Source organism: Sesamum indicum, linkage group LG1 (genome assembly GCF_026168435.1).
Source record: "Sesamum indicum cultivar Baizhima isolate 11 linkage group LG1, ASM2616843v1, whole genome shotgun sequence".
NCBI classification, from domain to species: domain Eukaryota; kingdom Viridiplantae; phylum Streptophyta; class Magnoliopsida; order Lamiales; family Pedaliaceae; genus Sesamum; species Sesamum indicum.
This window is the reverse complement of record NC_142657.1, coordinates 1,996,193-2,051,446: the sequence shown is the minus strand read 5'-3', so window position 1 is coordinate 2,051,446 and position 55,254 is coordinate 1,996,193. Positions and strand designations below refer to the sequence as shown.

General features: G+C 35.7%; 10 protein-coding genes across 13 annotated transcripts; 6 read left to right on the top strand and 4 right to left on the bottom strand.

Annotated features, from left to right (window-relative positions):
• The first annotated feature begins 907 nt into the window (after positions 1–907).
• Positions 908–4,055, top strand: LOC105178418 (eukaryotic initiation factor 4A-14). The gene is made up of 5 exons (XM_011101898.3): positions 908–1,064; positions 2,072–2,141; positions 2,258–2,364; positions 2,716–3,146; positions 3,401–4,055. The coding sequence occupies exons 2-5, from the start codon at positions 2,074–2,076 to the stop codon at positions 4,034–4,036; spliced, it is 1,242 nt and encodes a 413-aa protein (XP_011100200.1). The 5' UTR covers positions 908–1,064; positions 2,072–2,073; the 3' UTR covers positions 4,037–4,055.
• Positions 4,056–5,673: 1,618 nt separating this feature from the next.
• On the top strand, positions 5,674–6,464 carry LOC105178320 (uncharacterized). Its single transcript, XM_011101817.3, has one exon. The coding sequence runs from the start codon at positions 5,815–5,817 to the stop codon at positions 6,181–6,183; it is 369 nt and encodes a 122-aa protein (XP_011100119.1). The 5' UTR covers positions 5,674–5,814; the 3' UTR covers positions 6,184–6,464.
• Positions 6,465–8,555: 2,091 nt separating this feature from the next.
• CLPS3 (CLP-similar protein 3) lies at positions 8,556–12,488 on the bottom strand. Its single transcript, XM_011101706.3, has 10 exons — positions 12,083–12,488; positions 11,548–11,616; positions 11,344–11,436; positions 10,513–10,754; positions 10,211–10,349; positions 10,050–10,106; positions 9,698–9,832; positions 9,355–9,590; positions 8,951–8,995; positions 8,556–8,861 (listed from the first exon to the last, which is right to left on the bottom strand). Exons 1-10 carry the CDS (start codon positions 12,296–12,298, stop codon positions 8,774–8,776), a joined length of 1,320 nt encoding a protein of 439 aa, XP_011100008.1. The 5' UTR covers positions 12,299–12,488; the 3' UTR covers positions 8,556–8,773.
• Positions 12,489–15,569: 3,081 nt separating this feature from the next.
• LOC105177763 (cytokinin riboside 5'-monophosphate phosphoribohydrolase LOG8) lies at positions 15,570–18,070 on the bottom strand. Its single transcript, XM_011101122.3, has 8 exons — positions 17,929–18,070; positions 17,545–17,673; positions 17,136–17,233; positions 16,999–17,029; positions 16,620–16,719; positions 16,475–16,545; positions 16,252–16,395; positions 15,570–16,129 (listed from the first exon to the last, which is right to left on the bottom strand). Exons 2-8 carry the CDS (start codon positions 17,659–17,661, stop codon positions 16,040–16,042), a joined length of 651 nt encoding a protein of 216 aa, XP_011099424.2. The 5' UTR covers positions 17,662–17,673; positions 17,929–18,070; the 3' UTR covers positions 15,570–16,039.
• A 3,586-nt stretch (positions 18,071–21,656) lies between these two features.
• Positions 21,657–24,042, top strand: LOC105177619 (uncharacterized). Its single transcript, XM_011100871.3, has 3 exons — positions 21,657–21,821; positions 21,916–22,531; positions 23,445–24,042. The coding sequence occupies exons 1-3, from the start codon at positions 21,806–21,808 to the stop codon at positions 23,536–23,538; spliced, it is 726 nt and encodes a 241-aa protein (XP_011099173.2). The 5' UTR covers positions 21,657–21,805; the 3' UTR covers positions 23,539–24,042.
• Positions 24,043–25,830: 1,788 nt separating this feature from the next.
• On the top strand, positions 25,831–29,450 carry LOC105177446 (mitochondrial carrier protein CoAc1). Its single transcript, XM_011100647.3, has 7 exons — positions 25,831–26,806; positions 27,143–27,225; positions 27,313–27,520; positions 27,958–28,090; positions 28,390–28,574; positions 28,766–28,894; positions 29,147–29,450. Exons 1-7 carry the CDS (start codon positions 26,615–26,617, stop codon positions 29,246–29,248), a joined length of 1,032 nt encoding a protein of 343 aa, XP_011098949.2. The 5' UTR covers positions 25,831–26,614; the 3' UTR covers positions 29,249–29,450.
• A 38-nt stretch (positions 29,451–29,488) lies between these two features.
• HSFA2 (heat shock transcription factor A2) lies at positions 29,489–31,910 on the bottom strand. 4 transcript variants are annotated; one of them, XR_016066730.1, is made up of 4 exons: positions 31,402–31,542; positions 31,011–31,081; positions 30,041–30,946; positions 29,489–29,901 (listed from the first exon to the last, which is right to left on the bottom strand). XR_016066730.1 is itself a non-coding variant. In XM_020693816.2 (3 exons), the coding sequence occupies exons 1-3, from the start codon at positions 31,711–31,713 to the stop codon at positions 29,888–29,890; spliced, it is 1,101 nt and encodes a 366-aa protein (XP_020549475.2). In that variant the 5' UTR covers positions 31,714–31,910; the 3' UTR covers positions 29,489–29,887. The 4 variants fall into 4 exon arrangements, 2 of the variants coding, with proteins under 2 accessions (XP_020549475.2, XP_088739541.1); XR_002287088.2 differs by lacking the exon at positions 31,011–31,081 and having other exon boundaries at positions 31,402–31,907; XM_020693816.2 differs by lacking the exon at positions 31,011–31,081 and having other exon boundaries at positions 30,172–30,946; positions 31,402–31,910.
• An 8,447-nt stretch (positions 31,911–40,357) lies between these two features.
• LOC110012387 (glutaredoxin-C6) lies at positions 40,358–41,091 on the top strand. Its single transcript, XM_020695621.2, has one exon. It carries the CDS (start codon positions 40,449–40,451, stop codon positions 40,878–40,880), a length of 432 nt encoding a protein of 143 aa, XP_020551280.2. The 5' UTR covers positions 40,358–40,448; the 3' UTR covers positions 40,881–41,091.
• A 1,450-nt stretch (positions 41,092–42,541) lies between these two features.
• Positions 42,542–46,346, bottom strand: PM-ANT (Mitochondrial substrate carrier family protein). Its single transcript, XM_011100529.3, has 2 exons — positions 45,572–46,346; positions 42,542–43,401 (listed from the first exon to the last, which is right to left on the bottom strand). Exons 1-2 carry the CDS (start codon positions 45,932–45,934, stop codon positions 42,772–42,774), a joined length of 993 nt encoding a protein of 330 aa, XP_011098831.2. The 5' UTR covers positions 45,935–46,346; the 3' UTR covers positions 42,542–42,771.
• Positions 46,347–49,065: 2,719 nt separating this feature from the next.
• On the top strand, positions 49,066–54,223 carry LOC105177200 (ATP-dependent zinc metalloprotease FTSH 4, mitochondrial). Its single transcript, XM_011100297.3, has 7 exons — positions 49,066–49,318; positions 49,788–49,863; positions 51,094–51,339; positions 51,428–51,673; positions 51,780–51,904; positions 52,274–52,750; positions 53,255–54,223. Exons 1-7 carry the CDS (start codon positions 49,292–49,294, stop codon positions 54,158–54,160), a joined length of 2,103 nt encoding a protein of 700 aa, XP_011098599.2. The 5' UTR covers positions 49,066–49,291; the 3' UTR covers positions 54,161–54,223.
• Positions 54,224–55,254: the final 1,031 nt, after the last annotated feature.

Sequence of the window (55,254 nt, the reverse complement as noted above, 5' to 3'; positions counted from 1 at the left end):
CTTCACTTCCATACCAGGTAGAAAGCCCATCCTGCTGGCGTACTCGCCCCCAAACTTGGTCAAGCTCAATTTTGATGGTGCTCTGCTTGACCAAGGGAATGAAACTGGAATACAAGTAGTCGCAAGGAGTGAACAGGCGCCTGTGTGGGTTAGGTATCACTGTGTTTGGTGAGGAGATCCCGTTGTGCGAATCAGTCCAATTTGCAGTTACTCGAGGCTGGCAGTTTGTAAATTTTCGAGGGGGACTGTGCACCTTTGATTGCTAAGCTCCGTTCTGGCTTGAGGGATTTTTCGGCGAATGGCTTCATCACCTGGGATATTCAAAACTTAGTACCTAATTTCCTTTCCTGTCATTTCAATTTTGTTGCCAAATTGGCTCTGGCTTCCGTTGTGGGGACTCTAACATCCCAGCTCCAATTGCCTACCGTGTAGCTCTGGACATTATTATTGCAAACAATATGAATCTCATCTTTGGTTTTTTTTTTTTAAAAAAAAAGTATATATGCATCGAACATTTTAGCTCAAATATATAAACTTGTAAAGCTCAAAAAAAAAAAAAAAAAACAAGAACAAAAACGAGTGTGTTTTTCGTATGGATATTGTACAAGCGGGATACGAATTTGAAGAGCCCAGTTGTTTCACTAAACAGGCCCAATCATTTGGCTGATTCAATGACCACAAATCCAATACATACATGGTGGGTTTGAAGAATCATGTGGCCCACTTGGATTTGAAGTGGGAGAGCCCGTTAATGTGCGGTTGGCCCAACCCAAGTTTGAAGAAGACGGTGTCATTACTCATTGGGCAAAAGAAAGAGGCGGGGGCAGAACCGTAAATGAACGAAAGAAGACAAAGGCATCGTAGGCTCAATCCAAACCCCTAAAAACACAGCGAATTTCTCATCGCTCTCTCCTTCTCTCTCTTTTACACTGTTCTTTCTCCTGAACTCCGCGGCGTAGATCCGAGGAGTTTCGGAACACTTCGCAGCATAAACCAAGCCTTGAATCGCTTTCTTACTCACTCCTTTTTTTTCTCAGATCTTTGTTAGAACCGAGTTGTATCAGGTAACTTAATCAAAACTCAGCTACGGCGCTGTGTGAGTTTCCTGTGTGTGCGTTCGTAGGATTAGGTGAATAAGTGGATAAGTTGATTTTTTTGATCGGATGGACTGGGTTTCTCTTTTCTGTTTGTATGTTTTTTGGTTATGGAGTTGATGATTATTTTTTATGTGGAAGATCTGTTTGGTTATGCTGGTTTTCAGTTTATTTTTTAGGAGTATGTGATCAGTTTGCTTTTATACGTTTTTTGTTTTGTGACATTATTTCTGTAGGGTTTGTTTCTTTGATATGTTTTTGTAGTTGTTTTTGGCTCTCGAACTTCAGATTTTGCTGTAACGGAGTTATTGTTGAACTGTACTTTTGAGGCAGAGTGAATGACCGAGCTGAAATATTGGTGCTTGATGTGTGTGTGCAAATGGACTGTGACATATTATGCTTTTGAAGCTCAAGTGTATTGGATGTAATTCGTTCGATTTGGCTTGTACGAGCTGTTTGGCGATTCTTTTGTCTGCTTTGCTGTTTGTCCTCATATTGTTAGCCACTAGGCTACAGCATGATTTATGTTCACTTGTCAGCAGAACTGTTGGAAGTTTTGCCAGTACAACTTTATTTTTCTTGAATTTCCTGTTATAATATTCTCTCCATGTGGTGTCTTCATTCCCTACCAGTAGTACATGTTTTTCTACTATCTTATTGTATTCAAACAAAGATCCACGCCTGCTTGGGGTTGGTATTCTCTCAACTCCTTCAAAATCTTTATTAAGGTTTCAGCTTTTGCATCTTTCTGCATGATCACTTTCCTTGCACGCAGTTATGTAGGACTAGGTTAAACTATATTCACTATTATTTATAGCAGAATTATGGAGAAAAACATAATTGATGAGTATTAGGTTGTGATATATGTGTTTTTAGTTAGCTTAACTCCGCCTTGGTCCGCGTGACAGATGTTGTCCTTCTCATTCTAATAGTGCATTGCGTATTTCCTTAATTATATTTCTTTTCTATTTCTGCAGTCATGGCTGGATTGGCACCTGAAGGTTCTCAATACGATGCTCGCCAATATGATGCGAAAATGGATGAGCTGTGAGTTCTCCGTGTTACTTGCAACTTTCGGCATATCTGAGTTTAGGCTTAGTGAACTGGGTCAAAGTTACTGTTCTTACTCTGACCTTTTTAATTGTCTAACCCTATTAATGCAGGCTTGGAACTGATGGTCAGGAATTCTTCACAAGTTATGATGAGGTCTATGACAGTTTTGATGCCATGGGCTTGCAGGAAAATCTTCTTAGGGGCATCTATGCCTATGGTATATAGCAATCAATTTAAAGAACATCATACATCCTCTCTCCTGGTTTCTGCATTTGCATATTGCATTACCATCAATCCTTGATGAATCATTTACTGGATTCATTTTTCTCTGCTATGCCTCTTTTTAATTCCCCTCCTGTCTCTGATGGTGTCTTGTGTTCTTTCTTTCAATTTGTGTTCCGCCAAATCCTCATGAAGCCTTATGAGCTATGCAGCTGTTTATATATATACCTAATAAAAATTGACTAATCTCATCTTCTGCTGTTTGGCCCTGCAAGATTATGTGTTAGTACCTCTGTTCTCTTGAGTATTCTTGTTGGAATTTGAAAGAATTTATTTGTGTTTGAAGGTTTTGAGAAGCCCTCTGCAATTCAGCAAAGAGGGATTGTTCCCTTCTGCAAGGGACTTGATGTGATTCAACAGGCTCAATCTGGGACTGGGAAAACTGCAACGTTCTGCTCTGGGATTCTGCAGCAGCTGGACTATAATATAGTTGAATGCCAGGCTTTGGTACTGGCACCCACCCGTGAGCTAGCACAGCAAATTGAGAAGGTTATGCGAGCATTAGGTGATTATCTTGGTGTTAAGGTGCATGCTTGTGTCGGAGGTACCAGCGTTCGTGAAGATCAGCGTATTCTTTCCAGTGGGGTTCATGTTGTGGTTGGTACCCCAGGACGTGTGTTTGACATGTTGAGAAGGCAATCACTGCGCCCTGATTACATTAAAATGTTTGTATTGGATGAAGCAGATGAAATGCTTTCCAGAGGGTTCAAGGATCAGGTATATATCTCTTGTTTTGCTTTATTTTTTCATACTTTACCTAACTGGTTAGAATGAGTTTATGGTGCTGGAAATTTGGATATAATATATCTTGCTATTCTTGCTGTCGGTAGATCATGCATGCCCTCATGGCAGTCGTGACAGCTTTCACTAAGAAGTGTGCTCCTTTGTTCTTCGGCAGTTGGTCTCAAAGTGATTTCATCTATGTTCTGAGTCCACTATTTTACATCTTATGCCTTATATTTCTCTTTCAGATCTATGACATCTTCCAATTGCTCCCTCCTAAGATTCAAGTTGGTGTATTCTCTGCTACTATGCCACCTGAGGCTCTTGAAATTACAAGGAAATTTATGAATAAGCCCGTCCGCATTCTTGTGAAACGTGATGAGCTGACCCTTGAGGGTATCAAGCAGTTTTATGTTAATGTTGAAAAAGAGGAATGGAAGCTTGAGACCCTCTGTGATCTCTACGAGACCTTGGCCATCACTCAGAGTGTCATCTTTGTTAACACCAGGAGAAAGGTTGACTGGCTTACTGATAAAATGCGCAGCCGTGATCATACTGTCTCTGCCACCCATGGTGATATGGACCAGAATACAAGAGATATCATTATGCGAGAATTCAGATCTGGTTCTTCCCGTGTTCTCATTACCACTGATCTCTTGGCCCGTGGTATTGATGTTCAGCAAGTGTCTCTTGTTATCAACTATGATCTGCCGACTCAGCCTGAGAACTATCTGCATCGTATTGGACGAAGTGGACGATTTGGGAGGAAGGGTGTTGCCATAAACTTTGTTACCAAAGATGATGATCGCATGCTTTTTGACATACAAAAGTTCTATAATGTTGTAATTGAGGAGCTTCCAGCCAATGTTGCTGATCTCCTCTAAAGTGGTTTTGATTCCCCAATGTTAACGCTCCTTGTTTTAAGTAACTTATTGTCTTGTTTCCTAGGTTAGTTTAACGTGCAATGGACTTTTAAATTGGGAGATTTAGATGCCGTTATTTGCAGAGGGGACTTCCATCTCCCGATTTGGTTGCTATTCCAATCTACTGTTGCAAAATTTTTGGTTTGCTCTTTGTATTGTAATTGTTGAAAATAACTGCAGATTTGGATGTTGTTGGACTCCTTTCACTCTTAAAGTTGGATTTTCACTTAATTCTGTATGCGTCAGGAATGTATCATGCACCCATAGGTTTCACTTTATCTAGGGAGAGGGTTCTGGTTCTTCATTCATCTTGGATTGCATTGTTAATCGATGCCCAGTTTAGATTTGCTTATCTGGTGGGAGACTTTGTTGGCTGAAACACTCACCAGCCATACAAACCGCCTGAGCTCACTCACAACGTCCTACTTTGAACTGGATTTCTGAGGATCGAAATTTTGGAAGAGTTCATATGTATCTATTCTATATATACCCAAGTTGCAGCCTTGAAAAATAATGCGGATATATACAGGCCTCATGTTTGAATTATCATCCTCATCTCTATTTGAAGGGGTCACCAGATTCTGGACTTCGACTGAGACCACATGACATGATAAATTCTTAGTTGTCCCAGCCTGTTTGGTTTTTTCCACTAATTCTTAACATCTCTTTCTTGAAATTCTCTCTCTGTGCCCCATGTCGTAAAATCTAACTACTACTAGTTTTACTGTAAGGCAGAGTTGTTGGGATATATATACATATATATATATGCTGTAAAAGAACTGAAACGGTTCCGTTCATTAGCTAAAGATAAACTTATATCTTATTACATGTCATCATATTTTTACATGGACATGCGACTTTATATTACATCCTCGCTCTAAGAGTACGATTTGAAAATAAGTTGTGCATAAACCATATTGAACAAAGCATCGTCTCAAATTATTCAAATTCCTTTCTCCTTTTCATGGTCCACTGTTTTCTCACTGAGTCTCCTTTTCATCTAATTAAATAATTGGCGACCCTTTTGCCTGAAAAACCACCTTAACCAATTGTTGTGTAAAAGAATCTCAAGTGTGTACTTAACTATAGTTTCTTTCTTAAATCCTAATCCAACTGTTAAATTATGCTTGTTACCCCTTAATCCAAGTCATTAATTGTATCTCAAGAAAAATCGCAAGTTTGAATTTCGGGGAACTTATTAAGAAATTTGGCAATTTTCAATTTTGGATTTAGATATTGTGAACCAAATCTGAACGGCTTAAATTAGGTGGATGTGAAACGGGCTATTTTATTACCTTTGCTCTTATCTTCTTTTAGAAATATATTCAGAAAAACATTCAAACATACGACGATGAAATGCATTTGTCAATATTTCACCAACATAGAATTATATTTTCTAAGAATCAAATTCAAACCGCATGTTTTGATGTCAAATTTTGAAACGCAAATGAATAATAAAATAAATCTTTTATTCTAATTCTACGTTTAATATTTATATTATTTTTCATCTTAATTATTAAATATTAAAATAATACCGAAAAGGTACTGCTGACTGGTCTGATCTCAGGTAAAAATTTCCCATATTAAACGGCATCAAGAATCTAATCCTACACTCGCAACATTTTCAAAATCCAAGACTAAGACCACCACTCGTTCTCTACTCTCTGCCAATTTTTCTCTCAGAAAACAACCACAAAATTCCATCAAGACAAAGTTTTTCCCACCCCTCAACAAAAACCATGGCAGATTACAGATCAAAGTTCTATAGTGATGGAAATATGCAAATAGAGCCTTATTATGGACCCCCCTCCAGTGCTAGGACTGATGATTTGAGGTCGTACAGTGCTTCTTATGCTTCTGCTTCTTCATCATCATCATACCACTATGCGCCGCCACCGGTGGCGCCGCCGCAGAAGCTCAAGAAAGGGAAGAGCACTGGCGGGTCAACTTCAAAATCTTGGAGTTTTACTGATCCTGAGTTTCAGAGGAAGAAGAGGGTTGCCAGCTACAAAGTCTACTCCGTTGAAGGCAAAGTCAAGGGTACTTTCAGAAAGAGTTTTAGGTGGCTTAAGGATAGATACACTCAGGTGGTTTATGGATGGTGGTGATTCTGAAATACTCATTATGATAGGGTAAAGATATGATTTTGCTTCTCATGATACACTGTTGCTTGTTCTTGCTTTTGATGCAGAGTTCTGTGTTGTCTGAGGCATCACAATGTTCTGTCATGGGCTGTCAGAATGAAAGATTTGCTAGTTTGTTGTTGTGAGGGAATTATTTCTGCGAAATGTATTATAATATATTTGCCCTTTTGCTTTCTTGTCTTGGGGTCTTTGTACTCATTGAACATGTTATCAAGAAGTTTTTCAGTTGATCTGAATTGCATCAATTCTAAGATTTATGTATTTATGTTTGTGCACAGGCTTATTGGTTTTAATGTTAGATTGATGTAGCATAGGCGTAATATAGTGGGGTGTTTTGCATCAGTTTGTATCTTAATTAGTGAGGGGATGACAGGTTGAGGAAATAGATTAGTTTCAAGGGTGACATATTCTTCTGAAGTAACTATGATGCTTCTCTTTGGATTAAAGTTTGGTGTTTATGCCAAAGTTGCCAATGACTTGTCCGTATGTCTCTGCTTTGTGCCGTTTTTCTTGTAAAGTATGTTCATCATACTTGTATGGATTGTCAGTTCATTTCCTTTTTGAGTTGAAGTTATTGGGATTACCTTTCCTGTATGAGGCATGTCTAGTAGTAGTACTTCCTAATTACACAGTATAGTGTATTTAGTTGTGTTTGTGGGTGGAAACAATCACAGAGAGTTGTCTAATTGCAGGATTGGATTTGCCAATGCAAACTTTTCCTTGCATGATTTACTTCCGAACTGTCACAATTACTCTCCTTTTGCGAGCTAGTTTCCCTCCCAGACAGTACCCTATAACAGGAATTGCATTGCTATACATTAATAATGTATGACACAGATGAGAAGAAACAGGAGAGAAGGAACCAATAAAGAAAAACAGCTACTATATTCACTTTCCTACTAGTAAACTGGATAGCCTTCGTAAAATTTTGACAAATTCATCCCGTTAGTCCGAAGCAATTCTTGGAAAGCACCCTATATTTGATAGCAATGGGAAGACCTCACTAGGTCTACTTATGAATGCTTTCAGCCTAAAGAAGACCCTCCCCAATCTGTGTGGAAATATCCTTCGCAGCACCAGGACCATGTGGAACAAACACTGCAGAAGACTTTGAGGAAGCTACTATTTCCCTCATCGTCTCTTAAGTATTTAAAACCATGTCCATCACATCCTTAGCTGTAGTTCCTGGCACCTTCTCTCAGGTGGCTATGCCACTGTCATGCAGCCCATCCACAATTTCTTGGCGCTTTGCAATACAAAGCCTGGACACTTTGCCTGCATTTATCTATTTACGTGAACATCTGTTTCTATGTCCACAATGAGGATCTGAACAATTTCAAATCGATACACCGTGTAGTGGACTGATGATTTTATAGCAGAATCACAAAAGATGAGGCCCAACCTAAAATGAACTGCATGTTGATACACTTTTAAAGATCTGGACAATTTAAAGTACAAATTGCTTATGATAAAGCATCCAAACTCTGCATCAGATGATAAAAACGTACATAATAATAGTAAATATCCAAGATTTAGATCAAAATAGAAGAATAGAACAGAATCCCCAGAGATCCATATTCCTAAAATTACAGAATGTACATGTTCAATCAACATCATTTTAAGGAAGCACCCTTGGTTTATGTTTCACTCCATGTGATAGCCTACCAACCAACTGGTACCCAAACCAACAAGGCAAACAGTGGAACCCTGCCTCAAGAATATTGTTAAGTCTACCAAAATGTTTGGTCACAGCAACTGTCAACCGACCCAGTGGAACAAAACACAGTGCTTCGCCCATTCTCGAGACCTATCCAATAGGCTTATCAACATAAGTTGGGAAGTTGTACAGGCACCGCCATCAGTTCTGTGTACTACTGATGTTTCTTGTGTCAATCCATTATTAGTACAAGACACAAACCTGGTACTATGATTGTTGACCAAAGAAAAGCATAAACTCAAACAAGATCAACAAGTAGAGAACAGCTCTATTAGAAATAACCCTCAAGAGAAGCCCCAGAACGGATATCTTGATCAGAAAAACAACTTGAGAGCATGAAGGTCGTTATAGCTATATCATGTAGAATCAAGAATAACTTGTAATAGATCTTGAGTACTGGAATCTTTGCAGAAGCTTAAAAATATAGTTCAATGTTCTTCATGTATTTGCCTCTTTGATGAACGCAAATTTACATTATTCAGACGCCAAGTTCATTGCTCGGCCTGTTCTGTTTCCTCAATATTTTCGACCCATGGTTAAAGAATGCCTATCAGAGATTCTGAAATGAATAGTGCTGAGTGCATAGCAGCCTCTAAAAAAATGCAGAAGGGGAAGGAAATAGAGAAGTTTGATGTTAAAATATTACAAATTATATCCGGCACAAATTTATAACTAAAAGGATTACAGTATAAACCCTCTGAAGTTGCCAGTATGAATATACTGCATACATGTGTAAAGACAATACTTGTACACTAAACTACAATAACTATTCTGGGCTAATGCATCAATTGTACAATGCTAAGACAGAGCTCTTAGAGCAATCCAAGGGGAAGACGCTCAAGGTTCATACCATGTCAAGCTTCCCATGATCAAATATTTACCAGGAAGATTTCCAGCAGACGGTGCGAGATATGTGATTTTCTTGCTGCAGTAGTGTGATGAATTGGAAGAGGATCATGTCAGAAGCAATATGGCAATTACTGTTTAATGAAAATAAAAGAATATTCTTCAAACCTTTCAAAATTAATGTCGGTGATCCAGATGAACCCAGCAACGTTACTAGCGGGAGAAGAAAAGAGAAGCATTAGGGAAAATTTCATTCCGTGCTTCCAATTAGATGGAAGGTACTCGCCAAAAGCATGTCAATCATAGTGTAAAAAGTTTGGTTCAGAGAAAACAGGCAGAATGCATGGTGATGATCGTCAGTATGCTCCAGTCTACCCACACAAATAAGGTAGGGAAAAGAATAAAAGAAAACTAAGCATATTAGGTAATGCTTTTATCAGTAAAACTATTTCACATGTTTATATTTGGTTAGTACTAGTAGGAAGAAAAATAAATAAATAAATCCAGCTCTTTTAAATACCAAGATGCATAGGCCAAGGGCCAAGAACATGGAAACAGAGAATCTGTTCTACCTGGAAATAATTTCATCTGGTTCTTTAGCAAATGAGACAGCTAGGACTAGATGCAGCAAATCTTGGTTAACACTAACAGGAATCAATCTTGTAGGGTCTGCAGCCGGTTCTGCCCCAGCTGGCAGGGCAGAACGTGGGGCCTGTGGTCCACCACCTACTCGGTAGATGCACAAATCACTGAAATTTGCAATGTTGGAATGCGGGGAAAGATCATTTGCAAGGCCATAGAAGTATTCCTGCACTCAGGATAAAACAAAGCGGAACATTTCAAAATGGACAGCCAATTGCTAAAAGGCGATGTATTGTTGCAAAATTTAACAATTTCCTATTACAAAATGCATACACGTATTCTGTAGGCCCTGGCCTTCTGACGAACTTTGGCATTTCTAGAGACAACACCACCAGACTTCTGAAGTTTCACCACATCTACATTAGCTTTGTTTTTCAAAACATCTCTAAGCATACTCCAAAGCTTTTCCTGCAAAATGTTCAAGTGTCCAATAAAGCAGAGAAGATAAGTGTTTCTCATAAGGCTTTGAAGTACATGGCGAGGGTACAGTCCCTGTGACCATCTTCTGACAGTCATAGAGCGAACGAGAAACATGTTCAAGTGATTGCCTAAGCAATCAGACATGCAGATCATATTCATCATATTATAATTTAAGAAGGTCTGCTTAGCCAGAACAACTGGATACCTGACCCAAAACCAGAACAACTGTGGCATTGAATGTATCAATTGCATGCAGCAACAACTGCCAAGAAGAGAAAAGAAAAACAGAAAGAAAAGAATAGTAACTAAGCAGCCCTGTCTTTAGCTGAAGAAAGCCATATGCATTGATGGAGATATATAAAATACCTCATAACCAACACCTTCAATCCATCCCATGGTATTAATCACCATGCCTGCAGCTCTAGATTCAACATTTCCTGCAAACTGCCTCTCCAAAATTTGAGCAAGCTCCTTCACCAATGCCTTGTAAAGATCTACATTGACACTGAAAACCACCAAGTTGAAATGGGACAAAAACTTATAGTCGAGAAAAGATTAACTATTGCATAAAAAGTAAGCAGTGAGTAGTATGAAAGCAGGCACTGACTATGCAACGGATGTGCAGTTAAAAGACCAACTCAGGAAGTTCTCAGTGTAGACTCCATTACCTAGGTGTCACATGGCCATGGAAGTAAACTAGAGGCATATCAAGAGGAATGCCTTCGACTGGATCAATAGGTAGTTCAATCGGTGTTGCAGCTATGCATCCAGGGATTGTTATAGATCCTTGGCCTATGTCTAAATCTACAAAAGTAGGTTTCCATCCCTGTTTAGCTGCCCAACTAAGAAGCATCCTTGACAATGTACTCTTTCCAGAATCTGTAGGTCCCACAACGATAACCCTCGGTCCCTGCATAAAGTGACTGAAGGGTGAATACATGAAAAATTGGCAGATGTAAAGAGAAGCTTTATAATAACATAAGAAAAACACACATCACATGTTCCATAATCAGACCAGTATGCCAAAGCGTAACTGATTATATCATTTCAAATGTCAAAAGATATCCATCAACCAAATACATAACAAACAAATGATAGAACAATTGCTGAAGTACTCCCTTTTAAAGGATCCTTTTATGGTGGGAGGCAAAAACTTTGCTGAAAGATGGATTTCTCCTTCATCAAGGACCATTATTGAAGTGTTGGCCATAATTGCAAGCTGACACAGCTTTGAGTCACATCCCAGTACGGATACTTGTAAATATGGAGGTAAAGTTCTTCTTGATAACAGCCAAGTAAAAGTAAACCAACTAAGAACAACTAGTTCTTGAAAGTTCCCAAACAGACTGATTCTTTCCCTTTGATTATGAAGTGTTGAGTGATTATGAAGATCAGGCAAGATCTAATTTGAAGAAAGACATCGCTCAATTGGCCCAGCAGAGGAAGAATGTATAAAACATAATCCTTTCTAACACGTTTACTCATAAACATAAAGGTACCTGAGAAGCATCAGAATCACTGGGTGAAGCTTTGGCGCGATGTCTTCGAGCGTCCAGCACAGCATGCACATTAACATAGCTGATCATGGGAGTCTAATGGAGATATGAAAGAACAATTAGATAGCTACTGGAGAAAGCAGCAAGCAGGAGAGTCCATATGCATGCGAATGAACACGTGGAACAAGTAGAGAAAGACAACAATACCTCATCTGCTGTATAATCAGTTTCAGTTGTCCCATCCATTTCAATTGTTGCCCCGTACCAGGTAAAAACCTGATGGAACTTTCAGTCAGAACTATAATATGTATCAATGTGGGTGTGAATATAAACGAGAATCTCAACCACAATCCCCTGCCCTCTTTTAAGATTATTTGTGGGTATGATAAACCAAAGCAAGTGAAACCGTAAAGCAAATTCAGTAATACTCCATATCTTTCAATTTTCTTCTAAAAGTAAGCATCAACTTGAGCAACTTATCAGATGTAAATGGATCTATGAAAGAGAAAAGAAATGAAATCCATGTATAAACTAACAAAAACCTCTCACAAACATTCACTCAAGCTTTCCCCTTCACATTTCCGTTGAAGCCAGCGGAACAAAAGAATATTTCTCACTCAAAATCCAAAGTAGCAGTTCAAAAACGAGAATCCAAATAATCCACAAGCTTAACATATCAAACCCTTATGCACGCTATGTGTGTACGAGACGCAAGTAAAACGACAAGTATAGGTCTACGTACAGCAAATTTGAGCCGCGGTGGAAAAGTCAACCAAATCTCCGGAGCAATTTCCGTTCCAAAAATCTCGGCGGTGCCGGTGAGCAACCGGAGGCGAAGCGGAGAATCGGGACTGACTTCAACTCTTAGTTCACATTCTTTGTCAAGTTTCACCTGCCTTATTGATGTAGAGCTACCTGGCGGCCCAGTTGGAGTTACAGAAGTGCCGCCATAAGCCATTTCAGAGCTGTTTCAATCAATTAGCAAAAGAGTACTCAAACAAGAAAAACACTATAGCAGAATCTTCTGTTCATCTACATGCTACTGGAAAATGCCGCACTCGCGGCGGTCCCAATGCGGCTAGGACGAGCGTCGACAGCAAAAAGGGTGGCGGGTGGCTTGGGGAACGACAGAGGGCTTTTGATATTCTCCAGTTTGTTCTTTTTTTATTTATCTTCCTTTCAGCCTCATAATTTCTTCTATTTCACAAAGTGCCCCCAGAAAAATGTGATTTACACGAGGGGCCTAACATTTTGAAGGATTTAAAATTTGGACTACATGTTTCAGGAGTTGCATTTTATACCACTGCTTTTGACAATAAAAATAGAGTAAATTACAATAACCTCTCTTAAAATTTGACATAATTACAAAAATCCTCTCATTATTTTAAAAATAACCACTACCCTCCTTATTTTAACGGCCATCTAACAATTAGTCCATTCCTTTAATCTTCATTAGGCTTTCAACCATTTTTATGTAAATTGACCAAAATACCCTTGTGAACTAAAACTTATAATTTTAAAATTTTCTTATTTTTTTATTGACAAAGTGCATAATTATTTTATAATTTTTCAAATTTTTTCATCTATTCCATCATATTTATTTACAAAATTTTATTTTAAAAAAAAGGGCATAGTTAACAATTTTATACCTCCATTCAATAATTACATAATTTCATCAAATATTATGGGATATTTGTAAATTTTGAAATAATAAAGAAATATTCGTAATTATACCACACCTCAGGAGAGATCGTTGTAATTTACTCTAAAAAGTATACCTAGCCAGCCTCTATTACATATTATAGAGGTTTAATGCAATTTACACTCCAATGGTATTCTAAATGAAAAAGTTATCTGCTAAAAAAATATATATATATTAATTTACGCACATGTATTTTTTAACATAGAGCAATTTGTCCTCCATATAAAGAAGTAAATTACTTTATTTTAAAAAGTATAAAAAAATATTTTATATTTTTTTAACAAAAAAATAACTTTTTTATTTATAATATCACAAATGAGTTGGTCGAAATTTTAACCATTCTTTAGCAATTCCTTTCGAATTGAATCCATCACATCTTAGTAAAGTTCAAAATTTTTGGCATTTTCAATTACAAACTTGTATCTAAATAATTGGTGCAGTTGTATGACATTGCTGGATTCAATGGTTGAGTAATCGTTACACTGCCAGTTTATCATATATAGGACATTTGTGTGACATTTTGCGGACCAATGCTAACATCATTATGAAATTTTTATATGATTCAAAATTATGATAGGTTTATTTGAAATTTTATAAGATACAAAAAAGTGTGATTAGATATATCCAAATGAGTTTATAAGATTAAAAAAAGAAAAAAAAATATTAGGAGCTTATAAATTCTATTAAAAAAAGTAAGAAAATTCTTAATTAATTTTTAAGTTTTTAATAAATTCGTTCAATTTTGATCATATTAATATTGGAATAGAGAAAATAATATTTTTAGTTTCATAAGTTAGGTTCATATGACTTTTGGGACACTTACAAAAATTAGCATTTTGTTATCCCCATGCACTTTTCCATCTACAATTTAATAATATAGGTCATGTGCTTGTATTTTTAGTTGGAAGAAAAATTAGCCGTTTTTTCAATAGTAGCATATGAGTGTTTCATTTGGCCTACTTGATTCACTTGTGAAAGATATGATTCTTTTTGTTGCTTCTACTTGGCTTCAACTTTTAGAAATATGGGAAGGATGAGATTCATTTTTTATGAGAGAAGAGAGAAATCACTATGATTTTTACCCTAATTTCCTTTAAGATTTATTTTTTTCCCTCAAATGCAGTTATATTTTTCCTCAGAAATGGTCTCAAGCTTAGAAAACAAATCAATTTTCTCTTTACCCAAAAGTACTTAACGATCACATGATAGGCACGTGCACTACATCGTTAAATTTTAGGCAAAAAAGTGGATGGGAACAAAAGTACTAATTTTTATAAGTTACCAGACTAAAATTGCTAATTCCATAATGAATGGAATTAAAAATAAAACGGACCTAATTTATGAGACCAAAAATGTTATTTCCTCTATTGAAATACAATCCTTTGTAATTAGATTGAAATCAGATTTAATTGTGGTCTTCGGTCTTAGTGGTTATGGCAACTGGACTGGTTTGTCAAAACCTTGGACTCGCCCCAAGTCTTGGCACCCACTGGGCTGGACCCGATAAACCCTGTTAATATTTTAAAATATATTTTTTTAAAAATAATATCATTATAACTTTATAAATATGAGAAAATAGCATCATTGAAAGATTAATATTTTCTGGGTCAAATTTATATATGCATATTTTAAGCATTAACATTAAGATTTTTATAGACCATATGTCATTGTTTTAAATTATAAATATATTAAGTGATACATAATATGTAACTATAAATAAATTATACATATTTTTCATGTATACACAAATGTATTTTATATAAGTATACATAAAATATACAAAAAAAATTAAAAAATAATTGAGGAACGGATGTTAGTTGAAACCACTAAGATCTAAACCCGCCCCATGCTTGTTTGGGACGGGTCCAAGTCTGACCTAGTCCCATTGCCATCCCTATGCAGAATTAATGTTATTAACATCTTATAAACTCTATAATTTTATTTAAACATTTCAAAATCTTATTTTTACAATACGATCTAATATCATATAAATTACAAAAGCATCTCATAAAAAGTAGGAATGTATAAGATTCTTTTAAATAAATAAATAAATAAATAAATAAAAAGCAAACTCGTTCTAATTTTGTTATATTTTAATCTTTTTGTGAATAAGAAAGTAGTGAAGAAACGAGTAATGCAACATCAACATGTCTGAGTATTAAAATTTTGCATTTCATCGCCAGATTTGTACATAATTCGGTAAGTGTAGTTGCAGTTGTCACATGGAATTGTGCTGAAATGCAAAGTGAGACTTCAACTGCTAAAGCTGGGAATTAGATAAGATGCATGAGACTTGAACACATCTTCACAAGCTGGACCCCCAAGAATTGGCAAAGGGAGCCACCTTCAACCAAAGAATCCAAATTCTAGCTACGGCACTCTGGCCCCGTCAACCGCCTCATCCCTTCAGAGACGCATGTGAGGGGGCGACATCAAGCTGTCGTCCGTAAATGTCTACAATTATTGACATGCTCACAACGGCAGACGTAACAGATAAGCATTAAGAGCAGTAGATGAGAACCGAATATTAGAAACCAAACCACACCAACAATGTTTCATGCCACTGTCTATTGCAAGATTCATTGTGATTTCTGAGTCAGATAGCTAACACAATTTGACTAAAAGCCAAAACTTGCATCAGTATGAAAACAGACGCATGTTCAGCAAGTACAATCCAGTTGAATTCATTGTTAGCATTTATAACTCTCACAATAGAGCGCTTAGCATTTCAAGGCGTCCGAAGAGGGAATGGACAAATGTGACTGTAAATCAGTACTGATTTACAACTCTAAAAGTACAAGTATAATCGTGCGAAACAGAGAGGATAGTCATGCCGGGGGAGGAGTTCAAATCACCAAGAATTAAGAAGGCAGACTTTAATGAGTGATTATATGCTGGCCCCAGCTTAAATCGCTCTAACACACAATGCAATCAGAATCAATCACCTCAGCTATCACTTCTATCCAATAAATAGGCCTACCACAGAAATGAATCCAATCATGAATTTCTTTCCGTCGGATAACGACCCAATTGCTCCATCTGCCAGCTTTCATGAGGGGCGACGTGGTCGTCGAAAGGGGTGTACTGCTGTAAATTTGAAGTGAGATGGCCCAGAAAACAATTCAGTTGCTATCTGATGATGGGATTCAAATACCAACTAGGCGAGATTAATAATTTTGATAGAATTGAGTAATCTAAAGTGGACGAACCTCCATCTTCGTCAAAAGCTCGTTGGCTGTAGGAGCTGAAAGAACTATGTGCCTTGCGCTTGGCTTTATGAAGCCTTCTTCAACACCTTTGTCAAATAACGTGAGCAAAGAGTTGTAGTAGCCATCGACGTTGAGCAAACCTACCTGTTCATCATGTAATCGTTCATATCAGAAGGAAATAATCGACTTCATGTAACCAACAGGATGAGGACTGATGCATCACCGGTTTCTTATGGATTCCAAGTTGTGCCCAAGTTATCATCTCCAACATCTCTTCCATAGTTCCATATCCACCTATGAGTTGAGAAAATTAAATGCAGAGCTATAAACTAAAGAAAAACCAGTTATCTCTGATTCTATATACACACCAGGAAGAGCAATAAATGCTTCAGCCTCTCGAGCCATTTCAGCCTTGCGCTCATGCATATCAGAAACAATTTTCACATCTCCAACAGTTTCTCCTGATATCTGTCAGTGCAACGAACATCCATATTACCTTACTTCAATCGACATAGAAACAATCTCGTTCATTAAAACTAGCACTACATCAGTAAATTCCATTACCCACCCACCCCCCACCCCTTCATTCATCCTCAAAAAGCTTAAAATGCCAATCAATAAAGTCCTCAATTGTATTTTACCATCTGCAATATTAAGATTTAAATCCAATAAACACAATCCAGATGCTTTGTCCTAAACTGTAAAACAAGATAATGATAAGCAGTTGCAAAATAAGGGAAGACATACCTCAATGGGAACCAGAGCTTTCGGAATTACTCTGCATGTTAAAGCAAATAACATCGAATCAATCCACGAAATTTACCCCAACAAGCCATTTTCAGTTCAAGAATGTATTTCAGAGACATTATGTGAAAACCCCTTACCCAAGAACATGGCAACCACCATCATAAACTCTCTGAGATATTAACCCCATCAGCCCAACACTTCCACCTCCATACACCAAGTTTATCTTCCTATTCACCTGCAAAAACCAACAAAATCACAAACTAATCCAATCCCACAATCAAAGCACTAGCTGAACCCTTGACAGAAACCACATAACCAATTCAATGAATCAAACAGAAACCATTCATGACAACACCAAGAACACATTCAAATGCTCAACCCTTAAGAAACAAAACCAAAGACCTATAATCAAAACCAAGCAAAGGGTTCGGACAAGAATCAATGTATTGACAAACTCTGTCAAACCAAGAATAAGATTCCAATCAAAGACCGACTGTTTTTTCTTCTTTTGATGCAAGAAAAACATGGGAAGAAAGATACACAAACCAGTTCATTTCCCAAGTCAATAGCAGCATCACTAAAGACCTTTCTGTGGCCCGGATGACTCCCACAGAACACACAGATTTTCTTGAATTTGCTACCGCTTCTTGAATTGCTCTCCATTCCAACTCAATCCTATAACACAAACCCAAAAATACAATCTTTACTTATATAAAGATTAATTAAATATGAAAGCTAAAGACAAACAAAAAATCACAGTTCCTCATTTACCCTACTCCTACATTTATATATATATATATAATATTAGTTACAGCGTAAGCCCATACTCGAAAGGTAGAGATGAAATAGACAAGACAAAGAGTTAAATATAAAACATTAACCAAAAACAAAAACAAAAAAAAAGGAACAGAAAAAAGAGAATCTGTGTACTTGTTGATATGATGAATAATGCAGCTGAGCCCAAGAAATCAACAAAGTTTTTAGACCTGTCTGCGGCGTATGTGTGTGTGTGGTTTGCTTAACTGGTTATTAATGATTAAAGAAAACATTAGCAGCCCACATACTCTATCGTTTGCCGGCTTTTAAAAATTTACTGTATAAGAGCAAAAGATTGAAAAACTGTATCAAAGTTTTTTGGTATACCAAAATTCTTATCTTACTTTAGAATCCTGTTAAAATCCCAACAATCATAACCAAAGTCTCCTAACAATTATCTGTTGAGGACCTTCCTAACTCAGACAATGATTCAAGCTCTTCACATATATTAAAAAGTATTTGGTATTTTTATTCAAAAAAATTAAAAAATAAGATATTAGAATTTTATAATTGCTTTTATTTACGATAAAAAAAAAAAAAAAGAAAGTTTGATGTTGATGTAGGCTGCGTGTTTATTAATAGCGAAACACCATCATCCCTGCAGCCAAAAAGAGGGGTGGAGAGAATTCCATTCATTCATTATCACCAATAAATGGAAAAAGGACAGTTTTTGATGAGTATCATTAAACAGTTGACATCTAGGCATCGCACAGCTTTCATTGTCCCACTTTTGGTCAATCTTTGCTTTTTAATTAATGAATTACATCATTTTACTATGTTTAAATTAAAGAAAGACTTGTCTTTTTTTTGGCAATCAACTTAAATTATTGAACATTAATATCATTTCTTAAAACATGATTAGTGAGATATAGTAAAAGCGTGTTGAGTGGGTCTTCATCATAATTCTTGGGACTTATGTAGCTAAGGTAAATAATAATTGATGCACTAAATTATTATTATTATTAGAATTTGGCATTAAAAAAAATACATTATTATTAGAATAAACTACTTTTTAACACCTCCTAAAATTATATAAAAGTACAGAAATATCCTCTATTTTTTGAAAAATTATAACTACACTCTGAGATTATGGTTATAATTACAACTACTTCTCTGTTTAAAAGTAAAATTTATACAAATAAATTTTTAAAAAATATTATATTAACATCCAGAATGAAGTGTGATTATAATTTTTTTTTAAAAAAAAATTGGTAATTTAATTTAATTTTAAAATATCAATATAATTTAAGCTTTTATTAGATTATTATTATTATTAAGTAAAATTGTGAGAAGCGTTGGGGTGGGACGTGTTTTTCCACTTTGGGGTGTGTTTGGTGGATCTTTATAGCCCCAAGTAAGCCATGCACCTAAAGAATATATGAGGCCCCCACTGTCCCACCTTTCCTACGTCTCTTGGGCCCCTCTTGAAAAATCATTAATGTCAGTTTACAATTATAGGGTAAAAATCTCATGGGAACGGGCGCATCTTCCTCCCACCAGCTTTAATATAATTATGCGAAAATTTTCGATAATTTAAAATATTACAATAAAACTTTTAATATTCATTTCTGCTTAGTAAAAAGATTTAATAGTTAATGACACCTCACAGTATTTATTTGTATCAGTAAAAATATTATATGAAAGCTCATATACATTCCCTATTGGTTTATTATCGATTCATTATAAGTTAAATAATTTATTTTTAAAATTAAATTATTTTCATACATTAATACATGTAAGAAGGTACACAATACATCTTCATACTTAATTATAAGGGTATTTTTGTTCAAAATAATTTTTTGTTTGATTTAATTACAATATGTATGTAAGTCAATTATGGGATAAATATAGAATTTCATTCAACTTTTTTTACGGTGTTAGAAAATTTCATAATATTTACTAATATATAGATTTATTTATTAAATAAAAATAAATTTTCAAGAATACTAAGTGTAACTTCCTATATTAAGGGAGGATGGTGTAAGTATCCCTTAAAATATAATATTACATGGAAAAAAAATCAAATTAATAATATCTATGCTATTTATTAAATATGAGAGAATTTATTTATTTTGGCTACATTAATGAGACGAAATTTTGATATATGAATATGTATAAATTGATAAGAACATTTTTGTATTTATGGTGACGCATTCAAAAAACGTACGGGTCCAATTGATATAGACTATGTTAAAAACTTGGGTCGAAACGAATATAAATCCTAAATGAGGACTTACAAAAGAGGCGTTAGCACTCCAACGCCTAAGTTAGTATTGAATTTGGGATGGAATAAAGTCAAAAAGTAAATAAATATAATTGAAATTGAGATATGGTGAATAAAATCAGTAAAAAGTGCAAGAACACATGATAATGTGCTTGTAGAGTGTTTAGATAATGTTAAAGAATATTAAAAAAAGTGTTTCGAGAGTGAGAGAGATGATTTAGAGAATAAGAGATGTATGAGAAACGTTAGAAGGTCTCATGAAGGTATTTGGAAGTGCCCTGAGCATTGAAGAGTGAACATGTATTTATAGAGGGTGTCATCTTCTGATAGGACTGTGCACGTTTCTTCTATTTCGAAGAATGTGGATGAATGTCGTTTGCATGAGCTATAATTTGATCTTATCTTCTGTTAGAAGTGCTTTTGAATTCTATCTCCGAGTTTGGGGGGACACTTCATCAGCAAGGACTCCTAACCGCTAGGGAGTCCAAGCTGCCAAGGAGTCCGGGACTTTGGGGGCACCTGCCTCGTCTGTAAGGAGTCTCAGCCGCCAGGTGGGTCCTTCTAGGGCTGATGTGGTCCAATGTGGCTGTTGACGAAATGCCATGTAGGAGAGGATTGCCATGTGTGTGGACCTTTTGAGCCGAATATTTGTTTGGCTTGATCATGGTCCGAGTAGGAGGATGCTTTCAACCTCCTCCTTTTTTCGATTTGTTTTCTAGGGCGCATCCGGCAAGGTCGCCTGCCTGTCTACTTTTTAGGAGGCATATGCCGAGGTCGTCCACCTGTCTGTTTTCTGGGAGGCACCTGCCAAGGTTGTCCGCCTGTCTGTTTTCTGTGACGCACTTGCTAAGACCACCTATAAAGTGTTTTTGGGTCTCTCATGACTTGGGCCTCTTAAAATGTCACGGACCTCTCGTTTCTTTCTTCTTTTTGAATCATAATATATACATGTATTTCAATTGAATAAATCTATGTCTGGATGATAAAATAAAAAATTAGTAATTGCTCAAATATCAAATCAAAATTAAATCAATAATGAAATAAAATATACCAGAAACATAGTAGTGATAATTGGATGAATGATGATATGTCAATTATTTATTTAATTTTTATCCTTTTTATTATTCTACATTGAGTGGATACAATTCTATTTTTGTATTTAAATGTTGACTAACGGTCAATCAATAGATGGGGTATCTTGTTGAAGTACAAAATACCTTTTCTTTTAAATGATAATTACATAATTATATAAATATTTTAAAAATAATCAGCATATCAATTCAAGTAATATATTAATATAATATTTATATATTTAATAAAATTCGAATCCATAAACTTAAAATTATTTATAAGACCTCGATTTTAATTTTTAAATTAAGATATAATTTAGAAATGCTAAAGTAGGAAACCTCAGTGGAGGTCTATGCAAATAACTCAACTAGTAGTGGTTGGCAACATGCTTTCCTTATATATTTAAAAAATTAAAAAAATACATATATAATTTGGCGATGAAAATAAATTATCAAAAATAAAAATAAAATAATTAGTTTATATTTGCAAGGAAATTAGGGGTTGATATTTAAGGGTGTATTAATATGCTAACAGTCATTCTCTCATCACTCTCCTCAATTCAAGCAATCTGTTTCGGGAACCAATTCTGGAAAATTACCCAACTCTGTAATCTCACTGAAAATCAACTAAAATTATTTAATTTCTTCCCAGAATTGTAGTTGTAATCTTTTGAATTTTTCCATTTTATTTTTCACTATGGGAAGAACAGTAGGTAAAAATATATATACATAATTTCGTTACATATATATTTGTCATTGATTTTAATCTCATGATGCATTACCTTTTCCGACATTAATTTGCTGCAGTTTCACTCCTTTGCGGCGGCTTCACCCGCAAGAAATCGTCGCCTCCCAGCGCCGTTGAAGAACACCTCAAAGCCGGAAATTCAGAGGTTGCACTAATTATACACGAAGATGCATCCAACAAACCCTGGCGATCCTCCGCCAGTGGAAGGGGGAACAGCCACACTGGGGAATTAACCGCTAAACCGCCGCCCGACGGTGATCAGAAACCGCTGCCGCCGCCTCCCGGTAGACAGCAGTACTCATCATCAGCACATCACTTGAGAACCTCGTCCTTCCACTATCACCACCGGCGGTCGAATTCCGGCGCCGCCTGGAAGTTTGTGTTCAGCATGACCGTGAACGTACGGGGGAGAAGCGGCGGCGGGGCGACGACGACGTCGCGGAAGTCATCGCGGCGGGTGGAGAAGAAGTTGAACCACGTCCACGAGGAGTCGATATGGAAGAAGACGATAATACTAGGTGAGAAATGTAGGGTTCGGGAGGAGGACGACGACGCCATTTTGTACGATGAAAATGGGAAGAGGATATCAGCTTACCGTCCCAAGAAATTTACGTCCATCTCCAGGCAGAATTCGTCTAGTGATCAGGAGTCCGCAGAAATTCTAACTCTGAATAGGTTTGATCGAACTTAAATTAATATATAATAAGTGTGATATACTTATGTAATTGGTATATAATTTTTAAAAAAAAATCAATTACATTATAAGTATATTACACTTATTTTTTGATTAATTTAACTTAACAAAACTTGATTTGAGTTGAGAAAAATCAATTGGATCCAAATGATGAAGTTTCAAGAAAATAGGTAGGAGGGATATATTATAAATTAATTCCATATTTTTTAAAATATATGTTTGGTTAATTAATTTTCTTGAATTTAATAATAGTTGTGTCATCTAAGGATAATTAAGGATTTTATACATATTTATTTAGTTTTGTATATAGTCCTTTTCGAAATAAATTTAATTTCTTAAATCGTTTCTCTTTATGGTTATTTATCTATATATGTATATAATATTTGAATTGGTACTTTAATGAAGTGCATAAACAATGAATCTTGGATCATAGGAGATACTATATAATTGTACAAATTAATTAAAAGATTGATAATGCATGTCAAGCATAAAAAATACAAACACAAAAAGAGCAAAATAATTATAATTTGTAATTTTTTAACTATTTAATTTAGACTAAAGTTATAAGCAGCTTTATACCAATTTTTATATTTTATTGATAAAATTATAAATATTAAATTATTTTTCCAATTGCTATAACTTTATTCCAATTTTTAAACGCTCTTGAGACATGAATATGTTTTGCCATTAGTTGCAGTATTTTTTACCTACTCTGAAAAACAGAAAAAAGTTGCTAATTAGATGCAATTTGCATTATAAATCAAACAGATTCATGACACAAACAAACAAACACAAAAGAGAAATAAACAAGCACAAAAGGATCATCACCATGAGACTTTCTCTTCTTACCACATTCTTGATTGTCCAAATAATCCCTATATGTTCAACCAGCAGTGCTCTCGCATCTGCAAAAATAACAGAAGAACTCGTCAACAGCAACCAGGAGCCCATCTCTTTGTCTGCACAATCTCAAACCTTTCAAGGGTAACAGACTTCTTCCCAATTCTGTTGCAGCCCTAGGCACCGGCTCCATCAACCAGGCACTGTCTCAAGGTAACGCGACGGCTGCAATGATCTGGACATTTAGAAAAGCCTGGGACTCGATCTAAACTACGGCTAAGGTACTATACGTGTTTCGTTAAGTATACGGATACGATGAAGCATCTGAAAGAAGCTAAGAAATTTGCTGTGGCTGGTAATGCCAAGTCTGTCAAGAACCACATGCTTGTTGCTGTGAACAGAGTTGATTTATGTGACGATGAAATGGTGAAGGCTTGGAGCAGTGAAGCAAGGTCCCTCCTGGAGGCTAATAGCAAGCTCAAAGATATCTGCAGTATCATTGTGGCAATCTGTAATAAAGTGAATACCTGAAATGAAGTCACTGATGTTAATTACTTTGTGATTTTGGTTTCATTATTTTCAAACTCGCCACATTACATTTCATAACTCTAAAAAAGAAAAAAAAAATATAATTTTGGTCCAATTTCTTAGGTGGAGTAACAATTTTAGTCCAAATCCAATTCAAATAGAAAGTGTAGTTTTTCATGTGTTTTTTATGCTTTCTATTGACACTTTAATCTTTTTAGAAAGGATTATAGTGCACAGTTGCCACACTTTTGTTAAAATCAGAACAATAATTGCAGTAGAAACATTAAAAAAACATTACATGTAGTATATCCAAGTACCACACTGGTCATTATAATCAAAACAAAGGTTTTTCTCGATTAAAAAACCTGCAACTAGTCTAATATATTACATACATTCTCATATACGTTATAACATCTCATTCTTTCTCCATCTGCCTAGACACACTTGTACAAATTGGAATAATCATCAGTGCCCTTCTACAAATTGGAGGGTCCTTACAAAAAAAAATCTGACAACCACCCGTCTACAACAAATACAAGAAATCAAAAGAATTGAACATCTTAATAATATGTTGCTGAAACTGTGGAGAAAAAAAAAATTAAAGGAAAGTACATTATATTCTCTACAAACATGGAATCCTCCCCAAGTTCAAATCAGTCCATGAGGTTCGAAAAACAATAGCAATCCATAGAGTCGGTGACACTTGACATCTTCGAAATTTTGTCCAAATTCATAGGCAATTTTCTCTTCAGTCAAGAGCGATGAATTCGGGGATAAATATAGAGGCCCACATGAGTCTCTTTTCCCTCCAGTAAATAGTGATATGACTAGGAAGGTGAGCTGGCAGGGGTGGCGTGGTTCTTTTAAACACGTCACTCTTGCCATGTAAGCACCAATGGGAGGAAAAAAACCCACAAAAACTAATTCATCGGAATTTGGAGAAATTTTCAAATTTAGGTGGTCACGTGCGCATCATGTATGCGATTCCAACGAAATTCGTTTTGACCAAAACATTACACCGACCCTAAGAAATTGGACCAAAATTATATTTTTTTCCTCTAAAAAATTTGCAATTTCAGTTACAAGCTTAGTTATGTTAGATTTATAAGGAAATAAACTTGATTCTCAAAATTTGTGGGACGTAAATTATAATTTTTGAATTAGACTCCTCTTATCACTGATAGTTAAAACACTAGAAGAAAATTTACTATTACCTATTTTATTGACTATGGATTAAAACTGTAATAAATAATTATTATTAGTTATAGTTAAACACAAGTAGATGACAAATTTAGATTATCCATCATGAAAATTATTTTTACTAAGATTATGATCCATAACAAATATTTTTGCCATAACTTTTTAATCATGACAAATATTAAAATATTGCTTTTTACTAATATGGATTTATTTCTTGATTTTTATTATGATTAAAGAGTATGCTTATTCGTTTTTTCACAACACATAGGTATTCATTTTAATAAAATTTGTATTGATATTACTTTATGAAGTTTTGAGAATCTATATTTTATTATTAAGTAAGAGCACAACTTTAATATCTCACTTTCTTATTACTATGCTAATTTATATATTTTTCTATAATTTATTTATTAACTTGTCAATTTCCCACTCATTTAAACCCCTAAATTTTCTATTCTTCTTAATTTCCACTAACTTAAAATTTTTATAATTTTTTTAATTTCAATTAACATGTATTTTTAAAAGTATAAATTGTTTTTTTTTAATTTAATTATGTACACTCTTTTAAGTGTGACAGCATACTGGTTATAATTAATTTTATTAATGTGCTGAAATTCTTTCCTTTTTTGTGTGTGTGAAGGTTATTACAAATAGTTTGATCATTAATAAAATTGGTTATCAAAATCCAAAAACTTTGGGAGTTGGGATCATGTTTCTCTTGTTTAGCCGGTTTCTAAGGACCGGATCTCCAAGGCTGTGTCTCTTTCACCCTTCTTTTTTCTAGCTTTTTGCTGAAAAAGAGAAACCTTCTGTCAAATAAAGCAGGCGATACCTTCCAAGAAACGAGGAAATAGAAATATATTTTCTAGAAAAGCCTCCCCTCTCACCCCTTTGAAGTTGAGACCGGAGAGGCTTTTCTTGAGTTTAAGACCCAGAACAGTTTTATCAAAAAAAGAAAACGCACAGAATAGTTAATTTCACAGAGGGTTACAGGTTGGGTTTTGGTATAATTGCTATTGGGTTCTTTAGATTTGGCCGTCTTGTCATCTGGGCAACATTCGATTTGCAAGATTTTGACATAGGTGGTTGATTCGGTGGCAAAGATTTAAATTTTTAGTTGACGGGCTTCTGATTATTGGATCTTTGTGCTCTGTTTCTTGGAAAAGATATTGGCTTTGATTTGAATCACCTTCTGGATGTATGGTGGTTGTGTTTGAATTGTGAAGGCGTTGGTTTTTGTTCTTATTCTTGTCACGTATTTGATGTATCTTGTTTTTACTGAAGAGGAGGATTGGCTTGTGAACATAGAGTGTGTTCTCAGGCCATTGGTTCTGCCTATTGAGCAGAAAGTCTTCAGCTTCTCTATCCCAAGAGATAGATGGGATAAGGAGTTTTACCAATTACACGGTGGATAAGGAGTTTCTGTTGCATATTGGGAAAAAGAGCAAAAGGTGAAGTTTTGACAATTGAATTGGAGAGCAGAAGGATTTGAGAACATGGGTTCTTCACAAGGATCTACCCTGTCATCAAATGCGACTGGATTTGCAGATGGATCTTCTGCTCATACAGATGTCAAGTATATTGACACTGTTCCTGTATATGTTAAGGAGTTGATTGCCGGAGGTGCTGCTGGTGCCTTTGCTAAAACCACAGTTGCTCCGCTAGAACGAATTAAAATACTTCTGCAGGTGAATGCCACAAACTGTTCTTTCTTGTCTACTTGATGGCAGTGGAATATGGTTTATTTAGCTTTTCTTTACAGGTTTATGCATATTGCGCTACGGTCCTCCCAGTACCTCTAAAAGATGATTTGAATTTTGATGTTGGGATAGAAACTTTGCATTGTTGGATGTGCTAACCTTATATTTGTGTATAATTGAGGTCGAGTTTCATGTGGATGCATTAGATGCCACGCACGATAATGTGATGAAATATAGAGGACAAGGAGTTGTATGTGGAGACATTTGTTAATTGGTTGTGAGTAATTAGACGTTTCTAATCTTGTCCCTTTGTTGGTTTTCTAGACCAGGACAGACTTTCATTCTGTAGGAATCTATCACTCGCTGAAGAAGATACTTAAGCATGAAGGTGTAGCAGGATTTTATAAGTAAGTTTTAAACCATCAGTTTTAGATCATTTTTTCTTTTAGAATTTTCCAGAATACCAATATGGATTATAATTTTTGATGATCCAGAGGAAATGGAGCTAGCGTGATACGTATTGTTCCGTATGCAGCATTACATTTCATGACCTATGAGCGATACCGTCTGTGGATTTTGGATAACTACTCTGCCTTGGGGACAGGGCCTGTTGTTGATCTTTTAGCTGGTTCTGCTGCTGGTGGAACTGCAGTTTTATGTACATATCCATTAGATTTGGCTCGCACCAAACTTGCTTACCAGGTACTTGGTCATTTGAATCTTTGTCAGAAGTCATGGGAGCTACAGTAAATGCAATTCTTAAAACTGACGGATTTAGCTGGACATGCTGCTAGCTGTAATAATTTCTTTTGTCCATATGAAATTTTCAACTCTTTTCTTGCTTTCCATGTAAAAAATGATTTATGTGAAATAAGAACCAGTCAAAATGCAATATGGGATGAGACTAGATATTTCTTTTTCTTTGATTAATGTTCGGACATGTGTCTGAAAAAGGTACTTCGGTGCAGTTAGGAGAGTCACATGTGAGATTTATGTGTTTCTGTAGTCCATTACTTCGATAGTTGAGAGGAAATTCTACCTAAACAAAGCTTCCTGGACTAAAATAATTATTCATTTGATCTGTGTTGAATGGTTAACATGATATTTTACACTTCCTAATCTGCTTGGCGGATTTTTAGATTGTAGAAGCAAGAGGACCTGTCCAGCATGGGACGACACAGTTCAATGCCAGTCCAGCTTACAGCGGAATTAGAAATGTGATGGAGAGTGTCTACAGAGAAGGGGGAGTACGTGCACTCTATCGAGGCATAGGTACAAGCACATCCACATTCATTTAATTAATACTTTTCATACGAACAATACCTCTCATGCCTCCCATTTTCTTGTTAACCCATTAATCACACTCATATCCCATCAGGATGTGGTAAAGTTACAATTATACACAAACACAGTAATGTGTATTTTGTATCGGATTTCTCTAGGGAAAACCAGAGAAAATCTTTTTGAAGCTTAAACTAATTATTTCTGTTACACATGACATTTATTTAACTTCTTTGTTCAATTATAATTAGACTTTGCAAATGTCTTAATCAAAATTATGCTTGGTGCAGGTCCAACACTAATTGGTATTCTTCCATATGCTGGCCTGAAGTTTTATGTTTACGAAGAACTAAAAAGCCACGTCCCTGAAGAACACCAGAAGTCCATTTTGATGCGACTATCCTGTGGAGCTCTGGCAGGTTTATTTGGACAGACTTTCACGTATCCATTAGATGTTGTAAGAAGGCAGATGCAGGTAATGTAGTTATCCTGTATGTCTCAGTAGTATTGTTGATTCAATCTATAGCAATGAATATTACTGTTTATTAGTTGAATGTAATCGTTGAAGTAGTATTTCAAAAAGCAGTAGATGAGTACATTGCTCAGAGATCTTGCTGAAGCAATTTAGGCTATCATTTTTCAGATAGTAATTGTAAGCTATTTCAGGTTGAGCATCTGCAACCTTCGTCACAAGGTGGTGTGAGGTACAGAAGCACCTTGGACGGGCTCGGTTCCATCGTCCGCAATCAAGGTTGGAGGCAATTGTTTGCCGGCCTAAGCATTAACTATATTAAGGTAATTATCTTCTTCCAATCATACGACTGTCCTCCTTTTGGGTTCTTGCCTTTTCTATTCCAATACCAAGCTGGTTCACAATTCTTGAAACTAAATGTTCGGTTTAGTTCTCATTGCTAAGTAAACCACAATGAATATGAACTCTCAATTTAGCCTCACGCGTAGATTCAGTACAAGCTTATGAAATACTGCAGAATTTTGCTGTTCCTTTGGATCTGCGGTTGTAACAGAGATGTTCGACCTTTCTTGCAGATTGTCCCATCAGTTGCAATTGGTTTCACGGCATACGACATGATGAAGAACTGGCTGCACATTCCTCCACGGCAGAAATCCAAAGCTACATCTGCTGCATAAGTTTGCAGTTGGATTACCTGATTCAGCTGTCAGTGTTCTGTGACAACATATTAGAAAATTCTAATACTTCTTAAAGCTTAAACTAAGGTGGATAGTGTACCAAATTCTGACATGAAATTTGTGTTAAGTAGAAGAGTCAGTATGGCAGTTATACCATAAATTCATAGTATGACTAAGCGACACGAAATATTCTTTTTTTAAATTTTTCTTTTGTGATAAAAAAAGAACCGGCAAACTCTATCGTAGAATAGTTATAATGAAATGCATAAAAAGAACTGAAGTAACTGTTTGCCTACAAATACAACACCAGTACATAATTCACTCTTGAGTTCTATCTCCAGCAATTACACCACGAAAATCTCCATAGAAATTTTCTTCTACCATTGTCAGTTTCTTGAATCTTGACCATGGAACAGGAATTCGATTAGAGCTACCGTCTCTTTTTTAACAAATTTTCCTTTGTCTTCCCTTGTCCACATGCAAAAACCAACACCTGGAAACGAGGAATTTTTCAAATGTAAACAGTTATATAATGGAAGTCGTCCAGTTGCATTGTGCTGTATCCGGGACGATAGGGGATTGTTTCCACTGTTGCTGAAAAGCTGGACCATTTCCTCTTGGTATCCTCAGAGCTGTTTGTTAGCTTATTCCATCTGCAAAAAGGCACAAGAAAAGAAGAACAAGACTATGAAATCCACACGCACAACATTGAATTCAGACCTAAATACAAATTGAATTTTCCTTAAAAGGATACAATACAGTAACATCTGCAATTCTTGTGATCAAACTAACCTCAGATTCCCAGACATGGATAATAACAAGAAACATTGCTGTACATATACTTAATATACAGCGCATTAGAAACTTCATCTGCTTCAATTAAAGAAACCCCAACTGGTCTACAAGATCTTGTAAATCCTCACCCGTCCACTCTGATGTTTTGGCTACCAATTCTTCCACTTCCACATCATCCGACAGGTGCTCAGCCGCCAACACTTCCTCCGTGTCATCACCACCTATTAGATCATCATTCAGGAACTTCTCCCATATCTCCTCAGTCGTCGGATTCAAACCAGCATCGTTACTAGAAGGCACCATCTCTGCCGCAGAACCCTTCACATCGCTGCTCGATTCATCATCCAGTGCAGCAGAAAACAGTGTCTTCACCTCCAAGTCAATATCATCAAGCTCATTTGGATCAGCTGAAGGCCCACTACCACCTGCTGCAATAGTCACTACTTCTTGAAAGTTCTCAACACTTGGACTCATAGTGAGCCTTCTCTTATGGCCTATTTCAATATGTTGCTTATCCTCCCTCTGTGCATATTTATCAACGTATTGCTGAACGAATAAAGGGCTTTTGAAGGCTTTAGCAAGAAAGCTCATAATGTGTTGCTGCTTCTTCTCCGTGTTGCGAATCCGGTCTTCAATTGCCACAATTCTTTCCCTCGAGCTCTGCTGCTGTTGTTTGAGCTTCACTATCTCTGCCATTAACAAATTCCGGTCACGTTTCAGTCTTTCGAGCTCTTCTTCCATCCCATACTGCCCTATCTCTACACAAGAACCACCTCCACTTTGCTGAGTAATGCCCTGCATCACATTTCTCCTTCTCTTGATGGTCTTCAAGAGGTGCTTTTGCCCTCCCAGAAACCCCTCATTGGCAAATTCCCATCTGTCTGGATCAACTTTTCTGAAACCCTGCATGTTTTCACATTTTAGTACTGTTGTGAAACTCAAATCTGTGTTTGCTTCAGGTGGTTACCATCAGAAACAGAGTAAACAGCCTACAGAAGTCTCTTCCAGAAACAGCTAACAATGCCAGAACCACCATTACTGCAAGCATAGGAGCTGATCAGATGCATAAAAATTACAAGATTTTGGATAAAACAAAGGATAAAAAAACTTGATTAAGACCCCCCAACCCCCGAATTAACAACTCTAACAGAGAACAGCCAGTTTGATTTTTAGCGTTTTATATCAATCAGAGCCTGATTGCATAAGCAATCAACTCTAATCTACGGGGAAAAAGAAAAGGACTCATTTAAGCAGATAATAAACAGCAAATCATGATGAAATTACAGGAACAAAGCCAATAAATGAAGAAAAACACGGAAGGAAAAAAAATGTGATGACTGGTTCTTGAAAATACTTACATATGTGTTCAGCTGCCGAATGAAGCTGGAGAAGTTGCTGTGCTTGAAGTATCTGGGAAGCAGAGTGGTGGAGAACTTGTGAGAATCCCAAACAATGAAGCTGTTCTTGCCTCTGCTCCACGAGATCACCGAATCAGTTGAAGGGTCCTCCACCATTTCATAAGTCTTGATCAAGAATGGAGGCGGTCCCACTTCATGCAACCCCTCCATCGGCAGTGGGGAAGAAGATGAAGACGACAATGACGCAACCGCACCACCACCATAGCCTGCGGCGGCGCACTCCTCTTCTACTTTCACCTTCACACCCTCCATTTCCCCTCAAAAGATCAAAACTTTCTTGAAATTCGCAGCTTTATTTGGAAGTGGGATTTATGCTTGAACCTGAAGCAAGTGTTTCTTGCATACTATGTCAGAAAAACGGTGGCAGACAAGAGTGTAATGAGCATATATGGGTATGGAAAAGAAAGTTCTAGAGACTGAGAGTGTGGCACTTTTTTTGGATATTTCCTTAAGGTTCCAGCTTTTGCAGCAAATATCCACAGGTTCTTGTGGGGTCAGCTTCAGCCCTCAGCATGGGTGTAGAAACCAGGTGGTGGGCTCTCATAATTTTGGTGACAAAATTCCAGAAACTTCAACAGGCTTAGTGGGTTGATTAGAAACTTCTTGAGATTAAGAGAAGATTAATTAAGTGTAAAAGCTTCCACTTGTGGGCTAACTTAGCAACTTTTTTTCTTATATGACTTATAATTATATTAAAAAACCATTTACTTCTAATTTAAATTAAATATAAAAATATCATCAATATAGATCATATTATATCAGTATAATATAATTTTTATTTTGACAAAGGGATTATTCTTCTACTTTAACCGTAATAAATTTATCTATTTTAATAATTATTAATTATTGATATTTGATATTAATTATTAGTAAATAAATAATAATTATAGTTATTAGTTATTGGAATTGTATATAATTGTAATTGATTTAACATAAAAGAAAGTGAATGTTTAAATCATTATTCAGTAATTTAAAAGTGTAAAAAGAGCTGAAAATCACATCTTGGGCCATAATCTAGTGAAATGAAACTGGATTTGTTGAATAAGGCCCACAATGTTGCTAGCCCAATTCACACAGACTCCGGTTTTTGGTCATACGTAGCATTATTTGATTTACGAAATTCTCTTCTTATTTCTTCTTTGTCTTTCCTTTTTCTTTTGATGATGCAAAGAAAGAGGGAAATAATTAATTATTTTTTATTAGATTCCTAATTATACCATTTTTTTCAAATTTATTTATTAAAAAATAACAGAAAAAATTCGTGTGATGCATGCAAAAACAACAAGGGTCCAATGAGCTCGGACTATTGTTTAGGATTTGGGCCCAAGATAGTACGATCCTAAAAAAGATACCTACAAAACAATACGTTAGCACTCTGACGCACAAGTTAGTATTGGGTTTTAAATAAAATAAAATGAGAAAATTAATAAGTGTAATAAGATATTGAGATATGATATGGCGATTGACTAGCAAGCCTGTTGTACGCCATATGGAGATTGCCAAAGTGTGTGGGCCTTTGGGCTGGTCATCCTTGTTGAGTCGAGTCTAGGGTGCATCCCTTGGGCCTTAATCCTCTGTCCAGGGTTAGTAGGCCTCCTAGGCTATTGGGAAAAACATATTGGGCGGCCCCAAGTCTTGTTGTTCTTCTTGGACTCGGCCTCTTTAGGCCATGTGCATCATCATAGATTGTGTCATTGTGATAGTCAAGTAATCAAATATCCTCATTCAATTGAAATCAAAATCATATATCTTTAAAAAAAACTTAAAAGTGTAATTATATATACAACCCTCTGACCTATAGGTTGTTTATACAAATTATTCATAATTTTAAATAATTATACATACATCCACCAAAAAATCAATATTATTTACACAAATCACCCTTATGTTTTAGAAAATTATACACCCACCTTCACAAAAATGTCAACATCATTACACAAACTACCCTTATTTTTTTACTGTCAAAAGTGATTTCTATAACTATGCAAAATAAATGAGTGGTTTTCGTAAACAAACCATAGATCAGAGGGTATAAATATATTTCTTATTATTATTTAAAATTAAAATTTCAACTTGACATTTGTACTAATCGTCCATTGATTACATAATTATATCACGGATCAAGATAATACTAGTAATTTTTTAAATAATGACAGATTTTGTAATTGCATCAAGTTTCAGACAAACTCAATTTCACTTACCGTTCAAAGGTATATAATTATACGATATAGTAGGATGATATTAGCAATTTTTTAAACAATAATAGAATATTTATAATTATATTAAATTTTAGAAAAGATCAATTTGATTAATTTTTTAATTAATTATTTGGATCATATTTAGTCACATCAAATAAATTATATGACAAATGATAATTTTATCGAGACTAGTTGTTGCTGCAAGCAGTTTTTGCGAGCATATAAAAAAGTTAAAGTGTGAGATGAAAAAAAATATAAAAAAACACAATATAGTGAGGTTATGAAAAAAAAAATGCATATGAGGAAAAAAATGTGGGCTAAAAAAAGAAAAAGAGAAAAAGCTATAAGCTGGAGGAAATTAAAATTAAAAAAAAAAAAAAAAAGGTATGAGAGGATGCAAAGATGAGGCAGAGTGAGTGCCCATGCACGCCTTAAAAGCTGTACAATATGTCATCTGATGCTTCTCATCCCATCATCATCATCATCATGATGTGGTTGATGAGATAGATATATATATAGATATGATGCATGTAATGAGGCGACATTGTACGACTTTGAAATCACATCACTCATCTTCATTTTGCCCAATCTCTTGCAGTTTACGACCAAAACAAAACTCCAGACTCCACTACTCTACGTCACCCATGTGCCTCTCCCTCTCCCTCTCCCTCTCCTTCAATAATAGTTTAAGACCCAATGCTACACATTACCCCCTTGTCCCTGCCTTCTTCTGTCGCTGCGCTCCATCTCCTCGTCCCCCTTCCTTCTTCCCCATAATTTATCTCATCATTCAAATAACACATACTAATGATGAGTACACACATACCACCCATGCAAAAGAACCAAAACGCCCTTCATCAAGGGCATTATAGTCATTTTGCGATTAGGATCCGCGTGTTTTGTAGCAGGCGGGTCGCAGTTGACCCGACCCGGATCGCACAGACTGACCGAAGACCCGAATGATGACAACCGTTCGATCAGAACACGCACCGACAAAATAAGGCCACGTGGCCCAATACTTGACGTACAACTGTGTTCTATAAATAGACCCCGATGCACCATAAATGAGGTAACTGTTACGCATTAATTGAGACCGAACTTCTGGATCACACATATTTCTCTCGATCAACCTAACTTGAGCGTCGGAGGGTCATTGTCGGGGACGTGCCCGACGAGCTCACGGTTCGTGTTTTATTCTCAGGGGACCCAAAATCTGGTTCGGAAGGGTTAATCCATCTACGGTGAGATCGTCACAAGAGATCGAACAATTCGACCCAAATCACATACCACAAAGTAACGGAACCTATATATATATAACATAATTATTGAAATTTACTCAATTTAAAAAATAAAAAAAGGGTACATATATATGTGAGCATGACGAGAGGTTCCAATTATTTTTGCTTAAAAAAGAAAAAAGGAGAATTGTAATGTGTTGGTAGCTTTATCCAGAAGCAGAGACTTTAAGACAGTAAAGCGACTTTCAACAAGACGTACAAGATATGAAACTGCAGATGCGTGCATTAAATGCTTGCTACATCTTTTTTCATACATCATTTTTGGCACTATATACACTTTCTTCCTTTTTTAATTTATTACTCACCTTTTAATTAATGTTAAATATTTTTTTATTAAAGATGAATATATATTTTCTAATTAATATGTGAAGATATATAACGATAATTTGATAAAAAGATTTGTTTGACTTACAATAAATCAACAAAAAATTAATCGCAGTCAAATATGACTTGTTTATCATTTTTTTTAAAGTGAATTTTGATTAGTGAATAGATCTATTTGTTAGACAAAGACAAACATAAAAAGTGCTAGATATATTTTTTCAAATTACAGAGAATTTACATATAATTCTACCAAATTTCAAGGAATGCAGTGTAATTATCCCATATTTTTTTATATGTTAGCCTCATAAGTACACAATATTTACCCGCATATAATTGGTGATACATACAATTATTTTTTAAAAAAAAAACTTTGATTTATGGTTAAAAATAAATAGAGTGATTAATATGGTGAAAATAGAGGATAAATATGATAGTATATTGGTGATTACAAAATAAAGTGAACCATTTGAAAAAAAAAATAATGAATTATGTTGATACAAATATTAAAGGTATAATTGATAGGATTAAAGACAATTTTCGTCCATTAATTTCAGGCCATTTTTGTTTTAGTCCCTTAAATTATTAGGGTTCCATTTTGGTCCCATAAAACTGAAAAAATCTCAATTTTGGTACAAATTTGGTCTGAAAGTTGAATCACTCGCCGGAAAAAGTCACATGCCGGCATGTGACTTTTTAAATTGGGACTGGCATTGTGATTCGCTGAAAATAAAAGGCTTAAAGGCAATTTTCGTCCCTTAACTTCAGGTCATTCTCGTTTTAGTCCTCTAATTTCAGGCCATGTCTTCACCACATCATCTTTTTCAACCAATCACAATGCAAGCCCCAATTTAAAAAGTCACATGCCCGTCATGTGACTTTTTCCGGCGAGTGACTCAACTTTCCGATCAAATTTGTGCCAAAATTGAGATTTTTTCAGTTTTATGGGACCAAAATTGAACCCTAGTAACTTAGGGGACTAAAACGAGAATGACCCGAAGTTAGGGGACGAAAATTACCTTTAAACCTAATTGATATTTTAAAATTCTTCCGTGGTGTCACAAACAATCAGATATGAGTGAAAAATGTCTTTCTTTTTTATATCACTATACATACAATTTATATATCCTTAAACTCAAAATTGGGGAGTTTAATATTTTGAATTCATTATTATTTATTAAAAGAGTAAAAATGATGAGTTATGTTGGTGATTTAGGGATATTTGTAATGATATATTAGAGACCTTCAAGATTGAAAGAGACCTTTATATACTCTAAAATCATCATAGAGGACTCCTCAAGGGATCTCTATAAATAATGTGTTCGAAAACCTTACTAGAGAATTTTACATTTACAACTTTTTCAGGAAATTTTCAAAGAAAAATATACGTCATTTCTTCCTTTTTATCGAATCGATCATACCACCACCTACATTCCAGAAAATTGTGCACCACAAATGGGAACTAATAAAGAGACACGCAATCCCATAGAAAGACATCACGATCCCTTGTGGAAAAAAAATGATTTGCTGAGACGGAACGAAATATATCAACTATTTCACTAAGTATCCAAGGTATTCGTGAGACCTACGCACTTGGTAAAAAGAACAGACGTCCTTGATTAACAAAAGCACCACCTTGTCTGTTGGGACCGCAATTCCTGGTGTGTACGGCTCATTGCACACTGTAGATCATGTTTTAGGTTAATGGTGTACGTGATATCGTGTAACCTAATTGGGACGTGTAAATATTGGCTCTCCTACATCAAGTACAATTTTTGCTATCCCAACTCTTACGCTAGGGACATAGAACTCAAGACTGACTTGATCATCGAGAGCTATTGTCAGAACATCTTCTTGTAGATCATCGGGACCCCACAACATTTCACTACAAAGATGTTAGGTTCAAAACTCATAAGCAGTGTATGTGAGTGGGTGGTGAGTATAAAAAAAAAACTTCATCCAACTTGATCCCAATATTGTCATTGTTTTGTAAAACTTAACACGCCTCTGAAAGCATATTTAAAGTAATAGAAATCTTAAACACTCACTATACATCCCCTAAATACCTTTCTGATATTTCTAAAAACAACATTTGGAATTTGGAGCCTCATTGTAAACAGGTGTAAAAGCAGGAGAATTTTAAAAAATACGTAAATTTTGATATTATATATATTTTATGTATTTCTTACAATATCAACTGAATTTTTAACAGGTTATGGGCGACTTGATGCTGTCTGAATGAATGAGTTGGATAGACCGTGTTTATGTAACTCTGAAACTATATTCAGTGAACTACAACCAATAAAGGAAAAAAAAAAAAAGAAAAATAAATACATAATAATTTATTTGAGATAGAGACATTTCCTGCACGATTCTCAAAATATTTTTTTTTTCGACTGAACTACCCTTGTAATGGTGAAAATATATCCCTTCACATGCATTAACGTGTGAATATGGAGAGTAATAATTTATTTGACCTGCAATAAATCTATAATAAGTCAATCGGAGGTAAATATAAATAAAAAATTATTTTATTCATATTTTTATTAATATCAATAAATTCGATAAATTTTAATGAAAGCAAACTTTAAGGATACTAGACGTAATCTTTCAAATTATAGAAAATTCACATGTAATTACATCAAACCTTCAGCGAGAAAAATGTAAATGTCACCTTTTTTTTTTCCCATAAATGACAATTATTTGAGTCTCGATTTTATGAAAAACTTTACTTGTTTCATCTAAGTACACCTTAAATTGATCCAATATGCCACTATGAAATATTTACAATTGTTTAAAATAAGTGTTTCTTATTTTATTATTAAAAATAAACTAAAAATAGTATGTTTGATCGCGGTCGAGGCATGGTTTTTCATTAGACTTTAGTTCACATGGTTTTAGCAGATGTATGGACAATATTTTGCCATTGGTCCGAGTTGGCTTAATACAATCCTATTTTTCCTCGAAAAAAATTATATTTGATTTGTATTTAAGTTATTAAATTAAAATGATTTAAATCAAAAGATATAAATAACGTTCTACTACTTAATTGGTTTTTCAAACACTCTAATTTCACATTTTGTTATTTTTATTTTCAAGCTCCCACAACTTTCATTAATACTTAATTTACTATTTTATATAACTTATTTTTTTAAAAAAAAAAAAGAAAAAGAAAAAAAAGTTGTCACAAATGAAAAATTTCAGTCCAAATTGGATTTGGTTTGATTTGAACCAATGATATGCAAGAATAATGTAGATGTAATTGGTGTATAATTCAGATAAAACGATCAATTATAATACATTTGCTTTATTGATGCGTGCGAAAATAACACGAATTCAATGGACTTGGATTATCGCACAGAATTTGGGTCGGAGCATTTATGATCCTAAGAAAAGAGACCTGCAAAAGAACATGTTAGCACTCCGACGTTCAAATTAATAATGAGTTTAAGAAGAAACAAGATGAGCAGATAAATAAACGTGACAAGAGATTGAGATATGATAATCGAATTATAAGAAAAATGGGCAAGTTCATAAGAAGGTGCTTGATGAGTGTTAATGAGAGTGCTTAGAGAGTCCAGGAACCATCCCCGCCTGATAAACCAGACCTGGAAGCCTATCTTTCTTCCTTCATCTTCGGGGAGAAGGGTTAGAGTGGTTGGATAAGAGACAAATCATCCTTATCCATTGCTAGACACATCCACAATGAGTATCCTTTTGTCAGGGGCGATTCTTTACTAACGGGGGTCCTAGGTCTTCGAGGGACCTCCCTTGATTGGACTACGTCCGTAGAGTTAACGTGGTCTGTACGTCATGTGAGGGAGGGGGAGGGGGGGGGGGATTGCCAAGTGTGGGCTTTTGTGTAGGCCATTCTTGTTGGGTTGTGTTTATGGGTCAAGTCCAGGGGTAAATTAGGCCTCTGTTCTTCATCCTGGATTGTCAGACTTCATAGGCTATTGGAGGTAGGTATATTTGGGGATTCAAATTTAATTGTTTTTTTTGAATTGTACCTCCTTGAATCATGTGCATAATTTATAATTAATTTAATTCAATTAAATTTAATTTGATTATGATTTTTTAGGTCACGAACATGCCTGGAGGGTGAGTATATTCAAGTTAGCTAATAAAAAAATAAAAAAAAAAAGCAGATAAAATGGAGAGCAAGTAGGTACACGTTTCTCGGGAGCGTGAGAAGACATGTTTCATACATCTCCCGCATGCCCAACTCCAATTAGTAATAATTTAAGTTTTCTTTTTGCAGCACAACTTACGTAATATGTACCTCTGTGATGTAACCCATGCCCTCATCACCTAACAATTTTTATATAAATTTATTTCTTTTTATTATAAAGCTAATTAATACTCTATTTCTAATCTCAAAAGATAACAGCTATTGTATTTTAAATTTCATATTTTATGATATTAATATTTTTGGTCTTATAAAGTTAAAAAACCTCTCAGACATGATTTCATATACTAATTTTATAGGATCAGAAATATTAATTTATAAAATATAGGATAAAAAATACAACATCCATTATTCGATAAGATAATATAATCTTTTTAACTCGTCAATTTATGTAAATATATTATGAAAATAATATAAACATATACATAATATTTAATTTATTAAAAAAATTAGCTTAATTCTCATAATGGTTAAATTTTATTTATTAAGTGTAGTGACTAAATTCAAAAGGAATTCATTTTATATTACTTTTTTATTTAAAAAAATAAAAAAATATTTATAATTTACAATTTTTTCCCCTATGTCTTCATCCCTTTAATTTTTTATGTATAGTTCGTGACATACAGTGACACACTATCATAGTGAAAATTTTTATTCAAATTAATTATAAATAAGTATTTTATATTTATCGTATAATTAATTTTTTTTTAGAATTTTCTAGCATCATAGTTAATATTGAAGAGATATATAGATATAATAATCGGTCATAAATAAATAAAAAAAAATAATCGTGTGTCAATAATCTCTAAAGTCTAAAGCGTACCGTACCCCTCCCCCCCCCCCCCCCCCCCCTCGTGTTTTTACGTATATAATAACTCCATAGTCCTTTCTCCACGTACTCATTTACTCGCTGCCCTACTCCCTTCACAAATTTGTCACGATAACTACTCCCACTCAATTATTTCATCCACCACCACCACGATGCAAGGCCTCCGCTGTTACGGCGCGCTAGCTGACGGTGGCGTCCTCCTCGAACTCACCCCAACCGCCGCATCTCCCTTCGCCATCGATGTGGCGGAGTCCGCCGAGACCCGCATCCAGCGCCTCATATCTGAAAACCCCGTGATCATCTTCAGCCGCTCTTCCTGCTGCATGTGCCACGTGATGAAGCGCCTCCTCTCCACCATCGGCGTCCATCCCACCGTCATCGAGCTGGAGGAAGACGAGATGAGCGAACTTAAAGCACGCAACGCCAACGCCAACGGCGGCGGCGCGTCTGTCTCCCCTGCGCTGTACATAGGCGGCGCGTGGGTGGGGGGGCTGGAGAGCTTGGTGGCGTTGCACTTGAGTAATAATCTCGTGCCTATGCTTGTGGAAGTTGGTGCTCTGAGAAATGAACTCTTAATTAGCTGAATAAATTTGTGAATTACTAAAATTTGTGGCAATAATTATGAATAGTATGATCGTAATTTAGGACAGGAAATTACTGGTTTTCTTGTTATTATAAGTATATTATTATTGTAAGGTGGAGTTATGTGAATTACTGGTTTGGTAGCCTGCTGATGATAAATTTATGTGGAATTGTGATGTTTCTTGAATGATAAATTCTGAGAAGTTTTTCAAATTATGAATGCTTGAGGAAAAAAGAATAAAGTAATGCAAAAGAGTCCAACAATTATGGATATATTTATGGGGAGGATTAGAGAATGAATTGATTGGTTCTTGACGGCATTTGAAATAGCTAGATGTGCTCCATTACAGACTAGTTTTGAGTAAGAAAGAGTGTGAGAGGGATTTCTGAATTTGCAAACTTTAATGTTGTTCAAAACTTGGGACCCATTATCATATGATTCCTTTTTCAAGTTATATTTTATGAGTTAGAATTCTATATATATTAAATAGTAAATAATAACAAGTGTAGATAAGTTAAAAGAAGGTGAAAAAAGAGAGAGAGAGAGAGAGATGGGGATGAAGTGATGGTGATGCAAATTCCAATAGAATGTGGACAAGAGTGATGAGTGAAAAGGGTGGATGGGGGAGAAAAAGTAGTATATTTGAATAATTAAAAAAAAATATTAAAATGACTGAAATGGCCTCCCATTCCATGTGTCTATTGGCCGTTGTTGTTAACACTCTTTTTAATAACATTTAGACTTATTCTTCAGAAATTTAAATTTATTTTTTAAAGTGAAAGCGTTAGAAAAGAAATTTTATAGATTTACAGAAGAAAGTGATAGATGGGAGGAATAGAGTAAATGTAGTGAGCATTTTCTGCACCTTCCATTTGCTATTTATGATTCATTTTTCGGACAAAATCATACACCAATCTTTATGACTTATTAGTAAACGTGTAAATATGGATTGTTTTCTCAAACATTTTACAACTCCTAACTTTCAGTCTAATTAAATTTTTTTTTAAAAAAAAATAAAAGTAATGGAGGATGATGGGCAAAGATGTTTCCAAATGAAGGGAAGGATGAGAGAAAGAGAAAGAGATAAACAAAGAAAAAAACCCTCCACACCTCTCTTAGTTATTAGTGATTCCTACGTATGCAGACCCACAATTATTGAACACTGTCACTCACACCTTTAGAGAATCTGCAACTCTAATGAATAATAATTGGATGTGCTGGTGATGTTCGCTTCACTCTTCATCTCCAACTCAGTCTAAAGTTGCAAAAAGCCTCTTTAGTGTTCCTTTTCCATCTATTCTGCTTAACTCATCTTTATGGGCTTTCCACTTTGATTTTACTTCCCTAACTGCTTCACATATTCCATCATCATCTTACATCAAATATTTCCTTAACTTCAATATTATGGTATCTATATGTACCTCAATAACCTAATAGCATAGTAATATCATTGCAACACTAAGTAGACATTCTAAACTTTACTAAAAACACCCATAGCTAAGAGCAAAGCTGTAAGTTCTGACCTGAGATGCATGTGAAGAATCGGGCCAATCCATGGCAGTCAAACAGCCAGCTTTGAGGTTTCTGCAAACTCCCTTGTTCAACATAATCACAAAAGAAAAACCTAACTGATGCAAGAATTTTTATGCAAAGTTTCAAGAATTTCTCAAGTATGTGCTGCTTTATTCCAGAACCCAAAAGAATAGGTTGTGTCGTCATAGGGCCAAGAAACAATGATGGGGTTTACAAATTCATCTGTACACATTACACTTCAGCTCGCAATTAGATTGAATGTGATTGGCTGCTATACCATCTATTTTGTGCCTGTGTAGTTTGTGTCATTCTATACTACAAGTCCAAATCGTGTGGACGGACCAAAACGACCCTATTTGCTATAAGCCAGTCCAATTCATGAATTTCTTGATCTCATCGTACAAAACTAAAACAGCTGCTGCTCCTGTACTCCTAAAAATATTTGACATCGCCCCACGATAAAAGGAGGTCAAACCCTCTATTCGGTATATCTTCCTCCAACAGTCCAGTGTGCTATGGTACATCGGTTTCTCTAAGCCTGACTGCATCATCATCCGCCTCCTAACTGTATCGAGTGGATATGATAACAGCCCAGCTGCTGTTGTGACCGCTTGAGCAGCAACCCACCGTTTCCACAAGGCCACATCTGACTCAGATTCTCTTGACATAATCTCTTTTATCGTATCAAAACCACCAAAATAAAGGCCTCGATGTACAACCATTCCTTGCAGAGAGGCAGGAAGACCCCTGTAAATCCCTCGAATTCCGTCCTTCTTGTGTATGGTACTCAGGAAGTGGCAAATGCCTCTGAATTGACGAGTTTCAGTTCTTCCAATATCGGCGGCTAGGCGTGTATGTGCAATATCGAGTGGGTAGATTATGATCAGCGTTGTGCAACCAGCTGCAGATCCGGCAATGAAATTGGCAGATGGTCCAGATAAAAAAGCACCTTCTCGTGAGTTGCTACGCAAGATGTTCCTATATAGATCCTGTCAAAAGATACATGAGGTTATATCATGAACATGTCACCAAATGTTGCCGTTCTTGTCTGTCTTGCATTAGTAATATTGTAACTTAAGTCACGGGAATTGATGTTGAGGTCATACTTTGCAAATAATTTCACATTTTTTACTAAACTTCTTCATTAATCATTATGTCCTGACAGCAGATCACCATTTGATTTCAAGCTTTGAGAATGAAGCATAAAAATGGATGATAAGAATCTATCCAACAACTGCATTGAACATCCAGTTTCTCAAACATCATATAGTAAAGTGCCAGTCTCCATCTTCAACTATGTGGTCCTACTCTTATAGTAAAAAGCATACAATTGCAAAACATCAAGCAGAGTTCTGTTGCTTTCACATCTTTGACTATTGTTCTGAAGTAAATAAGTTTCGACAAGTTTGGGGAGTCAGCATCTCTCAGTTTATCTCTAGCAACACAGTATTCAAGAAGCTCTTAACATCAATTTGCTTTGTGTATATGAGGTTAAAGGGCTACTTTCTCCTGTCAGTTCTTAAGCGGGCAGGTAATGACCTCATTAATCTCAGAGATAGCTCAAATATTATTTTGATATCTTACTGTTCCCATGGCACAAGATATTGAGAAGTTTATTTGTAACATCGCATCATGGAGGGAGCTCAGCTTATGGAGGGAGCTCAGCTTACGGCAGTGTGAAAGAAGAGTCAATAGACAAGTTAAAGGCTTGATCAAGAGTAGTTGAGTTGTAACGGGTAAGCAAATAATGAGTAGCCTTGATTACCTCATACCAACTTAAACATCTAGCTTGTTCTCCTTCCTACAAACACTTACAGGATTACCGCAGAGAACTGAACTTGAAGAAAGTCGGAATGGCAGAAGTGGCAATTACTGCCATAATATCGAATGAGAAGAACTTCAATTTAGTAATATCTCCATCCATTTCCTATGGAGAACTTGCCATAATTCCAAAAGTCTAGTTATATTCTCAACAACAAATGTTATCCTCACATCATATACCTTCGGGTTCTTCACGCAGAGTCTTATTACCCTCGTACATCTTTATTCATTACCCTTACCCAATTAATTTGTTTCAAAGGAAACCTACTGAGTGCATGGCAAGAGTAATATTTCCCAATTTGTTAACAATAGCCATTAGATACAAAATATCATTGCCATCTAACATAGGGGCCGGAGGCAGTAACGTCAGTGAAAAATCAAATTTAACTAGAGGAGTTTTAGTATCATACAAAAACAACTATCTTTGTCAATTTGACACTTGAATATAAAGGCTACCTGAACTTAAATAACTTGAGTTTACTCAATTAAAATAATTGGCACAGAATAGATAGCTCAACTGTGGCGCTCAAGAAACTCATGAAACAAGAATGGTTTTTTTGGGGGAAAAAACTACAATCCTATTGTTTCTAATCTACGATGATATTCCTTATGCATCCAAACTATACTCAAGTAAGAACATCACAAAATAATACTAGACACTATAACTACTTGGATCTCTTCTCAAACAGACACAAAACACGTATTAATTTCTAAATGAACATGATCATGATTATCGTTGGCCATTATGAAACACCAGCACCTTCTTAAACATGATGATGGCAGTTGTCTCCATTACCTTAATAACCACCTCAAATAGCTCGACCATATTCTATCACCCTTCTCAGCACTCATACTAAAGAAAAACAACCACCCAAGATCAACACAAGGTCACATTCTGGTAAATAGCTCAGGCTTTGAGATCACAACAACAAAATTAAAAGACTAATTCAGTAAATTAGATTATAACAACTCCATCTCCAAGCCCGGATGCCACTCTAAAAGCCATAGTTTCCAAAGTAACATAATGGATCGAGCTCCATCCAAGATAAGACTCAGCAGTCCACATGATCACCACTTCTTCTTATCAAGATAACAAAGAACTAGGCACCCTCAAGCATTAACTTCTCCACTAATGGTCAATCAAAATCTGCTGCCACATATCGAACAATAACCGGGATTACACATCATAAAAGTATGTTACACCATCATTCATGATTCTTGAAAGTGGAAACATAGCCTCAACCTCACACAACTCAGCCCACGCACACAAATGAGAGAATTCCACAAGACAAACAAAAAAAACGCATAAAGAAAGGAAAAAAAATTCTTGTATATTACCTTGAGAGAAAAATTGAGAGCAACAGAGGGATAGTATCTGATCACACTACTACCATTGCCTCTCCACAAGGATAAAATGCCTTCCTCCCTCACAGTACGGACAATGCAATCCACCATCCCTCTAAACCTCCTGTGGGGTCCACGAGTCAAGATTGCCATATTGCTCTCTTGGGTCTGCAGCAGCAGCTTCGCCCTCTCTATTGGGGCCACAATCGTGTGCACCAGACCACCCATGACCGCCCCCGCCGTGAGATCTCGGTGGAAAGTGGTCAACCACTTGGACGACCCGGAATCTTTTCTTGCAAGGAGTGCACCACCACTCTTCTCTTCTCCTGCCTCGCCTTCCTCCACCACTCCCACCATAGTCTTTTCTTGAAAACAAGCGCAAAACAATTCAAACTTTTTCCCCCTTTTGACTTTATCAAGCCCAATAAAGAAGCAAACTTATTTCCTACCAGCTCTGTTTCTTGAAAAAGAATCAGTCTCTTGATTGGGAAAACTAAGCTAACTCGTAATTGTGAAGTGTTCAAGAATGCACAAAGCGACGGCGCGTCTTCTCTTTTCTTTTGATTCTGTGCAGACGGCAGAAACAGTTTTCTTTCCCGTTCTTATTTCTGTTTTTTGTAATCTGGAAATGGATATATATAGAAGTGGGAGAGAGCGTCGGTTGGAGTTCTTGATGGGGATTGCTCATTCGGGTTTCAACAGAGGTGCTGGAAGATTGGAATTTGGAGCGTAGGGTCGAGATTAAAAGGGCGTCTCCATGGGATTGTAAACACTACTTTTTGATGATGCAAATCTAACTACAATAACATTAACTTAATATTAGACTCGTTTGGTTTTGTTTCTATTTTTACTTTCAATTTTTTAATGGGATGAAAACATTCTGTTTTCTTTTTTTTTTTTGTTTTGGGTTCTTGTGTGATAAATAAAAATATATTTGAATCGTATGGTTCTAAAATTAGGTTTATAGATGTAATAAATGGGAACGTGTTTGTATTTGATTTATTACATAGATATTTCGTATGTTATATTTTGAATGTATAATATAATATAATTTTTTTTTTTTAAAAGTTATTATGACATGACAATATGTTATATCATATTCTTTTTTATTAGGCAGTGGTGACATCTAAAATAATGGTTCGAGAAGTGTGTTTTCAGTAGATTAAGCTGCAAAATTCTATTGAAAATATGCATTTTCAAAAGGGTTGGGCTAAATAAATAAATTTTCAAAAATTTAAAATAAAATTTATTTTTAGGAATAATCTAATGAATTAAAAAGAAACGTGTTCAAGTAAGTACATTATGATATGTATGACGAATCAATTCCATATGCCATAAGAAGATTCTTTCTATACGCAATTTGGTACACGGCTCCAACCCTCTTCTCGCCATTCTTCGGCTGTACCAACTACTTTTTCAAAGTCACCGGATTTTATTAGTATATGAAGTTTTGGCAAATCTTGTTCCGATTAAGATGCACAGTAAATCAAACTGATTCAAAATTGATACGGATTAATTCGAAAAAAGCTCGATCCATGACTGGTCTAATCCTAAACCACCTCAGGATTGGCCCGATTGAGGCACATATATGCTTGTTTTAATTTTGTTTTTTACAAGCATTAAAAAATATTAATAAAACTAATAGAATATTCAATTTGAAAGAATAAAATAAATTACATATTATTATAATGGGAAAGACGGTCCAACATGTATGATTCATGATAGGTGGTTTTGAGTCATTGAGTTGGGTTGATTCTAGATATCAATATTTAGAACGTTGCCTATTTTAACCCGTTCGAAATGGTTCTAAGCCCAACCAACTCATCTTTTTATTGATTCAACACCAAACCACTGAGCATCTTGACTTCCCACTACTCCTGAGAAGTCAAATGCTGCTAATTACGTTTACAATTGAAGAATGTAAAATGCTATTTTTATAGCGAAATGGCAGTCCTGATTCAATATTTTTATTTTCGTATTGAGTAAATTTATATCTCTAAATTTTAATTCAAACCTGAATGTGTTGGGTTGGATGTGAAGTATTCAACCCGACCACCCACCGCTATATCAAACTCTTATGTTAAATCTAAGTATACTTATATATACACCATAAATACATTGCAAAAATTGAGCAATGATACGGAGAAAATTAAAATAAAATGCTTAAGTGTTTTTTAAATCAGATTAAATTTATTTTTGTAAATAAATTTAGTAGTTTTGGTTAATTCTAAATGAAATTCACTTATGCTTAAATAGGCAGAGAAAAAAAATAGTAAATTCAAAGTAATACTACCAAATTTATGAAACTTTCAATTATTTCTCTGTCTCTATATATAATAATTATGATAGGTGTGCATGAACAACAGTGTTCAATTTGGGAACCTATCCCTCTGCTTTCTGGATTTTTATTTTAAGATAATTGCTAATATAAATATTACGGATAATTACATTACACTCCTGGATTTATAATTTATTTACACACAACATCTTTACATTTTAAAAAATTATACATATATCTATATAAAAAAATTTAATATTATTTCACAAATCAATCATACTTGTTTTAAAAAATCACACATACACCCTTCATATGTGTCAATATTATTACACAATACCCGTATTTTTTTAGTTATTGTGAGGAATTGACGGGGGCCCGCACAAGCGGTGGAGCATGTGGTTTAATTCGATGCAAAGCGAAGAACCTTACCAGGGCTTGACATGCCGCGAATCCTCTTGAAAGAGAGGGGTGCCTTCGGGAACGCGGACCCAGGTGGTGCATGGCTGTCGTCAGCTCGTGCCGTAAGGTGTTGGGTTAAGTCTCGCAATGAGCGCAACCCTCGTGTTTAGTTGCCATCGTTGAATTTGGAACCCTGAACAGACTGCCGGTGATAAGCCGGGGTGATTCTTTTATAACTGCACAAAAAATAAAAGAGAATTGTGTAAATAGGTGGAATATAATTATTCATTAATATTATGGTTATTATATTTTTTTTATAAATAAGATAAACGTTATTATTTTTTAATTCAAGATCAGTGTTCTTCTCATATTTATTTAAATAATAATAATAACAATATATTAATGCTGAAAAATATCAGTATTGTTTAGGTAATTTTTCAATCCGACTCAATATTTGCAGCTTTTGAAAAAATTAGTCCCAGCCCAACTCGATACTCATCAAAGCCGTACGTTACGATCTAATTAGGTTGGGATGGTTTTTGGTGTACAATCAATCACTAACATAATCATATTAGTATTTTACAATAATTTATGCTTTTTATAATTATTTATAATAATAAATACATTTTTCTATAGTGATAGTTAGTAAAAATATATAAGAAAAAAGATACATCAATTACAATATATAAAATATAGATGGTTATATATTTATTATAGAAGAATACAAATAAATATAACAAACATGGCAATTTTTTACTACCCCAAAACCAACCCAACTCGTTCATGACCTGATTTGGGTTGGACGGATGCGGTTTAAATGAACACTTCTAGTATTGTTTGTTTCAGCTCCAAGGTTTCTCATTTGACGCCCTTTCTCATTTGCACTCAAAAATCGACGAGTTTAGATAAATACATATATAGATATAGAAGAAGTTTTACAGAGACAAGGAGAGAGGAGAGAGGAGAGAGGAGATTTCGACAGGGAAATTTCTTTCTTATTTTTCTTTTCTAATTTTTGGGTCACTCTGGAATAGGAAATGGCTCTTAGGCGCCTTCTTAGTGAGGTTAGTGGCAAAATCTTCATTGCTTATGTTCTATATGTGATGTTCTTCGTCTGGTGTTGAGATTTTAGATTTTCGATGAGAATTTCTTATCTTTAGTAACTGTTGGATGTGTTGCCAAACCCCTAATCTTGGAGTTATTTCTGTTCGTTTTCCTAAATAATTAGTTTGTCTGTTGTGGATTTCGAGAGGGGTTGGTTAATTATGCTGGCTTTGGCTGTATTAGAAGATGATAACTTGGGTTTTTTTTTTGCTTTTCACTTTGATTCGGAGGTTGAGGATAAAAGATTGCATTTCTATCAAAACCCTTTTAGCTCTGCTTAATTTTTCTGGTTTTATCATTGCTCTCTGCAGATTGTCCCTTTTGAATTTGCTTGAAATGCCCATCTGATTATAGTCCTTTTGCGTCCAAGTTTCTATTTGCCTAAATTGATGATTTTCCCTTATTATGTTGTGGACAATGTTATGGTAGGTCAAAAAGCAGGAATCCCAGTTGAGGCAGTTAAGCAATCTGGCTGCTCGACCTTGTCGAACTTCACGATATGCTGGTTAGCATTACTCTGTGGACTGCATCAATTTTTTCCTGAACTATTGAACTAATTGTTACTGTCACATTGTATCTTAATTTGTACATGGATATGATGCTGAATCTCTGATTCATTGTTCTTTACAATTTTGGGGATATATGGTTGCAGACGGGTTTTTTGAATCCTAAATCTAAGTTCTTAATTGATATTTATTTTGCTCATATTCTTTGAATTTGTTGTTCTGGATCTTCCTTTCATCTCTTATTTCATGACATGTTAGTATCCCTTGTTTTATCTTTAGTTGTAGTAGTTGTTTCATCTCTAAATACTAAAGTTATTTGGTTAACATCTGACTTTTAAGACAAATATGTCTTACCATGCGTTTTGTGGAACATGATTATTGGAATCTAACAGCCCAATGCGGCGCCTTTTTAAGTCACAATGCATGTGTACATAAATAAATTATGTATTTCATACATCAATATATTTCACATAAAAAATGCACAAACTAGGAATTATTTTAATCATCATACCATAAAAGAAATACGCAAAACAACAAGTCTTAGGGAAAACAAAGAGTTCAAAATATGCAAAACCATTAAACAAATCCTACATAATCATTATAAAAATGAAAACAAGCATAAAGTATCCATCACTGAAGTAGAATATCTTCTCTCCTTTGTGTTAAGAAAGGTGTAAAACAGCAAATCCCTAACGTCTTTGCTCTTCAGCCTATTTTCTCTGTAAATTTCTATATTTTTTCTTCTTCAATTTTTTTTCTGAAAAAAAAAAAAAACCTAAATTAAAGGCTGGGCTGAAAACCCAGCCTTTAATTATGCGGGGCGAAGCCCAGTGTTTGGCAAAATTGAGTTTCACCCAGCTTCTTTCAAGCCCCTGGCTAAAAGAACTGGGGCTTGCAAATGGCGCGCCATTATATGAAAATGGCGTTGAGGGCGCGCCTTGCGCCATGGCATGCACCATTTACAACTATGAATCCATTATCATATATGGTTTGAACTCTAGAATTTGTCGTTTTCGTAATGTATTAAAATGATGTTAATTGTGGCGGAGGGAAGTATATAAGCAAAGAGCATTTATTATCTTTTCAGGCATTACTTTACCTTTGGCATACGGCCGTTAGCTCCTTTATTATGGTTATATACTGAAAGAAAGCATATTAGTCATTCTATTGTACCAGTTTTTATTCAACTATACCTTCCATGATTCTCACACTTTAATTTTCTTTTGCAGTGCACGAACTGTCGAGTAATGTCAGAGCAAGCACCCTTGGAGGATCGAGTTATTTTGGTAGTCTAGCTCGTAGAGTCCGTGATAATGTTGGATCAGGTGGTACTGCATATCTTAAGGAGCTCAACCATCAAAATGATCCAGAGGCGGTCATAAGGTTGTTTGAGAGTCAACCTTCACTACATTCTAACCAATCAGCTATTGCTGAATATGTCAAGGCTCTGGTTAAAGTTGACCGTCTTGATGAAAGTGAGCATATGTGTTTGAGGTCCACCTGAGGGAGAGTTTTTGGTTTTCATCCCTAGATACCATCCACATTAACTTGGTTTCTTTACAGGGTTGTCAGGAGCCGCAGGCTCACAGGTAGATGAAGAAGGTATTGGAGCACTTTCAGCTCTTAGAAATGTGGGAAAATCTTCAAAAGATCGGATCCTTGGTACAGCAAGTGCTCCTATACACATGGTGACCGCTGAAGGAGGAAATTTCAAGGAGCAGTTATGGCGCACAGTGCGTGCTTTGGGTTTGGCCTTTCTCCTAATTTCAGGTGTTGGGGCGCTGATTGAGGATAGAGGGATTGGTAAAGGTAATGATATCTTTAAACAAAGTTGGCTTTTTTCGCAGTTTGATTTAGTTACATCTCTGAGTGAGTAAATTGTATTGTACTTCTCTTTATTCCTTGCTCTTAACAGGTCTTGCTGTACATGAACAAGTTCGACCCCATAGGGAAATTAATACAAAATTTAGTGATGTGAAGGGAGTTGATGAGGCGAAGGCTGAGCTGGAAGAAATTGTCCATTTCCTTCGTGATCCTAAGGTAACTGCATCATGGGTCTATAACGTTATGAAATTCTCTATCACATCCTCATGCTAAAGAAAGAGGAGATTTAAAATACATATGCATTGGTCTCTTTGTCGTAAAACTTTAGTTAATAGAAAAGTGGTGATCCACATTGTGGATGAGATTTTATTTCTTGACCTGTCAGTGTCAGCATGTACGGTATATTTTCTTTAGTTGACTAGGTATTGCAGCTGTTGCGTCTTTTTCTCCACAGTTGGTGACTTTGTCACTTAGTCTTTTTCCCCCTTTTGTGGGAGAAAGGGGTTATGTGGGAGACGGGCTTACCAGATTCTTCGAAGGTACCAGATATGTTTGGATTCTCATATAGCTATCATGTCACTGCAGCGCTTCATACGTCTTGGTGGCAAGCTTCCAAAAGGTGTTCTGCTGGTTGGACCCCCTGGCACAGGAAAAACTATGCTAGCAAGAGCCATAGCTGGAGAAGCTGGTGTACCTTTTTTTTCTTGCAACGGCAGTGAATTTGAAGAAATGTTTGTTGGTGTTGGAGCACGTAGAATAAGAGATCTCTTTGCTGCTGCCAAAAAGAGGTGGCCATGTATAATTTTCATTGATGAGATTGACGCCATAGGAGGAAGCCGCAATCCTAAGGATCAGCAATACATGAAGATGACTTTAAATCAGTTGCTTGTTGAACTGGATGGCTTCACACAAAATGAGGGGATTATTGTGATTGCTGCAACTAATTTTCCAGAGTCCTTGGATAAGGCACTCGTGAGACCTGGACGATTTGATCGCCATGTCGTCGTTTCAAACCCTGATGTTGAAGGCCGGAGGCAGATCTTGGAATCCTACATGTCAAAGGTAATTCCTGGACTATGGGTCAGAGTTTGGGTATATGAGATCTGAGTTTATTTTTCTCCTCCTTGTCTCATCTTTTTATGAACTTAATGATTATGGGGGGCGGCCTCTTCTATCTCTAAATAGGAACTGTTCATATCTTCTAATAAAGATCTTTTTATGTTGCATTGAATAGCCTCTATTGTTATTGTTATACATGATTTTCTGGTTGTTGATGTTTAAGCAGCTGGTTGCCCGAATAAACCTGTATGTATAAGCAGCTGTTTTGGTATGATTTCGTGCTGAATTGTCCAGTTTGGTGTTGGTCTTAGTTCATTGTCCTGCAGTGACAGTTTATTCTTTGATAAAATCATACTAGTGTGCAAGGATTATAGGTTCCAAATAAAGTGGAATAAGTTGATCTATCTTTCCTCCGTAATTTTGTGGTAGAATACGTACTAATCAGATCCAACTGCCAATTTTATGCATGATAGTCCACCTTCAATTCAATTTTTGTCCATCTCACAGGTTCTAAAGGCCGATGATGTCGATCTCATGATCATCGCTAGAGGAACTCCAGGGTTCTCAGGTGCTGATCTTGCGAACTTGGTCAACGTTGCTGCTCTCAAGGCTGCAATGGATGGTGCCAAAGAAGTGACCATGGCTGATCTCGAGCATGCCAAGGATAAAATCATGATGGGAAGCGAGCGTAAATCAGCAGTAATATCTCCCGAGTCACGGAAACTGACAGCTTACCATGAGGGAGGTCACGCGCTTGTAGCTATACATACTGATGGGGCATTACCAGTTCATAAAGCAACTATCATTCCACGAGGCATGGCTCTTGGGATGGTTACCCAATTGCCGGAAAAAGACGAGACAAGTGTCTCACGTAAACAAATGCTTGCTCGTCTTGATGTATGCATGGGTGGAAGAGTTGCGGAGGAGCTCATCTTTGGGGAAAGTGAAGTTACTTCAGGTGCGTCAAATGATCTCCAGCAAGCAACCAGTTTGGCTAGAGCAATGGTTACTAAGTATGGCATGAGCAAACAGGTGGGAGTCGTGAGCCACAACTATGATGATAATGGTAAGAGCATAAGCACTGAGACTAGGCTCCTAATTGAACGGGAAGTGCAGGGGTTTCTGGAAAGGGCATATAACAATGCCAAGCACATCCTTACCACACATAATAAGGAGCTTCATGCTCTTGCTAGTGCTTTGCTTGAGCACGAGACTCTGTCGGGGAGTCAGATCACTACCCTGCTTGCTCAAGTCAACTCTCAGCAACAGCCACATCAGATAGTTGCAACTCAAAGTAACTTACAGTCTGATGCTGCTCCACCGTCAACCCCAAATGCAGCTGCATCAGCTGCCGCGGCTGCAGCAGCAGCTGCTGCAACTGCTGCAAAAGGCATTGCCCCTGTAGGATCTTAGCTTGCAAAGTAAACTTTCATTTAAAAATTTTATCTAATGAATTGAAAAAAGATTTAACAAAAATTCTAAATATGCAAATTGTAGCATTTATCATAATATAATTTGTATGGAATTTAATGATCGATAAAATCGGCTAAACGACATAAAAGGTATGTTTTCATTAGAAATAAAATATTAGACAGCTCAAAATTTGACCTAATATGTTAAAATCAAAGAAATGCGTTCAAGTGGTGTAAGTACGTAAATTATGATATGTATGATGAATCAATTCCATATGCCATAAGAAGACTCTTTCTATATGCAATCTGGTGCACGCCATGAAGCAGCTAATGGTGGCCCTCTTCTAGCCATTCGTCTACTGTACTAACCGATCGAGTTCATAAGTGTATGATGAAGTTGACACACTTTTTCCCAAATCTTGTTTACGTCTCAATCAAGGTGCACGGTGTGTTGGATCGATCTAGAATTGACATTGTCCAATTTAAAAAAAGCTGAACTCACAACCGCCTATTACTTTTTATGGACGACTTTGAAGTGGTTTAGTCCTAGATCACCCTAAGATTGGTCCGATTGAGGCTTGAATCAGGCGTAGATATGTTTTTATTCTTTTTAATAAAGTTGAGTTTCTTTTGAACATTTACTTAAATTTATGGTTGTATATGAGATAAATAAATAATAAACTAAATCATACAAAATATAACTAAAAAAAATAATAGTTAAGACTAATGCGTGCGATTTTAGTATGGATCCAACAGCTTTGGATCTTGATGATGGACTTAGGCTAATTAAGCAAATTAGCTTGAGCAAAGTTAGTATTGAATTTAAGAAATAATAATTCGATAATAAAATGTATTAAGATAGTGAAGCGTAATGATGAAAAATAGAAGTAAAATCGTGTTTTATAGTGCAACAGAAACACATCAGAATGATAGCCAGATTTTAGCCTGCTGAAGGTATCCCCCGCCTGGGGGTAGGATCTTTATTTATAGGGAAGTCTCCTCCTTCGTCTGGGAATCGATCTTGCTTCCTATTTCTGTGGTAAATGGATAAAATTGGTTGAGATAAGATAGGATCAACCCTTATCTTTTAGTGGT

Bases quoted from the DNA above. Each gene is read 5' to 3' on its own strand.
- LOC105178418 (XM_011101898.3), top strand. From the start codon at position 2,074: ATGGCTGGATTGGCACCTGAAGGTTCTCAATACGATGCTCGCCAATAT. The intron at 2,365-2,715 runs GTATATAGCAAT...TTGTGTTTGAAG, and splicing joins TAGGGGCATCTATGCCTATG to GTTTTGAGAAGCCCTCTGCA. The intron at 3,147-3,400 runs GTATATATCTCT...TTTCTCTTTCAG, and splicing joins CCAGAGGGTTCAAGGATCAG to ATCTATGACATCTTCCAATT.
- LOC105178320 (XM_011101817.3), top strand. From the start codon at position 5,815: ATGGCAGATTACAGATCAAAGTTCTATAGTGATGGAAATATGCAAATA.
- CLPS3 (XM_011101706.3), bottom strand. From the start codon at position 12,298: ATGGCTTATGGCGGCACTTCTGTAACTCCAACTGGGCCGCCAGGTAGC. The intron at 9,833-10,049 runs GTATCCAGTTGT...AACATTTTGCAG, and splicing joins TTGTTCTGGTTTTGGGTCAG to GAAAAGCTTTGGAGTATGCT. The intron at 8,862-8,950 runs GTTTGAAGAATA...ACACTACTGCAG, and splicing joins ACCGACATTAATTTTGAAAG to CAAGAAAATCACATATCTCG.
- LOC105177763 (XM_011101122.3), bottom strand. From the start codon at position 17,661: ATGGAGAGCAATTCAAGAAGCGGTAGCAAATTCAAGAAAATCTGTGTG. The intron at 16,720-16,998 runs GTATGTCTTCCC...TTGCACTGACAG, and splicing joins AAGCTCTGGTTCCCATTGAG to ATATCAGGAGAAACTGTTGG. The intron at 16,396-16,474 runs GTGATGCATCAG...CATGATGAACAG, and splicing joins TTGGAATCCATAAGAAACCG to GTAGGTTTGCTCAACGTCGA.
- LOC105177619 (XM_011100871.3), top strand. The intron at 22,532-23,444 runs GTTTGATCGAAC...TTCAACCAGCAG, and splicing joins GAAATTCTAACTCTGAATAG to TGCTCTCGCATCTGCAAAAA.
- LOC105177446 (XM_011100647.3), top strand. From the start codon at position 26,615: ATGGGTTCTTCACAAGGATCTACCCTGTCATCAAATGCGACTGGATTT. The intron at 26,807-27,142 runs GTGAATGCCACA...TTGGTTTTCTAG, and splicing joins GAATTAAAATACTTCTGCAG to ACCAGGACAGACTTTCATTC. The intron at 28,895-29,146 runs GTAATTATCTTC...CCTTTCTTGCAG, and splicing joins TAAGCATTAACTATATTAAG to ATTGTCCCATCAGTTGCAAT.
- HSFA2 (XM_088883415.1), bottom strand. From the start codon at position 31,713: ATGGAGGGTGTGAAGGTGAAAGTAGAAGAGGAGTGCGCCGCCGCAGGC. The intron at 30,947-31,401 runs GTAAGTATTTTC...GAAAACATGCAG, and splicing joins TTCGGCAGCTGAACACATAT to GGTTTCAGAAAAGTTGATCC.
- LOC110012387 (XM_020695621.2), top strand. From the start codon at position 40,449: ATGCAAGGCCTCCGCTGTTACGGCGCGCTAGCTGACGGTGGCGTCCTC.
- PM-ANT (XM_011100529.3), bottom strand. From the start codon at position 45,934: ATGGTGGGAGTGGTGGAGGAAGGCGAGGCAGGAGAAGAGAAGAGTGGT. The intron at 43,402-45,571 runs GTAATATACAAG...ATCTTTTGACAG, and splicing joins CTCTCAATTTTTCTCTCAAG to GATCTATATAGGAACATCTT.
- LOC105177200 (XM_011100297.3), top strand. From the start codon at position 49,292: ATGGCTCTTAGGCGCCTTCTTAGTGAG. The intron at 49,319-49,787 runs GTTAGTGGCAAA...ATGTTATGGTAG, and splicing joins TTAGGCGCCTTCTTAGTGAG to GTCAAAAAGCAGGAATCCCA. The intron at 51,905-52,273 runs GTAACTGCATCA...ATGTCACTGCAG, and splicing joins ATTTCCTTCGTGATCCTAAG to CGCTTCATACGTCTTGGTGG.